At 33.0% G+C, this 72,089-nt stretch overlaps 5 protein-coding genes, 1 non-coding gene and 1 pseudogene across 9 annotated transcripts in view; 5 read left to right on the forward strand and 2 right to left on the reverse strand.

The window, feature by feature from the left end:
* The window catches only part of LOC100799156 (40S ribosomal protein S3-3), a 1,916-nt gene extending 1,353 nt beyond the window's left edge, over positions 1 to 563 (forward strand). For both annotated transcript variants that reach the window (XM_003535938.4, XM_041005691.1), the window contains 2 exons: positions 2 to 133; positions 241 to 563. In XM_003535938.4, coding sequence (XP_003535986.1) covers positions 2 to 133; positions 241 to 414 — 306 coding nt within the window. In that variant the 3' untranslated portion in view covers positions 415 to 563. The remainder of the gene's footprint in view (position 1; positions 134 to 240) is intronic.
* A 16,608-nt stretch (positions 564 to 17,171) lies between these two features.
* Positions 17,172 to 20,888, forward strand: LOC100802002 (uncharacterized). The gene is made up of 5 exons (XR_005886878.1): positions 17,172 to 17,285; positions 17,460 to 18,107; positions 18,187 to 18,304; positions 20,654 to 20,713; positions 20,827 to 20,888. It is a non-coding gene; the product is annotated as an uncharacterized protein (transcript).
* A 351-nt stretch (positions 20,889 to 21,239) lies between these two features.
* LOC102660654 (zinc finger MYM-type protein 1) lies at positions 21,240 to 24,008 on the reverse strand. 2 transcript variants are annotated; one of them, XM_041005692.1, is made up of 3 exons: positions 23,622 to 23,754; positions 22,992 to 23,545; positions 21,240 to 22,907 (listed from the first exon to the last, which is right to left on the reverse strand). In XM_041005692.1, the coding sequence occupies exons 1-3, from the start codon at positions 23,622 to 23,624 to the stop codon at positions 21,443 to 21,445; spliced, it is 2,022 nt and encodes a 673-aa protein (XP_040861626.1). In that variant the 5' UTR covers positions 23,625 to 23,754; the 3' UTR covers positions 21,240 to 21,442. The 2 variants fall into 2 exon arrangements, with proteins under 2 accessions (XP_040861626.1, XP_006589069.2); XM_006589006.4 differs by having other exon boundaries at positions 21,247 to 22,907; positions 22,992 to 24,008.
* A 2,289-nt stretch (positions 24,009 to 26,297) lies between these two features.
* LOC100803049 (zinc finger MYM-type protein 1) lies at positions 26,298 to 29,580 on the forward strand. Of its 2 annotated transcripts, XM_041005693.1 has the most exons (3): positions 27,171 to 27,303; positions 27,380 to 27,933; positions 28,018 to 29,580. In XM_041005693.1, the coding sequence occupies exons 1-3, from the start codon at positions 27,301 to 27,303 to the stop codon at positions 29,480 to 29,482; spliced, it is 2,022 nt and encodes a 673-aa protein (XP_040861627.1). In that variant the 5' UTR covers positions 27,171 to 27,300; the 3' UTR covers positions 29,483 to 29,580. The 2 variants fall into 2 exon arrangements, with proteins under 2 accessions (XP_014618622.2, XP_040861627.1); XM_014763136.3 differs by having other exon boundaries at positions 26,298 to 27,933.
* A 1,678-nt stretch (positions 29,581 to 31,258) lies between these two features.
* On the reverse strand, positions 31,259 to 31,783 carry LOC100799680 (histone H4). The gene has a single exon (XM_003535939.5). The coding sequence runs from the start codon at positions 31,718 to 31,720 to the stop codon at positions 31,409 to 31,411; it is 312 nt and encodes a 103-aa protein (XP_003535987.1). The 5' UTR covers positions 31,721 to 31,783; the 3' UTR covers positions 31,259 to 31,408.
* A 9,635-nt stretch (positions 31,784 to 41,418) lies between these two features.
* LOC100804114 ((DL)-glycerol-3-phosphatase 2-like) lies at positions 41,419 to 52,654 on the forward strand (annotated as a pseudogene).
* Positions 52,655 to 71,548: 18,894 nt separating this feature from the next.
* LOC100800213 (pre-mRNA-processing factor 19) overlaps positions 71,549 to 72,089 on the forward strand; it is a 20,955-nt gene continuing 20,414 nt past the window's right edge. Inside the window, exons 1-2 of the mRNA XM_003535940.5 lie at positions 71,549 to 71,863; positions 72,001 to 72,086. Of these exons, the coding sequence (XP_003535988.1) occupies positions 71,851 to 71,863; positions 72,001 to 72,086 (99 nt within the window). The 5' untranslated portion in view covers positions 71,549 to 71,850. The remainder of the gene's footprint in view (positions 71,864 to 72,000; positions 72,087 to 72,089) is intronic.

The following is a 72,089-nucleotide window of genomic DNA, read 5'->3' on the forward strand; positions in this document are numbered from 1 at the left end:
GGTCATTGTGAGTGGAAAATTGAGAGCCCAGAGAGCCAAATCTATGAAGTTTAAGGATGGGTACATGATTTCTTCTGGGCAACCTGTCAAAGATTACATTGACTCTGCAGTGAGACATGTGCTCCTGAGACAGGTTTTTGCTTCTATTCTTTGTAGATTCTTGATACTATTTATCTCTTTTGGGTTGTTGATTTTACTATGAAGTGATGATGCTAATTGTTATTTTTTGCTGCCTCATAGGGTGTTCTTGGCATTAAGGTGAAGATCATGCTTGATTGGGATCCTAAGGGGAAACAGGGTCCTAAAACTCCCCTCCCTGATCTTGTCACAATCCATTCTCCAAAGGAGGAAGAAGAATACATCCAGCCTGCTCCAGTTTTGGCTGCTAATGATATTGAGGTCCCTGTTGCTTGAAAAGTTATACGCTGGAGGAGTAATTCATATTAGCTTAGTGCCTAGTTTTTCTTGTATGCAATGTTTGTTGTTGAAGACATGTTCAAAATTTTGAAGAAATTGTTATACTCAGTTACAAGTATTTTAAGTCATTTGTTTTATCTTTCTCATACCCTTCGTCTTATGTAGTTTGAAGTCTTTTGTTTGTGATTCACGTCATTGATACAGTTCTTGTTATTTTTGTTGTTCTAATGCTATGTTTCTTGCCTTTATGAATAGATAATTTTTTGTTATTAATTCTGGAGTTGCATTCCCTTTAAGTTTTTTTTGCTTTATAGTAACACTTGTCGAAGGAATAGTACGAGTGATGCCTTCCATAACCAAGAACAAAAGCAATTTTTTTTTACGCCCTTTTGCATTGTACTATTCATATCTACCATTTGGTTTATGAATTGGCCTGACTTTGAATCTTTGCTTCCTAATGTTGAGCATAATACTAGGAATAACATAGATTTGGCTTGTCTTGATTTACCACTGTGACTATGGAGCGATCAACAAGATACTAGATCCTGTGTATATGAGTAAAGTCCTTGTTTGTGTGGTTACCTTCAGAGCATTCTTCAAAAGATGGAATGAAGCATCCGTATTCAGTTATATCCATGGTTATCGAACTCTAGTTTTAAATCGTACGAGTTTATGTGTCTGCACACCCCAGTGAACTGAATCGCAGATAGAATCATTTTCTGGCAAACTTGGAGTAAACTCACTAGAATTGGAGTGGACCAAACTCGGAGTAAACTTGAAAGAGCTTGAAGATGGTGGTGGTGGTGGTGATATTGGAGATGATTTAATTATAGGATTGATGGACGTTTGAACTATTTCTATGTTTTTTTAAATTCTTTTATTTTAAGAACTTATGTTTTGTATTGTATGAATTTATATTTGATTGGGTGTGCACTATGTTAGTTTGTTGAACTATAGTTAAAGTTTGTTATTTTGATTTATTTTAGCGTTGAAATATTTAGTTATGATTTTATATGTAGGAATATTAATATATTTTTTATATTGAGTAAACTCTTGTGAGTTTATGGGACCTCCGTGAGTTTATGTAGAATTGTGAATTTGATAACCTTGGTTGTATCTTTGTATTCATCAACTTAAGGCACCAAGTAATTAGGCTAGCTCAAGTTTTTGTATGTCTATTGCTTATGATGCATATGAATCTTAATATGTTCTAAAGTGTCACTAGAAAACAACGCACACCCAACAAATCTTAATATGAATCTTAATATGCTTATGATGCATATGAATCTTAATATGCCCTACATTTTATCCAATGTTCTGGCTGCAAGATGGTCTTGAAAAGGTTTGTTGAACTGGTTCTGGATTTTCAACTATTAATAACGTTTCACTTGGTGGATCAACCTCTCAACTGATGAGCAGAATAAGTATGGGTTAGTTGTGATTTAGCAGGATGAGTTTAACTTGTATGTAGACCCTTCTTACTCTGTCTCTTCATGAAACAGTGCTTTTATTTGGCTGGTTGAGTGTTGTTTATTATGTATACCTTGTTGACCTGGAAAATTTAAATTAGATGGAACTAGAACTGTCTTCATGGACATACTGTTAAAAAGCTAGGTAGTAATAATTCCAAAATCCCAATTGGCATTGGAATTTTATATTTCTCTTAATTGAATGATTTGATTTGTTATTGTATATGGTCTTGTGTTTGTTTCTTGTTTATGATTTTGGATTAGTGAAATATGTCAGAACTCGGAAGGGAAGGAGAATAAGGGAGCAGCTTGTCTTGGTACAGATGAGGCTTTCCTGACAATTGTGTTAGAAGTTCAATAATAGGGTTCTTTGTGCTATTGCCTAGTCCTAGTTTATCTGTTTTGTGTTTTGTGGAGCCATGTTGTACGGATGTGTATGCCTTAAATTAGTCATTTGGAATTTTAGACTTGGAAAATGAACCTTAGTCATTTAGAATTTTTGACGTGGACAATGAACCTTGTTGGTGGTGGCACCTATCAGCTTCAGGTCTCTCTCTACCTTCACCATTTATTTTGGTAACATGTCACTTTATTAGTCTCAAAATAGATTATGTTAAAAGCTGCCTTGTGTAGTTGTTAGTTCGATATTGAGGAGACTTTTTGCCTGCCTTTGCATGCATGCTTTCGTTTGTTTACACCCTAGTTTTGTTTGAAGACTTGCTTTAACAAATGTCTCTCACTGAACTTAGCAGTGAATAGAGACATGATTATGGTCTTGGGAGAAACATTTAGTAATTTTTGTGTGTTTTGTCATGGTGGTTAAATTTGATAGCCAAATGACGAAGTTGATTAATATGATTTAACAAATTTTGTATTGTTAATTTTGCACAATATTCTTCTTGAGTGTACTTGTAGTCTCGATATGCTAATATGGTATGTCATTGCTTAGATGCTATTCCACTCATGGTTTAGATCGGTTCCTTTTATACCATTCCAGTAGTGAGACTGAGCTCTACCATTGCGTCTTTCGGCAAACAAAACTGGGCCTTTTGAAAATCCACATTTTGGCTGAGTAAGGTTTCTCGTTTGTGTCTGCATTTTTTTGTTTTCCGTTGAAGAATGTTTGAAAAGCTTGAAAACCAAAACGAGAAATAGAAGTATCTTGTTCCCAAAACTTAAATTTTACTATAAGTATCTTATGCAATACGTAGTTTAATCTTACTGGAAACTGCAGAGAAAGAAAACATACCCCTTTACTCCTCGCTAGAGCGCATACAGTCAATGTTCCATCTGCAAGATTAATTTTAAATCTTCCTATATCACCTTTTTACTAATTCATCTACTTGTTAAATATAGAATAAATTTTACGGTTTCAAAACATTAAGTGTCTTTTTCATTTAATATTTTATTTATAAAGTACAAAAAGATAAGGTAATATTTTTTTTTAAAATTAAAGATAAGGAAAGTAGTTAAAGAATGAAAAGTAAAAAGTTTTTATTAAGAAACATGCACCCCATACATTATTCTTCCCCTAATTAATATAGTTTACATATTGGGTTGTTCATCAAATTTTATTGATCACCTTTTTGATGTATATGGAATCTTTCTTTTTCAGTTGCAAGAGGAAGCTAGGAAAATGAGCTAGAAGTTCTTGAAAATCTCAAAGATATATATAATATAATATAATATGTAAAAGCTTGAATTATCGTTATTAACACGATTTTTTAATCAATTGAGTTAATAGATCAATTATGTTATAAAATAATTAATGTCATTATATATAACACTAAATTTTTTAATGTATATTTAATGTACATATAAGTTTACATAATATATATTGTGACAATTAATTTTGATCTAATAATTTTTTTACATATATAAATTTTTATTAAACTTGTAATTTTTATTTAAAAAATATATTGTTAAATCGAAATTAATTATAATAAGGTCAAAAACAGAAATTTATTTACTATAATAATTATAAAAAACTATAATTAAATTTATTAATTTTTTTAATCTTTTATAAAAATTTTGAGTGATACAGATTGACAATCCGTATACGGATTATAAATCTATATGTTTATTAGCATGGTTAATTTTGAAAAATTTACAAATGTTGGGTGTAAAGATTTTCTTTCGATGTAGGAAGAAAATCCCATCAGTTGGGCTAAAATTGGCTATGAACTTTAAAAATGCACAGACGAATTGTCCACTCTGTTTCAACTTCGTATGGACATGTTAAAGAACGAAGTACACAAGTGCATGGCCGAGGACATTCGAGACTAGGCTATGTTTGGTCAATAGAGTAGATGAAAATAGAAGACAAATAATAGAGAAAAGAGAAAGGAAGTAGAATAAAGTTAAAAGTTGACTTGTTTTGTTTAAAAGCAATAGATGAGAAATAAGATAGAAAAAAGTTAAATAACTGAATAAAATATAACTTTGTCTTTGCTATTATTATTCTTAGGACTGACAAAATGGGTGCAAACCCCAAATAAGCTAGGTTGGACTTCGAAAAGGCAGTTCAAGATGAGATGAGTCTATTTGGCCCGATCCATATAACCTAACGGGCTAAATGAATTTGGACCCAGCGAGCCATAGGCGGACCTGATGAATAATATATCAATATTAAATAAAAGAGTGTTACTTGGGGCACCCAGCACCCATGGTGAAATGACAAAAATGTCCTTCACCCTTTCATATAAAAAGCGCACAGTGACTCCCGTACGAGTCATTGTTCATTCCGCGGCTTTTCTTCTTCTTTCGAAATTTGTTCTTTCGCACAGTGACTCGTCCCTCTTTCCTGCGCGTGGTGGTTGGTTGTCCGTGGTTGCTGGTTGCGGCTTTTCTTCTTGTTGGTGCTAGTGCGTCTGGCTATGGTGGTTTCATCTTGTTGATCACCTTCGAGGTTAGTGAATCTTCTTCCTCCTGTGGTGGTGCTTCTTCTTCCTTGCTATGGTGGTTTCGACTTGTTTTTTGTCGTTAGCTATTGTGTATTATTTTGTATTTTGGTTTGCATTGGTCCCATGACTGCTTCTTCATTTTCTTTCTCCCCCGCCCCTGCCATGCTTCTGCTGCTCGATGGTTTTTTTTTTTAAAAAAACTCATACGGATTGCCAATTCGTATGGTTTTTTTTTAAAAAAAAATCAATTTTTCAGTCTGTGAAAAACCCATACGGATTGCCAATCCGTATGGATTTTTTTTAGAAAATTGATTTTTCAGTCTGTGAAAAATATTTATATGTTAATTATTTTTAAAAAATGATTTTTATTAGAAAAAGAAATAGGAAAAATTTTAAATGAAAAATATTTATATGTTAATTATTTTATAAATTGTTTAGTATTGATTTTATTAGTTTGTGATCAATTTGTTGATTATTGATTTATGTATCATTAATTTGTTTATTATTGAATTTATGAATGATTTATGTATTATTCAATTTATCTAAGAAATGTTTATGTTAGTTAGTAGTAGGATTAGATTACATTTTAGATTAGATTAGATTTTTAAAACAAACATTAGATTTGAGAAGCAAAAATTAGATTAGAAAGATGAAAATGTTAGTAAAAAAAATACTAAAATATAATTTTAACATATTTAAAAATGTTAGTTAGTATTTAAGAAAGATAATAACATATTTGAAATAATTTGGAAATTGTTAGGGGATGATTGAAAAAAAAACACTTAAAAATGTTAGTTAGTGAAAATAAATATTGAAAACCTATTTTAAAATTTTTAAATATTGTTAGTTAGTGGAAATAAAGATTGAATACTTAAAAATGTTAATTAGTGAAAATGTTAGATATTTAAAAATGTTAGTAAGTGAAAATAAAGATTAAAAACCTATTTTAAAAAAATTTAGATATGGTTAGTTTTTTTAGAGAATGATTGAAAATAAAAAATAAAATATTTACAAATGTTACTTAGTCAAAATAATAATTGAATACGTATTTTTAAAAAATTTAGATTAGAAATATATATTTGTTAAAATTTATGAAACGAAAATTTGAATTGTAAAAGATTGTTAGTTTAAGAAAATAAGTGAAAAACAAAAATAATATCTTAGTTATAAGTAACATTAGATTTTAGATTAGATATTAAAAAATAGTTTGAAAATTGATTGTTACTATTAAATGAGTGAAAATAAATATTGAATACCTATTTTTTTTAAAAATGTAGATTTTGTTAGTCTTTTTTAGAGAATGATTTTTGTCAAATATATTTCAAAATGTCACGCTCTGCTCCGTCATCATCACGGTTATTCATCCTCAACGAGGAACTGGAGATGCTTTTTGCGACTGTGCCCAGTAAGAATGTCTACCTTTCATATTGATACGTTTATTTACACATGTGACATGTCTATAATTAGTTAGCTTTTGCAATTGCTAATTCTGTCAATATAGGTCGAGTTAATAGATTAATAATTATGTCAGTTGCTTGAATGTCAATTTTGTTATATCATGTTTGAATGTTAATTATGTCAGAATTAACAAATGAAGAGCACGAAGAATGGTGTGAAATGGCGAAGATGATACTGAAGGTCGCGGTTCCACCAAATACTGTTTTAAACACCATCTTCATTTTGATTTAATTAACATATAATTATTAAGTTATTTTGTGTAACTAACCAACCTTATTTTTTATATCAAATGTAGATTTATGGTGAAGTTAGTATGTCATTTGCTGTCAGGTGGAAGAACGTACTTGATGGCGTATGGCATTTCGTTGACAAGGATGGAAATTATCATAACGTTGTCTACAACAAAGATTTGGACAAACCGGCCATTGTAGCAGGGTGGACAACACTAAGAGTGTGTTTGGATAGGTTAATTTAACTATGTAATGTATTTTTTATAGGGAATTAAATATTTTTTTATTAAAAGTGTCTGTTTGGATATTTTAGTAAAAGGAATTCAAAATTTTAGAATTTTAAAAGGGATTTTAGTTAGTTGAAAGAATAGAATAATTTTGTTTTAAACCATCAATTATCAATGTTTCTTTCAACGATGCCTTATTTCTGAATTCAACCCTGTCTAATACTAGTTCCCTAAGTTCAATACTCGGATTAATCTGTTTTAATTTTAAATACTTGACGACCTGGTGCGCTTTTCGGCAAACCAGATTTCCCTTGAACATATTCGTATAAAGAAAAATCGGACCAAAAAGTAACTGCAGGGGAAATCTAACAATTGGCACAGATTAAAGGATGAAGACGTGGTTCGTGATATCTTTTGGTGTCACCCTAATGCAATGAAGTTAGTCAATGCATGTAATTTGGTGTTTTTTATAGTACCGACAAAACAAACAGGTACAGACTCCCACTACTCGATTTTGTTGGGGTGACACCAATTGGGATGACATTCTCTACCGGTTTTGCATATCTGGAGGGTGAACGTCTTAATAATGTGGTTTGGGCTTTAGAACTCTTTCGAGGTATATTTTTAAGACGTGATGCCCTCCCTGGAGTTATTGTGACTGATAGAGACCAAGTATTGATGAATGCAGTGAAAACTATATTCCCTGAGTGTACAAATTTGTTGTGCAGTTTTTACATAAACAAGAATGTGAAGGTCAAATGTAAATCGTTAATTGGTCAAAGAAATGCTTAGGAGTATGTCATGGATGCCTGGGGAACTCTTGTTGATTGTCCTTCGGAGCAGCAGTTTGATGAGTGGCTGAAGAAGTTTGAAATGGTTTGTTCACTTTGGCCAATGTTTGTTGACTATGTCAAGGATACATGGATAATCTCACAGAAGGAAAAATTTGTTACCGTGTGGACGAATAAGGTGATGCACTTAGGTAACACAACAATAAACAAGTATGAAATTATTCAATTATTTCTATTAATGTTGATGGATTGATGGAACTTTATTGTTGTATATGTTTATTGTTATTTGTGTATCTGAAATGTAGGGTCGAATCTGCTCACTGGGCTTTAAAAAGAGTGTTACAAAATAGCCTTGGAGACTTATGCGGTGTCTGGAATGCCATGAACAATATGATGACGCTACAACACACAAAAATTAGAGCATCATTTGAAACAAGTACATTTAATCACAAAAGATTTGGTAAGTTCCATGTTAATTTAATCACAAAAGATTTGGTAAGTTCCATGTTAAAGTATGCATCTTGGGGATTGAGGTGATGTTGGGTATGTGTCAATTGTTTTGGTTCCGTTGTTGTGTCTTTCATTGTTCCTAATTCTACTTGTATGATCATTGAGGGTTGTCAACTTTGGTTTTAACTTTGGGTCACTCACTTGTTCAGGAGCAAAAAAAAAAAAACAGAAATAAGAAACTTTTATTATTTAAATTTTTTCCTTTGGCGCTTGTAAGTGGAGTTTTTGGTAGTTTAGGGGAATAAGAGAAACATAAGAAGTAAGAATATATATATATATATAGAGAGAGAGAGAGAGAGGAGGGATCAAATTATACTGGTGTAACTTTAGTAACTATTATATTATTTTATAACTTTCAACTGAATAATGTTTTCTTAAAACTCAACATTGGATTGAAAAATTATTTCACATAGATCACGTATGCAAAATTTCATATTAATTCAAAAATCATTTGCTATCTCGTTCATATAGACTAAAATCGACTTAATATAAATATTTCAAAATATAGAAAAATATGGATCATTTGATTATTATTGTTTTACTCCATTTTTACAACATCTATTTATGAAAAGACTCAATGCCTTGATTTACAACTATATTTTGGAAGGATGTGTCTATCTTTTGATTTTTGGAAGACTTTGTAACGGTAACATTTTCTTCTTCTTAGATGTTTCCAGAGCAAAAAATGTCTGATGAGTCTTCCATGGAAAGATCAGTGTGGATGGAAATGTTGTCCATGACAACCACTGGCCTCATAAATGTCTTTGTCCTTCTTCTCCTTTTGGAAAAATTGTACCAATTTATTGTTGTGTTCAACCCAAAAGGGTATAAAAAACTTCCCATTGTATGTTGGTAGGAAGAGTTTTGTATCATGAGTTTTTCTTATCGGGTCAAAATTTCTTTTGTCTGAATCTGAGAAGAACCATTGATATCCTTGTGTTTGTGCTCTCATAAGGCTGTATTGGTACTGTATGTTACCTTGCACATCCCAAGTCTCATATTCGTCATTGAACAGGGAAAGTCCCTATGATCTTTTGGTAAGAGGTTCATAACATGAGAGGGATAATTTTGTGCAGAAAAATTGCTCAGGCAAGTTATACTTTTGATGGAAATATAGTCCATCATTTTTACCTGTATCAAGTTTATATCTTCATTTATATAGGGATTAAATCCCTCAAACCTGTCCGAGGGAGGGATCAGAATTGATTATAGACATCCATAGTCCAGAAGACTTTTTGTGGTGGTTGCCAAGTCTTCATATCCGAATGACTTGAGCTGGTCTAGGTCCAGTCTGGTTTTTCTAAAAAGAAATTTTATCTTGCATGGACAATTAATTTTATCTTCACAAAATGGCATTTTATTGGTACACAAATTTCTAGTTGAAATAGGCATGAACACCTATGTAGAGGCCAGGAATCTGGGTTTGGCTATTGTGTACCTTAAACAATAATTTTTGTATCTTTTTTAAATTGTCTAGGTTCAAGTTGTTTGTTGGTCCAAGGACATTTGGGCTGATGGAGTCTTTGTAAGTTTTGGGGGAGGTTTTCACTTGGGTCAGGATTTATGATTATAGTTGTAGGCTTTAGCTCGAGGGTCTTCTTTATCTTATTGATATCAGTGTTATTTAATTCAAGGGTTTTTTCTGCTTCTTCCCTTGAATAAAATCCTTTGTAGATTGGGCTTTGAATACCCTCCTTTACCAAGCAAAGGTCTTTAGAATTGGTGTAAACACCTTTATGGGATCATGGTAATAGGACAAAAGTTGTATAACCTTTCCCAGAAGGAGAGACTTTGAGGAGAGGAACTCCTTGATTATCTGTTATACAGAAATTGTATAAGGCACAAATTATGCCTTTTTCACATAACAAACGAATTGCTCATTATTCTTTGTGTGTTTTGGAATATTCCAAATATTATCAATAAGGCAATTGAATTTATCATTGATAGCTTCTCTACCAGGGTAGTGAAACTTATTTGTAAGTACTAACAATTCTTGATTGTCGAACTTCATTTTGTGTTTTATATTTTGGTAGGAGACCTTAGAGGGCTTCATCTTGTTGAATTCCTACATAACGAGAAAGAATATCAGCAGCAACATTCTTAGCTCTTTTTATATGTTCAAAATTTATCTTTATTCCGTTATGATAAACATATTCTGGGAATAAAAGCCATCTTTTGTGAGATTTTTTATCAGTATTTATTTGTTGGCTATCATAAGCTACTATTGCTTCGCAATCAATTCTTATGGTGATTTCGATTTTATTAATCATAAAGAGTTTAAATCCTTTTAGAGTGTTTATCACAACATTGACTTCAAAATCTGTAGAAGTTGAGTATACTTGTGGTTTCGTGTGGTATTTTCCTAAGGCATACCTACAGATTTCTTCGTCACGAATTTTTTCATATTTATTTTTCGTGTTCTTTAGGATGGATCCCCATCCTAGCTCGCAACCATCGCATTCTATAACTAGATGATCAAAATCTAGTGGAAGAGATAAATATGACAAATTATTGACTATTTCTTTTATTTTCTGGACCAGTTTTATATCCTCTGTATTGAATTTTCTTTGTCCAGTTAAGGAGGTCTTGTTGTAAAAAGGAATTTTATATTTCCCTAAATCTTTAATAAAATTTCTTGCATAATTAAGCAAGCCTAGAAATGCTCTTAGGATTTTTATATCTTCCATTTTGTCTAGAAAATTAAGGATTTTTTAGGAAATGTGAGACTGAAGCCTTATTTTTCCATTCCTTATTTTTGTTCCTAGGAACAAAATATGAGTCTTCCAAATTTCCATTTTTGATTTTGAAATAATTAAGCCAAATTTTTCAAATAAGTGAGGAACTTGTTTAAGATGCAGATAGTGTTCTTCCTTAGCTTTTGAAAAAACAATTACATCATTGATATATGTACATGTGAATTCTTTATAATTTTCGAAAATGTTATCCATCTTTCTTTGGAAAATTTGTGATGCATTTTTTAATCCAAAAGGCATTACTTTCCATTCAAATAATCCTTCTGAACAAGAAAACACAATCCATTTTACTGAGTCGGGATGCATTTTTACTTGGTGAAATCCTAATTTTAAATCAAATTTTGAAAACCATTTGGCCTTCTGTATCCTATTTATTAACATATCTTTAGAAGGAATAGTATATCCATCTATGTGAGTGTTATCATTAAGCCTTTTATAATTATAGACCATCCTAGTTTTTCCTCTTTTTTGTTCTGAGTGTTTATTAACAATAAAAGCGGGACTCCTCTGAGGACTAGTGTTGGGTTATATAACTTTTAGATCTAAAAGGGATTTTATATGATTTTTACATTCTTCTTGTTCAAAATTACCATATTGAATGTCTTTGGTTTTGATTATCAGACCTGGGTTTAAAATGTCTAATTTACATTTAACAGGATCTTTTTCTCAATATTTAATGGGGTCTTCTCCTATTCTACTTGTTTTATTTAACCCGTCTATAATTTGTTGTATATTATCAAAGGTTATGGTTTTATTGGTCTTAACAGAATTGTAATTAGATTCTGCTATAAATAAATCATATTGTAGCCCAGTTTATGTTTTTATGCTATTTAAGATATTTTCTTGGTAAGAATCTTGGGGTGTTTCTAAAGTGCTTATCCTACCATACTTTTGTGATTTTTTTTATTTTACAACTGTCAGGTATGTCACAAGGACATTGGTTACTGGTATTGGTGGCGGCATCAACATGCTTTATTCGTAACTCTGATGTGAGTTCGTCTATTATTGGTGACATTTGTAAGTTTGTAGAAATTAATAAATAATCTTTTGCAATAGTAACTGATCTATTATCATGTATAATAAAATTAAATCCTAAAATCATTTTTTCTTTAGCCGGTTGCAAATCTACTATGTCTGCTTTATTTATAAAAATCTTTTTGCCAAAAATGTCACAATTTGTAGATAATTGAATGGTGAAATTTTTGGTTTCTATATCATTGGTTATTATGTCTCCGGACATAGTTCTAGTTTTGGTTATTATATTACTTCTAAAACAATTATGTTGAGGTACAACACTTTTACCTATTGAAGTAAAGGAACAATCAGTATCTACTAAGGCTTGTAAGACTACTTCAGTTTGGTCAAAATTATTTATTTTAGGAAAATTTATTTTAACCAAAATATGTAGGCTTTTATTATTCTTTTTTATTGCAAATTATGGGAATGCAATCCTTGTTTTTTAGTGCCATAAGCCCATTTTTTTGTTCTTCAGTAAAATTTGGGGATCTGCTTTTCTCAAAATTTCCGTAGAGAAAGTCTACCATTTTTTCAATTTGGTTTAATCTGGTTTCCAAAGTGGAAATCCTGTTATTTGTAATTTTATTTCTAGAATAATTTTCCTTTTTAAAATCAGGAAAATCGATTTTCAAAATTGTTTGTACGCAAGTTTTGCAAAAATTCTTGTAGCATAAACTACAATGAGCTCTTAACGTTTTGTGAGCATATCTTATGCAAAAATAACATTCTTGTATTTCATGTTCACAATCATTTAATTCAGTTTTGAACATAAGGATGTATCCCAAATCATCAAGGATTTCTCCGTAATGATTATATTTATCATCTACTGGGTTGAGATTGGTGTACTCATTTCTAGTGAATTCGTTTAGGATTTTATAATCTTTGTTAACTTCTTTTTCCTCAGAAGTATAGTCAGACCAACTGACTATTGAATATATTTCTGAGTCAGTAGAGATTGTTTCATCTATGGGAATGAGATTCATCCTACAACTTTTTATTAGTTATGCTTCTCTTGTAAACAAATTGGTTTTGTTCGAACAGTCTCTGGAATAGTGTCCTGGTTGGTAGCAAGCATAACATTCTAGCTGCTTTGTGTATCTTTTATTATCTTTGAGTTTTCTAACATGTCTTTCTTTGTTGAGAGTAGGTTTTCTAGAATTTGAGGCTCTAATTGAATACCTACGAGTTGGATTCTTCTTTCTAGGGGGTGTGTACTAGGCGATCTATATTGAGGCCTTTTCCTTCTAATTTCTTTGTGGTATTGTTGTGTTGTGTAAATCTATTTGCAGATTTTTGAATCGGCCATTTTTATCTGTTTGTTAATGGCTATGTTGGTACATGTATCTTCCATTACTTTCATTATGTGTTGGATTCTAACAGTCAGATTGTTCATGACAGGGTCAATTTGGTCGTCATTCTAGCTGTCTCTAATTTTTTGTCCTAATTTACCCAGGAGTTTTAGGAATAATTTTTCTCCCAAAGATTTATCAATAAACCCTTATGCTATAGAGGCATACATTAGATAATCTTAAGTAAATTCCTTTATTTTACCAAAGTAACTTATAAAAAGTCTTTCTAGGCTACCTAGGTAAATCTTTTGTTTGATGGTATTTCCATCATTTACAGATTGGACTGTAAAGATTCTCTATATCAAGCTACAGAAATTGTAGATGTTTGGACCAGGGTCCACTAGATTTGTTTTGATTTGTTATGGGAAAGTTTGTTTAAATGATTCCCAACATGCTCTAGCTATATCTCCCAAATATGTTACAGCTCTTGCTATCATGTCTTGGCTGGTGGGTACATGATTTTCATGGTTTACCTTATAATCTCTTATATCAACAAAAGTTCATTGTTCTATGTAATTTGGAAGTAGTTGAGGGTTAACACTTCCTATGTTTAATAGGAGAGACGACATATTGAATGTTGGTTCAATGGGCAACCTTTTCCCTTTGGATTTTATATTATCTCCTAGGGCTAAGTCTTCAGGAGCGATAATTTTTTCACGGGGAGCGAACCTCATCTGGTAATCTTCCATACTATAATCAAATTGTGGGGTAAAATTTGAACTAGTACCAAAAGCATCAGCCATGAGACCTTTGTAAGATTTAGGAAAAGAAACCAATGATTTTGTTTCATCAATCTTGGAATTAATTTCTAATGCATTATTGAAGTTGATTTCTTTTTCGTAAAATTCTTGTAAATCAATCTTCTCAAGTAAATCTTCAGTACTATCTGTATCTGAATTTTCCTTATCTATTGTTGAGAATAACTTTTGTCTAAAAATATATTCATCGCCTTTATCGGTGTCATCAGAATCTGTTTCATTATTTACGAAACTTTGTCCTTGGCACTTCTTGTCTTCTTCCCACTTTTCAACTGCTTTAAGAAGTTTTTGGGAGAGAAAAGTTTTTTCTGAAAAAAAAAATCAGTTTGTTTGGGTTCCTCGTAAGGGATATATGATTCAAAATATGAGCAATGCCATAAATTCATCATAGACATTCTAGAGGGTTCCATCTCCTCTTTTGGAGGATTTTGTATGTCCTCATAGTCAGTAAACCTTATTGAGAGACTATTCTTCTATTTGTTATTATAGCTGATCCATGGGTGGTTATAACACTCCTAGAGGATCCAACATCAATATGTGTTTGCCATTGGTTATTCTGATTCCTGGAGGAATCAAAGATTTTAGGTGGCAAAAATTGAATTCCATCATATGACAATGTTGTCACTAATGGATTGGTGTTTGTCCTGTATCTAGGGGATTTTTTATCACTTATTCTGCCTATGAAGGTGATGTCTAAATGTAAGTTGTGCCCTACAAAGTTTCTTCCAAAACCTATTGTCTGGACTTCTAGGTTTATGTTTTGTATGAAATCACTAAGATTCATTGTATAATTAGGAGCAATGTACATCAGGGAGACTATTTGATTTAGATTTATTTCTATCATCCCTACTATGACCTGAGAATTATTATCTTTGAACCTTTGATCGAAGAGCACTACAAAAGCTTTAGCTCTCACAAAAGATCTTGTTAGAGACCTGACGCCTAAGACAATTAACCCTAGGTGTACATTTCTTATATTTGTACTGAGGAGTTGTCGTCCTGTTTGTTCTGAGACTAATCTGACGTGTCTCCCATCAGGAAGATGAAAGTCATCCTTCTTCTATATCTGTATAAACTAGTTCTATTAGAACTTAGCCAGTTTAGGTTGTATAATTGCCTAGGATTGAGTGAGTCTATCCTAGAATTTGACCCAATATCAATATTGGATTCTATGTCTACTATTTGTTACAGTTGTTTGGTTCGGGAGTTTGTTCTCCTAAATAATCTATCTAAGATTCCAGGATGTTCGTTTATAGATTCGGTTACAGGGTTGTGTCCTGAAACTGTTTGTGAAGTTCCTGTAAAGGGTATAGTTCTCATTTTCTTGGTTTTGCCAACACAAATCTATTTGGGGATTGATTAGTACTCTTACCTAAAGATAATTTAGATAGTTGTGTTGTTATTTTGTCGAGATCGTTAGTAGAGAAATGAATTTGTTGGTCTTTGGATCTAAGAAGTTCCAAAATATCGGTGACCTTGTTTTCTAAAATTTGCACTTTATTTAAAAGCAAATTTTGTGTTTTTATTAGGCTCTCTAAATGTTTAGAAATGTCTTCGAGAGTTTTTGTTGAATATTTTCCAAGAGAACTGTTAATATTAGCAAGATCTCTATGTCTATCCAAAGCTAAATAGAGGCTCTGATACCAAAGAGATATCGAGTCGATCAAGATAAAATAAAATAAAAGATAGTAAAAGATAAAAGACAATAAAGGTAAATATAAAAGACATAAAGCTAAATATAATATAATATAAATCTGGAAAAAGCTAAATATAATATAATATAAATCAGGAAAGGTGGCAGAGCCTCCAAGTTAGATTATATTATGTTTTACTGTTAGAAATAAAATATAATTAAAGAAAATACAATTATCAAAGCAGGCGAAAAGAAAGATCGATTTAGATGGATAGAGAGCACTCCTCAAGTGGACACGATAAGTTATTTCATTTAAGAAAAATATAGAATATCATGAATCCCAGACTTTTTTTATAATTAAAAATAAGAAGAACTTTATAGGTTTTTTGTATATTAAGCCGAGTACTGAAGATCACTAACAACCCACACTCTTTGGGTCTTAAGAAGATCTTATTTTCCTTGAAGCACCTGCCTAGCCATAAAAGACTTCTATATTTTCTTTAAAAACTCAAGGGCACACCTTTGCCCCACTAGATTTTGATTATCTAGTTATAGAATATGATGGTTGCGAGCTAGGATGAAGAGTCATCCTAAAGAAAAAGAAAAATAAATATGAAAAAATTCATGACGAAGAAATCTATAAGTATGCCTCAAGAAAATACCACACGAAACCACATGTATACTCAACTTCTACAGATTATGAAGTCAATGCTATGATAAACGCTCTAGAAGGATTTAAACTCTTTCTGATTAATAAAAGTGAAATCACCATAAGAACTAATTGCGAAACAATAGTAGCTTATGGTAGCCAACAAATAAATACTGATGAAAAAACCTCACAAAAGATGGCTTTTATTCCAAGAATATGTTTATCATAATGGAATAAAGATAAATTCTGAACATATAAAAGGAGCTAAGAATGTTGTTGTTGATATTCTTTCTCTTTGCAGGAATTCAACAAGATGAGCCCTCTATGGTCTCCTACCAAAATATAAAACACAAAATGAAGTTCGACAATCAAGAATTGTCAGTACTTACAAATGAGTTTCACTACCTTAGTAGAGAAGCTATCAATGATAAATTCAATTGGTTTATTGATAATATTTGAAATATTCCAAAACACACAAACAATGATGAGCAAATCATTTGTTCTATGAAAAAGGGCATAATTTTTATCTTACACAATTTCTATATAACAGATAATCAAAATTTTATATTAATCCAAAAATCATTTGTTACCTCGTTCATATAGACTAAAATCAACGTAATATAAACATTTAAAAATATAGAAAAATATGGATCATTTGATTACATTCTTATTATTGTTCAATTTTGACCAAATTTGACATAAATAATTTTGATAATATATAGATATAATTTAACGGTTGAATAAATAAAAATCTCATTTTAGATCAAGTTATAAAAATAATGTAATAATTGTCAAAGTTATACCGATATATATATATATATATATATATATATATATATATATATATATATATATATATATATATATATATATATATATATATATATATATATGTATCCCTTGTATTGGTGAGTTGGTCATGTCCTCAATGCACTATAGTGTATAAGTACTATATTAGACTATGTCATATCTGTCTTGCATAAGTTTCATGTTTCTTTTTATCCAGAATGGAATCTGCGTACAGAGCATGGTTGAGAGAGAAGAGAGATAGGTCAACTCCTGAGGAATTAAATGAACTATGCAGAGAGCTGCAAACTCCTTTAGGTACCACAAAATGGCAGGTATTAAAAGTTAATATCAAATTCCTCTTCTTTTGTATCCTCCATTGAAAACACACACACACACACACACACACACATATATATATATATATATATATATATATATATATGCAACAAAAAACTTAGGATTTCAAAGAGTATGCTCCTTATTGTGTTTTGAACATGCTGAAACAGTTGGAAGAATTTGATAAAGCCGTCAAACTAAGCTACCAACATCACGGTGATGACAATACATCCACTAGGCATAGGCAGTTTATTTCTGCCATTGAAAGCCAAATTACCCAGGATGAAGCAACACTGAGGGAATCTTACATTTAGGAAGGTAAGCTACCACTTTGGTGGGTAAACCTTGATGAAGAAGAGCGAGATGATCTGGCTGCCTTTCTATCTGGAGCTTGTCAGACCACACAAAGCACTAACGATGAATGCATGGAGGTAACACAAGCCAAGAAAGAAGATAAGATTGTTGATATAAACACTTTCTGCAACCGGGATATATCTGTTAGTGAAAAGTCTTCTAAGGATGTCATTTCTGTTAGCAAGGATACGGATTATGTGATAGAAATAAAAGCAGATGCCGCTTCTAGAAGTAATGATGATGTAGTTTCTCAAACAGATAGAATAACTAGTACAAGAAAGACATGGACTACGCCTAATTATGGTGTTTTAAAAATTGCAATTGCTGATGAAGGTGAGCAGAGAGATAAACCTACATGGACTGTTGACGCCACCCCTAAAGAAAAAGGATTCAGAAATCTATTTTGGAAACAAAAGTTTGAAGAGTATCCTCAGGCTATGCGAGCAGTTTGTATGTTCAATCAGGTTAGATGAATAAATTCATAAGATAGGAACTTTTTCTTCTATTTTTCTTTGCTTACAATCAGTTTTTTGTACTCTGCAGCGTTTTGAGCACATTGGTATATGCCAGAGCCAAAGACAGTTTCAAAGTCCCTTGCACTTGCGATATGGTTGTTCTGTTCAAGTTACACTTGCTCTAATGTTGACCATTTTTCTCATTGGTAAGCTTTCAATTATTATTATTTTTTGTTAAAGATCATTGGTTGAGATTAAGATTATTATTTTCTATATGTATGATTAATTTATTGGGGAAGAAAGAAACAGAATGAGAACTGAGGTAATCACTATTCAGATAGAAAGCATGCCAATATCTAAGGCAAGATCAATCTAGTTATTAGTTTTGAGATCATGATGATGGTTCTCATAACTAGGAACTAGTTAAGTATCCGTGCGTATAGTTAGGTAAGCCGAAAAATTATATTTACAATATAGTTTTATATATATAGTTATAATATTGGATTGTATTATGATGTATTCAATTGGAAACTAACAAAATGAGAACAAAAATGAATACAAGCTAAAAAAAATTATGATCAACACTTAACTGATTTGAAGGTAAAGAAAAATAAAGCAGATATTTTATAATAAACTATCAGCTAACAAAGTATTCATATTTAGAAATATTGTTTGTAGGAAATTTCCGACGACAATAGAACTTGTCTATTTACAAAAATTGACATAACCAAATATAACATTGTACTGAATTTATAAACATAACCAAAATAAACCATAATTTACTGTTGGATCAGGAAATTCAAAGATAACCTCCATGCTTGTGATTGTGAAAAAACTCTCCATCCAGAGTCAATTTTTGTTGTCTTTCTCAAGTCATTGTAAACGATGCAGTATTCCGAACCATCTTCCAAAACCAAGTCACTGAACCTTTTCTCTTTCATAAAGTAATACATGCTACTTGGAACATTCTGAAATTTACAATAACTTAATATGAGAAAGGGAAGAATTTAAAAAATAGACAAATAAAATTACTTTTGAACTGATTAAGTATATTGCTAAGTAACTTACCAAGCTACTGCAAGTTACTTTATATTCATTCAGCAACACCTTGAAAGTGATTGAATTCAGTACTTTATGGTATAATGAATGTCATTTTGGAAAATATTTTGGATCACCACTGGTTTTGAATACCGTCAGAAAGATTGTTGCAACAAATTATTTGTGCTGCAATGTTATCAATACCATTACCCTTTATGTATTGGTTGGTTGTTCTATTTCAATTGATAATATGCATAATGTTGGACACATTGAACATGGAAAATAAGTGTGTTATGTACATCGTTATGTGAGGCTAAGAATGAAGTGGCTTTCATCGTGTCACAAGATTACTGTCAAATTTGTTACAACATTGTATAATAATATTGGGTACATATTAATCTGCTTAAATGGTTATTTATGTATCAAGTTATTAGTTTTGAGAACTGAGGAAGAACGAGATTATCTTTGAATTTCTTTATCCAACAGTCAATTATATTTTGTTTTGATCATGTTTATAAATTTAATACAATATTATCTTTGGTTATGTCAATTTTTGTAAATAGACAAGTTCTATTGTGGTCAAAATTTATTTTTTAAAATATGAATACTTTGTTAGCTGATAAATTATTATAAAATAGCTGTTTTATTTTGTTTTACCTTCAAATCAGTTACATCGTGTTGATCATAAAAAAATTTAACTTATATTCATTTTTGTCCTCGTTTTGTTAATTTCCAATTAAATACATCATAATATTGTCTAATGTTATAACTATATGTCTAAAATTATACTGTAAATATAATTTTCAGGCTTATCCGTGCGTATGCACGGATACTTAACTAGTTTCAAATTGAAATTTCGAAATCGAAAAATGGTGGAATGAAGAAGCTGAGGAAGCACAACGTGGTGGGCTTGAGCAGGAAGATTATTAAATGTGAAATAAATGGATGCGCTGACATGTGGAACAGGTGGTCTTTGTTTTACTACTAACAATTAGACTGTCAATCATTTGTTGCTGATTAGCTATCCTTCTCCCTTAGAAATCCGGTGAGGCACCATCTTCTGCAACTATCTTTTATGCACAATATCCAAATTACCAAGTGTTTTCATTATCTTGTTGACCATGCCAAAAAAATTTACAATAAATTATACCCTTACTTTTTGTTTTTAGGTTCAATGAGATATGAAGTATTCATCAACTGGTAGTTAATGATTGTTGGGGTTTCACTTTGGCTTTGCTTTTTATTTTACTAATTGTATTTGGTGTAGTACAGTGAAACAAATTGTTATTCTGTAAACTGTAACTTGTTCAAATCTTTAGATGTCTGGACAATTTTTCTTTCAACACGAGCTGGACTTCTGTACTTTTAGTTTTATCTTCTTCTGTTCTGCCTATCATGTTTTGGCACAAGACTAGTCATTTTAGTGTTTTAGACCTTTCTGCCAGACATTTAGCTTTCTTAGTTACTGATTAAGCATTGCTAATTAAGGATATTTTCTTGCCTTTCTCTGTCTGTAGTTCCCTTTGTACTTTATTCAACTAGAGTTAAACGGCTGCTTCGCTCAATCTGTTTGAGAGGTATTTCTATAACCTTATAACTTACGTTTCTGTAATGTTTAAAATAATAAAACCTGAAAATGTTGCAATTGCAAGTATGTTTGGGGTCTAAGTTTGTTTGGTTTTCTTGCAAGATAGATTTGTCCACACGCAACTCATTGCAGATGCAAATAGCTTTCATCCATCCCAAACATAGAATTCTTTTAATTCAAGTCAAAATTTGACATGAAAATATTTTTTAGCTGCTAATGGTCTTGTGTCTGAAAAATAATGAGATCTAATTATTTCTACTGAGATAAAATTTTCAAGGCCTTGGCTTTAAATATATCTCTATCTCAGTTTTAATTCGCGGGTGGCAATATGGAAAGCCAATGAGTCCACCAAGATAAAATTAGTGAACAGTTAGCCAATAAAAAACTCATTTTAAATTATGGAGAAATTCATCTCATTTATTTCTTCTCATTTTCTTTTCCTAAAAGTGCTTCAAGACAAGCTTACCCAAACATACCCTATATCAATCAATGTTTGGCTTTTGTAGGGCTTTACTTGTCTTGGTGGATCGACAAGGTCACTCACTGGCAGTGGCGGAGCCAGAAAAATTATAAAGCCTGGGCAAAAATTTAAAGATAGCAAATTCACATTGTATATAATATGTAAATAGTAATCAATCAAAATAAAAGAGACTCGTCATTTTGTCAACAAAAATATAGTTTAAAATAAAAGAGATAAACATAATCTTACAATAGCGGGTTAAATAAAATTACGAGGCAAGTGTCCTTTCCGAGACTTCTTTGCGGTCAATGTTCGAATAATATCAATATCATCAAGCGACTTGAATATCTCCCGCTCGGTGTAACATACCATCAAGTCATTGAACCACACATCGTTGATCTTATTGCGCAATTTAGACTTGATAATCTTCATTGATGAAAAAGCTCTTTCAACGGATGCTGTCGACACCGGCAATATCAAAGCTAGCTCAATAAGTTTATAAACCAATGGAAATACCAAATGTTTCTCAGTCTGAACCATCTTCATAGCCAAACTTTGAACATCTTCACAAGTGGAAAAAGAAGCATTTCTTCTCACTTGAAGCACATAAGTTTCAAGTTGATCCCTAATTGTTCCTAGGTCATCATCAGAAAAGTGTGCATGATAAATATCAGCAAGACGAGCAAGCTTATCAACATCAAACTTGGAGAAAGAGTTCTTGGGGTCAAGACATGAGAAGCAATCAAGTATAATGTTACTTCCTTCACTAAAGCGGTGATCTATCTCCACACATATTTTATCAATAGCAACATAAAAAATCTTTGCACGGTAATGATGAAGATTAGTGATAGTCCTCCCTTCTGCTCTTGAACGACCCCGAACCGGTATTTCGTCATCCATATTTGGTACCGGAATACTTTTAGCTACACAAAATCCTTGGACATCGGCAAAAAAATTATTCCAGCCACTCTCTCTCATTGTGCCCAACCGAGCTTTGACAACATCAACTAATTCCATGGCATTCACAATATTAAGATCTTTTCTTTGCAATACATTTGAAAGCTCGTTTGTGATACCAAACAACTTTAACATTAACCTCAAAATAAAAGCAAATTTAAAGCTCTCCATTTTTTCTATCAAACCTGCTGCTTGAGATGGTCCACGTCCATCTTCATCAACCATACTAAGCACCTTTAACACGGAGGACCACATTTGATCCAAACGAAGCAATGTAGTATGATGTGAACCCCATCTAGTATCCCCGGGTCTAGTGAGACTAGATGATTGGTGTAAGCCCCTTCCTCTAGATATCTCACCACTCTCAAGTTTATTTAAAATATCTTTGTGTTGTGCCTCTGTCAAAGCATCCCTCCTCTTACAAGATGCACTTGTTGTATTCACAATCAAGGTGATGTACTCAAAGAAATCATGAATAGATGAGCAACTACTAGTAACAGACACAACAACCAATTGCAAACGGTGAGCATAACAATGGACATAGAAAGCATAAGGATTTTCATCTAGAATTTTTCTTTGCAAACCATTAAATTCACCTCTCATATTTGAAGCTCCATCATATCCTTGCCCTCGTATCCTTGAAATAGATAATGTGTACTTATCAAGAATACCATAAAGAGCATCCTTTAATGACTTAGATGAAGTATCTGTGACATGATGTAGAGCAATAAATCGTTCCACAACATTCCCTTTGTCATTCAAAAACCTAAAACAAATTCAACCAGTTTACTTGGCGGCATAGAGAGTAATAGGTAATGAAAATTGGAAATTGGAAAATACAACTACTAACCTCAACATCACCGCCATTTGCTCTTTGACGGATATATCACGTGACTCGTCAATAAGCACGGAGAATTGTCTATCACCAAGCTCTTCCATAATCACCTTGGTAACTTCATGTGCACAACACGTTGCAAGCTCCTTTTGAATGTCACCGCAAGTCATTTTGCAATTTTTTCCACCACGGTCAAAAGCATCCCTCACTTGTTCATTCTGAGATTTTACCCAATCTACCATCTCTCTAAAATTGCCCTTATTTAGCGAAGTAGAGGATTCATCATGGCCACGGAAAGCCATGCCTTGTGCTATGAGATATCTTGAACAATCTAAAGAACAAGTCAAACGAATCTTATACAATTCTTCTGATTCCTTGGTTGCTTTAGCAAACTTACTTGTCACACTTTGTCTTTGATTATTATAATCATTGTAGTGCTTGACACATGAGTTGTGCAAACTATTATGACTACCAACATGACCTTTCAAGCCTTGAGATGCATGCTTCCAATCTCTATATCCGCTTTTAGTGAAGACTTCAAAACCAAAGTGCTCGGCCCTCCCGGGTTGCTTAAATAGAAAACAATAAAAACAATAAGCTGCATCCTTTATCTCACTGTATTCTAACCATGTATAATTCTTATACCATGATTTACTAAATGCTCTTTTAACACTTCCAAATTGAGTACGAGGAAAGTTTGACAAATCTGGTTGCATTGGACCCTTCAATATATATGCCCTCCTCACTTGGTCTTGAATATCCGGAGCATACTCATTAATTTGTTTCCTACGACCTGGATCACGCACAATCTCATTTGGATTAAACTCATTAACCACATTATTAAGTGGTGGTTCTAATTCAGCTTCCGGTTGCACAACATTCACATTCTCAATATTTTCTCTATCAACCAAAAATCTCCTCATATCTGAAATAAAGATAAAATAGTTACAAAATTGTAGCAAAGAAAATTTTAGTGTTTGCAATTGATATATTAGAAAACTCTTTTGCAAATTGCAACCATGTATGTAGTGCAACACAAAAGACCAAAAAGAAATTATTAACTTAAGCAATCAAAAGTCTTTTCCTCTAAGCTTTTTTCCATATTAGAAAAGCAAAAAAAAAAAGGGAATAAAATATGACTTTTTCTTCTTCAATAAACGTGCTCTTAGTGGGGAAGAAAAAGAAAAAGTGTCCACTATGACTCTATGAGTTCACTGTTCACACTTGAAAAATGGAAGAAAAATTAAAGAACACGGAAGTATCACAACAAACAAAAACACTTTCCATCTTAATCACTTTTATTTTTCCTAACTTACCTTACCTGCGGCTGCTATGGGATTATGGAAGAGAAGACGGCGACGACGGCGCGGAGAGGAGGAAATAGAAGGAGTCGGCGATGGAGGGAAGAGAAGACACAGAGGAGAGGAGGAGGGAGTTGGAGGAACTGCCCACTGCTGGATTCGGAGAGACGGAAACTTTTCGTTTCCTTTTTCCTTTTTCCTCTTTCTTTTTTTTTAAATTTTATTTGTTTTTTAAGACTAATAAAAAAATATTGGGCTTGTAACAAAAAAAAATGCCTAGCTGAGCCCGGGCATATGCCCCTGCTGGCCGCATGGTAGAACCGCCACTGGGGTGTGTTTGATTTACATTTTTATTTTCTGTTTTTATTTCTTGTTTTCATTTTCTGAAAATTGTTTTTTTTAAAAGATTAGAATTCTGAAAATATGTTTGATTCAAGTTCTTCTTTTCTGTTTTCATGAAATAAAAATACTGAAAATTTATGATATATTGACTTTTTGTCTTTTTGTATTTTTAAATTTGCTTAAAATTATATTTATTGTAACCGTAATTTCATTTTACCCGAAATGAGATTTCTGTTTTCAAACGAGAATTTATTGTTTTCATTTTCTGATTATTTCTTATTTTCATTTTCACTGAAAATATTTTCAGACATTCAACCAAACACATTTTTATCATCGTTTTCTGTTTTCAATGAAAATGAAAACAAAAAACAACCAAACCAAACACTCACTTAGTGTGTATTTGGATTTAAGTTGGAAATATGGTACACACGGTTCTATGCAAATTCAACCGGTAATTTTCAACTAAAAATAAGTTGAAAGTAAAAATAAGGGTGATGATGTTTACAAATGTAGATTTGCAACCTTCTACCCAAACACACAATTAATAGGCAGGCAAACTACGTTTCCTGATCACTTATACAAGCATTCAGAATTTGCAAATAATTGGGTGGTTTGAAATTAAGATTTTGAGTTGACGTTGGTACCAATGAATAAGAGCAACGATAAATCAGCAATACTTGTGTTGTGTTTGTATTTATAAAAGGGCTTCGAGTGCGTATTCGTGGGCCTATTCCTTCCGTGGCAAATGACAAAAGCATCATTGAAACCTTGAAAAGCTTCTCCAATATTAGCCTCTGGAGGGGGAAATGTGGTAAGGTAACATCAAGACCCTCCAACGCTGAGGTTAAATCAGTACCAGAAGGATCCTTTGTTTTCTTCAACCCTTCAACAAGCTCTTGTGCCTTGTTAATTGCATCACTCGCTGCTTCTGCTGCAGATCTCAGTAACTTATTATTTTTGGTCGTTGTTTCATCAGTTTTCCTTTTAAGGACTTCCATGTTTATTGCTTTTTTTAGGCAGATCAGTTAGATTTCCAGTTGGGAAAATAACCCTTGTACTGTAAGTGCTTGTGTTCTATGCTGGAAGAATGATGTTTTATTTGTCTATGAACGAATACATTTCATGCTCATAATCTTCATTGATCTAATTCCACTGTCCAAAACTCTTTATTGTTAAAACAATAATAATTAATTCATTAGTCCAAATCAATACTCTTCTGTTTCCTTTTTGACAACAATAAATTAATATCATCATAAACAAACACAACTCTATAAACGTCGACACTTGTTTTGTCTTTACCCCTTGGTTCCTTCAGAAGTTAAAAAAAAAGTACAACTATTTTCCTATTACTAAATGTGTTTGTTCATGATAGAGAAGACATTCCACCGTTTCATATTTAACTTTCAATTGAAGGTAACATTAAGATAGAGATAGTGTTGCAACCAAATAAATCGGAACTTGCATTAAATATTGGATGAATGTATATATATACATTTTTCAGCCCTGAGGCAGGTGTCCCGGTAGGACGAAGAGGTTGGTTATCCTATCACTATCAGTATCCACACTCACATAGGTAAATTCATCTTAATCTCAACAACGAAGGTGGCACTCATTGTCCCTTTAGCTAACTTGTCCCCCTAATACTTGAAGGCAGTGGCTCAGATCTAATATGACCAGTGAGCAGTGGCGGTTCTACCATGCGGCCAGCAGGGGCATATGCCCGGGCTCAGCTAGGCATTTTTTTTGGTTACAAGCCCAATATTTTTTTATTAGTCTTAAAAAACAAATAAAATTTAAAAAAAAAGAAAGAGGAAAAAGGAAAAAGGAAACGAAAAGTTTCCGTCTCTCCGAATCCAGCAGTGGGCAGTTCCTCCAACTCCCTCCGTCGCCGCCGCCTCCCTCCTCCTCTCCTCTGTGTCTTCTCTTCCCTCCATCGCCGACTCCTTCTATTTCCTCCTCTCCGCGCCGTCGTCGCCGTCTTCTCTTCCATAATCCCATAGCAGCCGCAGGTAAGGTAAGTTAGGAAAAATAAAAGTGATTAAGATGGAAAGTGTTTTTGTTTGTTGTGATACTTCCGTGTTCTTTAATTTTTCTTCCATTTTTCAAGTGTGAACAGTGAACTCATAGAGTCATAGTGGACACTTTTTCTTTTTCTTCCCCACTAAGAGCACGTTTATTGAAGAAGAAAAAGTCATATTTTATTCCCTTTTTTTTTTGCTTTTCTAATATGGAAAAAAGCTTAGAGGAAAAGACTTTTGATTGCTTAAGTTAATAATTTCTTTTTGGTCTTTTGTGTTGCACTACATACATGGTTGCAATTTGCAAAAGAGTTTTCTAATATATCAATTGCAAACACTAAAATTTTCTTTGCTACAATTTTGTAACTATTTTATCTTTATTTCAGATATGAGGAGATTTTTGGTTGATAGAGAAAATATTGAGAATGTGAATGTTGTGCAACCGGAAGCTGAATTAGAACCACCACTTAATAATGTGGTTAATGAGTTTAATCCAAATGAGATTGTGCGTGATCCAGGTCGTAGGAAACAAATTAATGAGTATGCTCCGGATATTCAAGACCAAGTGAGGAGGGCATATATATTGAAGGGTCCAATGCAACCAGATTTGTCAAACTTTCCTCGTACTCAATTTGGAAGTGTTAAAAGAGCATTTAGTAAATCATGGTATAAGAATTATACATGGTTAGAATACAGTGAGATAAAGGATGCAGCTTATTGTTTTTATTGTTTTCTATTTAAGCAACCCGGGAGGGCCGAGCACTTTGGTTTTGAAGTCTTCACTAAAAGCGGATATAGAGATTGGAAGCATGCATCTCAAGGCTTGAAAGGTCATGTTGGTAGTCATAATAGTTTGCACAACTCATGTGTCAAGCACTACAATGATTATAATAATCAAAGACAAAGTGTGACAAGTAAGTTTGCTAAAGCAACCAAGGAATCAGAAGAATTGTATAAGATTCGTTTGACTTGTTCTTTAGATTGTTCAAGATATCTCATAGCACAAGGCATGGCTTTCCGTGGCCATGATGAATCCTCTACTTCGCTAAATAAGGGCAATTTTAGAGAGATGGTAGATTGGGTAAAATCTCAGAATGAACAAGTGAGGGATGCTTTTGACCGTGGTGGAAAAAATTGCAAAATGACTTGCGGTGACATTCAAAAGGAGCTTGCAACGTGTTGTGCACATGAAGTTACCAAGGTGATTATGGAAGAGCTTGGTGATAGACAATTCTCCGTGCTTATTGACGAGTCACGTGATATATCCGTCAAAGAGCAAATGGCGGTGATGTTGAGGTTAGTAGTTGTATTTTCCAATTTCCAATTTTCATTACCTATTACTCTCTATGCCGCCAAGTAAACTGGTTGAATTTGTTTTAGGTTTTTGAATGACAAAGGGAATGTTGTGGAACGATTTATTGCTCTACATCATGTCACAGATACTTCATCTAAGTCATTAAAGGATGCTCTTTATGGTATTCTTGATAAGTACACATTATCTATTTCAAGGATACGAGGGCAAGGATATGATGGAGCTTCAAATATGAGAGGTGAATTTAATGGTTTGCAAAGAAAAATTCTAGATGAAAATCCTTATGCTTTCTATGTCCATTGTTATGCTCACCGTTTGCAATTGGTTGTTGTGTCTGTTACTAGTAGTTGCTCATCTATTCATGATTTCTTTGAGTACATCACCTTGATTGTGAATACAACAAGTGCATCTTGTAAGAGGAGGGATGCTTTGACAGAGGCACAACACAAAGATATTTTAAATAAACTTGAGAGTGGTGAGATATCTAGAGGAAGGGGCTTACACCAATCATCTAGTCTCACTAGACCCGGGGATACTAGATGGGGTTCACATCATACTACATTGCTTCGTTTGGATCAAATGTGGTCCTCCGTGTTAAAGGTGCTTAGTATGGTTGATGAAGATGGACGTGGACCATCTCAAGCAGCAGGTTTGATAGAAAAAATGGAGAGCTTTAAATTTGCTTTTATTTTGAGGTTAATGTTAAAGTTGTTTGGTATCACAAACGAGCTTTCAAATGTATTGCAAAGAAAAGATCTTAATATTGTGAATGCCATGGAATTAGTTGATGTTGTCAAAGCTCGGTTGGGCACAATGAGAGAGAGTGGCTGGAATAATTTTTTTGCCGATGTCCAAGGATTTTGTGTAGCTAAAAGTATTCCGGTACCAAATATGGATGACGAAATACCGGTTCGGGGTCGTTCAAGAGCAGAAGGGATGACTATCACTAATCTTCATCATTACCGTGCAAAGATTTTTTATGTTGCTATTGATAAAATATGTGTGGAGATAGATCACCGCTTTAGTGAAGGAAGTAACATTATACTTGATTGCTTCTCATGTCTTGACCCCAAGAACTCTTTCTCCAAGTTTGATGTTGATAAGCTTGCTCGTCTTGCTGATATTTATCATGCACACTTTTCTGATGATGACCGAGGAACAATTAGGGATCAACTTGAAACTTATGTGCTTCAAGTGAGAAGAAATGCTTCTTTTTCCACTTGTGAAGATGTTCAAAGTTTGGCTATGAAGATGGTTCAAACTGAGAAACATTTGGTATTTCCATTGGTTTATAAACTTATTGAGCTAGCTTTGATATTGCCGGTGTCGACAGCATCCGTTGAAAGAGCTTTTTCAGCAATGAAGATTATCAAGTCTAAATTGCGCAATAAGATCAACGATGTGTGGTTCAATGACTTGATGGTATGTTACACCGAGCGGGAGATATTCAAGTCGCTTGATGATATTGATATTATTCGAACATTTACCGCAAAGAAGTCTCGGAAAGGACACTTGCCTCGTAATTTTATTTAACCCGCTATTGTAAGATTATGTTTATCTCTTTTATTTTAAACTATATTTTTGTTGACAAAATGACGAGTCTCTTTTATTTTGATTGATTACTATTTACATATTATATACAATGTGAATTTGCTATCTTTAAATTTTTGTCCAGGCTTTATAATTTTTCTGGCTCCGCCACTGACACACCCTAAAATTGCACATCTTAAACATAATATTAACATCAAAGCGGTGCATTTTTTTCTTTCTGTTTTTAGGATTGATTGTTGTTTCGTTCAATGATCAATTTTGACGAATGTAACACCGAGAGACCCGCCGTCATGGACATCTCCCAATTAGAAAACTGGATAATACCAAATTACTTGTTTTCCTTTTTTTTTATCCTTTATATACTAACTCATGTATTTGTAAAACAAGAAAAAAAAATATTTTCCAGATAAGCTGGTTTCGTACTGGCATAAAATAGTAATTATATTATTTATATAATAGAAAATCAGTTGTACAACCCTACTTTTTTGTCTCATTTAATCAAAAGTATTTTACCAAATATTTTTCACTCTATTATACAAAACATTACATACTCTAATTTTATAAATAAAAAATATTTTAGGCAACTCAAAAGCTATTCAGCACCCGCTTAGAGATAAAAAGGGTGAGAGAAATATAAATATTATATGCCATATAATTTAATAGAAAGATAGACACAAAAATCAAAGGAATTAATGGAGTGTTTAAAAATTACAATATCCTAAAATTATCACTCTTCATAAATATAATTTCTTAAAAACTAAGGTAATTGTGCAATTTTCTTCACACCTCCACTTGTACAATAGAAGGAAGATTTCACTGCATATTGAAGTATGATTCTGATATACAATGTGGGAAAGGATAGTTTTAGAAATTTAGTGATGTGGGTGGGGCTAGTAGCAATGCTGTTTGGGAACAATAGCAACCCCCTTACATCTTGGAACCTACCATGGGCCCATAATGCTGGTCATGCCACAGCCCACAAGCACAATGTTAAACTTTTAACATTCCTAACTTGTATAAGGCTCTAGGGGGATCATCTAGCAAATAAATTTTTAATTTTATTATAAATCCTTGATTATCCACAAGTTCAAAATCTTATCACATCCCTCTCGTTAAAGTGCCTGCCAGGCTCGATCTTTGTTCCAGCACATTCAAACCACCTATTCCATACTTCAAACATACTAAAACATGTCTTTTAATTGTTACACTTGTGTATCATACTTTCTACCATTAATCCTATGTAGGTAAAAGTTGATTATAATTCATACAAGTTTGAATTTCATACTAAACCTAAATCAACCTAACCATGAACACAGGTGTGTCGAAACTGTCGAAGCTGCAGCTACATTTAAACATCACATTCAGGGTGCATAACACTACCCCAAGGAAATAACGAAGCATAAATCTGTGAAAATGATAACATTATCTTTTTTCCGAGCCCAGTAGAAAACATTCAACAAATACATAATACCGGTCAACCGGAAACTTCCTTCAATGAAAAACGCGTGATTTTACCAGAGATAAGAATTGACGATTTACACCAAAGAAGACTGACACCAAAAGACACCAACCTATTATGCCTTTGTCATCATGTTTAACATGAATTGAAATCCGATTAAATACACGATTCATTCGTTTTAATTTCGCGGGCAATGACTCAAAATTAAATTGAACAATCAAATTCAACTTAGCCGAAAGAACAAACATTGCAATTAAATTCAGTTTGGCACAAGCAAAATAACGAGAAAACAATGAATCTACCCAGGCCACGATATAAATATATATATCCAAGTTAATCAGATAAACATATTAAAATTTCTCATAGCTACAACTCAAAGGCAAACAAGAAGAGCTAAAGAACTATCAACAACGAAATTGATGAGAAACCCTAATCCACTCCCCAAATCTCTAACCACCGAAACCATAGAGGGTCCTGCCCTGCCTCTTGAGAGCGTAAACAACGTCCATAGCAGTGACGGTCTTGCGGCGAGCGTGCTCAGTATAGGTGACAGCGTCGCGAATGACGTTCTCGAGGAAGATCTTGAGAACACCGCGAGTTTCTTCATAGATGAGACCACTGATACGCTTCACGCCACCACGTCGCGCCAGACGCCGAATCGCGGGCTTCGTGATTCCCTGAATGTTATCCCTCAGAACCTTACGGTGCCGTTTCGCTCCTCCCTTTCCTAGACCCTTCCCTCCCTTTCCTCTTCCAGACATGCTTCACGATGTTTTCTTCGTTTTTCTCTCTGAATATACACTCAAATTAAACTAACTTGGTAGCTTTGGGGGGAGAATCCAGAGGCTTATATAGATGCGGCAATCTTGGATTTGTTAGCGATCCGTGTGAATGGGTATGGACACCGTTGGATTTAAAATGCTTGATTCTGATTCGCGGAAATGGTTTCACGCAGATCGTGAGGTTTCAAAATTTGAATGGGTTAGTACTTAATCAAATCTTTATTATTACTTAATTTTTTTTTATGAATTATATTACTTAATTTTCATAATTTTACTTATTTTACCTTTCAAATTTTATTATTAAACTTTTAATATTTTATAAATTTTATCATTTAGATTTTTTATTTTTATACATTTTATCATGACATTAGCAACAAAGCAATATTATTTATTTTTTTTTAACTTTTTTTATACACCTCAATAGTGATAAAATGCTTAAAACTTAAAAGTGATGAAGTCAGCAAAAACAAAAAGGAAACTTAGATGAGAAAATTTATAAAATAATAAAGTTGAAAAAGTAAAATTTGTAATTAATTTTTTTTTTGTTGGGAAATAGGAATTGTGTTTGTGAGAAAAGCACATTTTATTAGCACGTGAGGGGGAAATAATTGTGTGGAGCCATGTGAATCCGATGGCGCGAGCTCAGTTGTATTCGGGAATTTTGAATGAAAATTTAAAATACAGTGCGCTCTACAAGAAACTGTACCCATATTTTGGTTAATTTGAGATTTTTTGGCTCTACAACGGGGAAAATGTAATTTGAGATTTGAGACACCAGGCTAGAGAAACAAGTCACAAAATTGAAAGGCTTAAATTCACTTTGTTGTACACTTGTAATGGATAGGTAAATTTAAGTAGGATTCTGGTGTAGCTTGTATTTGAGAAATCCCTAATTTATGGTTTTATTATAATTAGAGTTCCTAATCTAATTCAATCAATTAAATTGTCATATTGTTTTCGTACTTGTTTGGAACTTATCGCTATTTTGGTATGCTTAAATTGATTAATTGAACAATGATATCATACTATGATTATTCAGTAGACTTATATGATAATTGAGTTGACTACTTTTGTTAAATAAGATTCATACTATGATAGATACATGATGAAACTTTGTTTTTAAGCTTCCAATTAGGTTAATTATTTTTGTTAACCGTCTTCTTTATATCTAAAGCTCTTTTGCAGAATGAATCTCTTACATGGTCACTTGAGAAGTTAATTTAGATAAAAATATTTTCAATCCACGATCAATAATTGTTAATAGAATCTAAGAATGAAGAATTGGTAGTTGATAATTAAATTAGGATTATTAAATAATTGGAAGTAGGGGAATCAAGTATAGGCAAATCATAATTCTAGGCATTAATAGCCAAAAAGGGAAGTTGAAATCCTTGGAGATTTGGGATCCACCTATCCCAAGTAACATTCACACAATCTCCAAGTGCCTCCATTATCAAATGTGTCGCATGTATACTTAACCAAGGATAGCATGCTTTATAGTCTTTAGATGCATTCAAAGGATTTCCACATGGATAATATTAAGCCTTATATATTCTAACCAGCAAAGATTTTTATTCAAAATGAGACTCCACCGTTCGGCTAAAATAACTTATCAAAAGCGTTAACATATCAAAACCTTAGTCTAACATAACCAATGAATCACCCTTCCTTAAAATGTTTCCATCCCAATGAATTTTTGTTGTACGACTCTCAATCTTCCTATACATTATTTGTGATGACTCAAAACACCCCTTGGTATAAGTGGGAATTGATTGTACCACGAATTTAATAAACATTTTTCTTCTTGCAGATAGAACTGGATTGAATTGAATGATTTATTATTTACAAACACATCTTTGTTGACATTTTAATTTTGTATTACTCTATAAATATTAAACTTTATTTTTAGAGCAAGTATAAAAAGGAAGTATGCCATTCGGTCCAACTAATAAGGGATTGGTTATTTTTTTGGAAAAGAAAAATGTTATACTTCAAATGCAACCAATAGATCCAACTAATAAGGGACTTCTCGTGCCCAATATCTTTCCCTTAAAATGAAAGCTAAGCCAGCTAACTTGTGTGTCACTTTATTATCTTTTTTTTTTGTTGACATTTTAATTTACATTATTCTCTAAATGTTAAACTTTACTTTAAATCAAGCATAAAAAGAAAGCATGACAATCAATTAACTGATTATCTTGTAAGTTTTTTTTCTTAAGTTGATAAAAGCTTATGTATTTTAAGTAAAAGTCAAAGATAACAAAGTAGTATATATAATTATGCTACATTGGATGGATATTAAAGAAAAAACATAACACAAATATTAATAAGTAAAATAAAACGTAAAAGTTACATGCGAAAGCATAAACAATAGGGCGTTTGTCAGTCTGAATATAAAACAACTAAAGTCTATATTTTATGTTCATAAAAATATTTATTATTTGAAGTAAAAGAAATTGACTGTTGCTAAACACTCTCAATTCTTGCTTATGCAATTCCTTTTATTTATTTGCAAAATTGTAAATTTGATCTATTTATTTGTCTAAGAGTTTGATTTTGATCCCCCCATTATTTACTAATTTAATTCTCCTGTTTTTTTGTAATCTTGTTAGTTCAGTCCTCAACCCCAAAATTAGACATTAACTATTTAATTGCTTACTTTGATCGCCATCTGTCGTGATTTTCTTGGAGGTTGACATTCTTTAGGTGTAAAAAATTAACATCCAATAAACGCGTAACATGTGGCAGTCAACGTCCAATAAAAATGTGACACGTAACGGTCAACGTTGGCAAGTAGTAGTCAATGTCCAATTTCGGGATTAGGAACTAAAATAACTGGATTGAAAAAACTAAACTGGTGGACTAAATTCGTGAATTAAATTATAGAAGGACCAAAATTATAAATTTGGGACAAATAGGGAACCAAATTTGCAATTTTTCCTTCATCTATTCCATAATTATTTTTTCCAAATATATCTTTTTTTTCCTTTATCGAAATTGTGCACCTCCTTATTTGTCCCATGTCACCTATACTCTCCCTCATCCAATTTGAAATCTGCAAGTGAAGAGGATGATAGTCGAAAGAGAGATGAACAGTAGCAACATAATGACATCGCCACCGGGGAGAATAATTGGGTATTGAGACACACAAACTGATGCAATCCTATCCCGCAAGGGCATTGGATAGAAAAACTCCAAGTAGATTGGGCCAGAGATGCAAGAGAAGGCCCTAGGGTTCTTATGAACCTTAGGGTAGATTTCGGGCCCATGGGCTAAGTACGAGCCCACTTATCTTTGTAAATATTAGATTAAGGTTTCATTATTTTTGGGCCTTGTGTTTAGGGCTCCATAATGTAGGTAGGGTACCCTAGAAATATAGGATTTTTCAGCCCTTGTATTTTGGGGCGCCTAGACTAGTTTTTGTATTAGGGGTAGTTTTGTAATTTCACATGCACTAAGTGGATATTTGATGTGTGTGGTTGGAAATAAATTTAATTGAATTGGTAGAAGCCCAATCCAATTAAATTTTAGAGGGGGAGGTGAGCATTTGCTTACTACACCCCATTGCCACATCATATAGTCACACTTTGTGCATGTCCTTCATGCTTTTCATGCCTCATGACACCTAAGCACACTTAGTGGAGAATCTTGTAATTGATCTTGGATTAGTGGGCTGAACCATAACTAAAATTCACTAATCATAATTAGTGAAATTTTGGCTCCAAAGTTTGGCTCCACAAATTCAATTTCAAATTCAAGTGAAATTTGAATTTCCCTCCAATTTTGTGTGACACTTAGGCTATAAATAGAGGTCATGTGTGTGCATTTTTTTCAACTTTGATCATTTGAATATTAACTTCAGATTTCAGAGCTCTTTTAGAGCACAAAATTTCGTGCTCTTCTCTCCCTCTCCCTTCATTCATCTCTTTCTTCCTCCAAGCTCTTATCCATGGCCTCCTATGGTGGTGAGCTTCTTCTAGACTCATCTTCTCCTTGAAGTGGCGTCTCCTCTCTCTCTCCCTTTCTCCATTCCGCTACCATTCATCTTCCAAGGAGCAAAGGAATCCATTGATGAAGAAGATTTTAGGCCTACAAGCTCCAATGGAGCTTGCATCACAAACGGCGTCATTGCATTAGCAGCAAATCTGTCCCTCGTCGGTGGTGACGTGGTTCCTGTAGAGGCCCCATTCCATCCCCTTCGTCCTTGTCGTCTTCCTCTTCCTCGTGTGGGTCTCACTCCGCATCCAACGCATGTCCTATGCGCCCCCTCACTCCTCCCACACGGACATTAGGCCCAACCTCGTAAGATTCGACGCTTCTGAGGTCACAAAGGACAACCACGGTTGGATCTTCGATTACTCATCACACGAATACCACAGTCGTCATCGCCCGTTCTCCATCGCCATCAATTTCTTGTCGCTTCAGTCCATGTGCTTTCCTTGCCACAAATCTTATCTATTTTCGGATGTTACCTTCACAAACCATTGCAACTCTGCAAGAAAACAACCAAACAAGATAGCAATGGTTACTCACTTTGACGATGTTGTGAAGCCTTCCAAAACCATTTTTGGGTCCACCATCCAAGACAACATTATTGATTTGTTTTGGGTTCTATGGTTTGGGTTTCTTTTTGTAGGTTGGGTTGAGCAAAGAGATGGGGATCTGGATCTAATCCCTCTCTGGTCTTCATGTTTTCCATTGTGGTGGTAGTTGCGGTGGAGGCAGTGAGAAGGGGATGGCATCAGAGATCTGTTAAGTGGTTGGCAGTTTGTTGAAATTGTTCCAAGTTGAGTGGAACATTCTCCTAAGAAAGGGGACAAAGACTAGGGAAAATCTTTACTGAATATTTGCTTAAATTCATTTCAGAATACCAATTACAATAAATAATAGTTTCCAATAACTACCTCCCTAATAATTAGGAAGTGGAGACAGTTTCCACTTTTCCACTACACAACACTTAACTGAAAGTAAAATAACTACTAATATTAATATATTACATCATTTAATTATAATTATTACTAAACATAATATTTGTGATGTGCAGGAGGCTTCACAATTCGTTTGGGCCTGTTTGCAGCAATGGAAGGCCCACTATTGGAGATAGGTTCATGCTCAATTTCTGGCCTATTCGTATCATTACCCATATCTCCAAAATAGATCTTGCCCTTAAGATCAAAGTCAGGAAAGGAACGCACGATGGCAGCCCTAGATTCCCAAGTAGCTTCAGCTGGCATTTGTCCCTCCCAGTGTACCAGGACTTCTTCCCTTGAATCGTGCTCCTGAGGTATCGTACGGCGACCAATAATTGCTTGGGGTTTGGTTCCAGAAGGTGCGACGACGACTGTCACAGGAAGAGGAAGGATTTGCGTGTCTGGTGTTTTGATGCAGGGTTTCAGAAGTGAAACATGAAATACAGGGTGGATGCGCACTGTAGAGGGTAATTCCAGCTCGTATGCCACTGGTCCTATACGGTGAAGGATGCGAAAGGGTCCGTAAAACCGCTTTGCAAGCTTTTGAGAAGAACGGCGGTGCACTGACACTTGACGATAAGGTTGAAGCTTCAGGTAAACCCAATCCCCTTCTGCAAATTCTTTGTCTTTTCTCTTTGAATTCACTTGCTGAATCATGCGATGTTGTGCTCTGTGTAGATTATTTTTGAGTAGCTGCAATATGTCACTTCTCTTGGCAAAATTCTCATCAATGGCTGCAATTTTGGAGGAGCCCGCAACATAGGATGTGAGGGACGGCGGAGCACGGCCATAGAGAGCCTCAAATGGAGTCATGCCAATGGCTGAATGATGAGATGTGTTGTACCAGAACTCCGCAAGCGAAAGGAAACGGGTCCATTGTTGAGGTTCTTCACTGAAAAAGCACCGAAGATATGTTTCAAGGCAGCGATTCAGGACCTCAATCTGACCATCGGTTTGAGGATGATATGAACTGCTAAATGCCAAGGTAGTACCCAAAGATTTGAATAATTCCTTCCAAAATTTGCTAATGAAAATTCTGTCTCGATCACTTACAATTGTCTTTAGGGTACCATGAAGGCGGTGGATTTCAGAAAGGAACATAGATGCGAGATAAGATGTTGTAAAGTGAGTAGGCAAGGCGATAAAGTGTGCATACTTGGTTAGGCGGTCAACCACGACCCAAATTACTGTCTTGTTAGACGAAGCAGGTAAGTTGGTGATGAAGTCCATAGAGATATCTTCCCAAACCTGTTGTGGAACTGGAAGTGGTTGCAAGAGGCCATAAAGAGGTTGGGTGCTATATTTGTTGTAATGACAAATGGAACAACTATTGATGAAGTTCTTCACATCTGCATACATGCCAGGCCAGTAAAATACAGCTGATAAGCGAGATATGGTAGCCTTAATACCTGAGTGACCCCCCAAAGGTGATGAGTGGTATTCCTCCAGCAAGGATGGAATGATGGCAGCTTCGCGTGGTATGAAAATTCTTTCTTGAAAGTAAAGAATACCGGCTCTATAACTAAAGTTTCGTTGCATGGTTGAGCTTTCACAAAGTTTTGTTATCAATTGTTTTCCAGCAGGATGTGTTGCATAGAATTGCTGGAGTTGATTGAACAATGGAAAAATTAGAGAACTTACAGTAGCACAAAGTCCAGTGGATGCTTCCAAAACGCGGGACAGCGCATCAGCGACGAGATTCTCTTTGCCAGGTTTGTAATGGATCTCAAAATTGTAACCAATGAGCTTAGTTAACCATTTCTGTTGCTTCGGAGTTTGAATAGTTTGTGTCAATAAAGTCTTGAGACTTTTGTGATCCGTATAAATGCGGAACTATTTCCCAACAAATATTGACGCCATTTTTTTATTGCTTCTGTGACAGCAAACAATTCGCGGACATAAGCAGAAGAAGAACATAGCCGAGGGCACATTTTACGGCTAAAGTAGGCAATTGGGTGGCCTTGTTGGGAGAGGACAACACCTACTGCCACACTAGAAGCATCTGTAGTCACCTCAAAAGGAAGATTAAAATCAAGTAATGCCAAAACTGGGAGATTAGTCATAGCATGCTTGAGTTTTGTGAATGCTTCCTCTGCTTTAGAAGTCCACATTAATGTTGGAGCTTTAAGTAAATCTGTTAAGGGGCCTGCAATAGTTGCATAATGCTGCACAAAGCGTCGATAAAAACCAGTGAGACCGAGGAAGGCTCGGAGAGCCGTGAGGGACTTTGGAGTTGGCCATGCCAAGATGTCCTGCACCTTTGTAGGGTCAGCATGTACTCCATTCCCTGAAATAATGTGACCTAGATAATCCACTGAACAAACACCAAAATTACACTTAGAAAGTTTAGCATAAAAATGGTTATCAAGTAGTAGCCGCAAAACTTGCTGTAAGTGAATTTGATGGGCAGACCAAGTAGGACTATAAATTAGGATATCATCAAAGAAAACCAATGCGAATTTGCGAAGGAAAGGCCTAAGTAAATCATTCATGGCTGCCTGAAAGGTTGATGGCGCATTAGTAAGCCCAAAGGGCATAACTAAAAACTCATAATGGCCATCAAAGGTTCGAAAACCAGTTTTTGGGATGTCCTCTTGAGCCAACCGAATTTGATGATAACCGGACCGCAAATTAATTTTAGAGAAAAATTGGGCACCCTTTAATTCATCCAGCAATTCATCAATTGTTGGGATAGGAAAACGATCCCGAATAGTGATTGCATTTAGTGCTCTATAGTCAACACAAAAGCATCATGACCCATCTTTCTTTTTAACCAACAAAACGGGGGAGGAATAGGGGCTGGTACTTGGGCGAATGATCCCCTGTTGTAGCATATCAGCTATCATGGAAGTCATGGATTCCTTCTGAAAATGGGGGTAACGGTATGGTTTAATGTTGATGGGGTTGGAGTGGGGCTTTAGGTGGATATGGTGGTCATGGGGTCGGTTTGGGGGTAGACCATGGGGTATAGAAAAAATGGGTGAGTAACGATGTAGCACTTGGGTAATGTCAGGGTGGAATGATGCAAGGGTGGGTTGTTCGTCTCTAGATAAGGAGTGTGTTTGTGGTGTGGAGGGTGGGGGAGAGGAGTCAACAGGTAGCATGGTAATGGTGTGAAGGGTAGCAACAGACGCAGTGTGGATCATGCGATTTAGTTGGGGTAAGGTGGCCAGGGATAGAGAGGGGGAAGTTGTACCAGGGAGTGTTACTAGGACTCCATTATGGTAAAATTGCATTGATGGTATAGTATAATCAGAAACAAATGGTCCCAAAGTTTGTAACCACTGGACACCCAGAACAATGTCAGCCCCTTGAATAGGTAAAACATAGAGGGACACCACAAAGCAATGTTCAGCTACTGTCAAAGGAACATCTGTACACAAACCATCACATTTTAAATGAGCACCATTACCCACCATAACAGTAAAAGAGGGCAGATTTTGAGTGGGTAAACGCAAGAAGGTTGCAACTCTTGGCTGAATAATGTTGTGTGAACTTCCGATGTCCACCAAGACCGAGACATAATGACCATTTATACGCGCATAAAAGCGTAGTGTTCTAGGTGAGGGCTGGCCAGAAACGGCTTGCAGTGACAGGTGAAATTGTTCGGGGTTGGTGTAAGTAGGTGGGGTTTCAGAATGAAGAAGGAATGCAGAGGGGGTGGGAGGGGTTGTTTCTGAATTGGTTAGAGGAGGTACATCAGCTGATATGGGATCAGAATGAGGATCAGGAGGGTCATCTGGGGAAAGTAGTTGTAACATCCCTTTGTTTTTGCAACGGTGGCCCCTATGGTATCGTTCATCACAATTAAAACATAATCCTTTGGCTTGACGGTCATCCATTTCAGTTTTGGATAACAAACGAATTTGTGGGGTAGTGGGTTTGGGGGAGGGTGGTGCTGGTAAGGCTAGGAGAGACTGTGAAGGGTGTTGGATTAGGCGAGGTTGTGGTGGTGGATTGGGCAATAGAGGCGGTATGGATTTAGGTTGAGTGGGGCGAGGGCTGTAGGTGAAACTAGTTTTGGATGCTAACAATTTGGATTCAACCAATTTGGCCAAGCCAATTGCTTGTGAAATTGTGACAGGTTGTAGTATGGCAAGTTCATGTTGGATTTCGGGACGTAAACCAGAAATGAAACAATCGAGGATGGAGTGATGCGGCAAGCTAGTCACACGGTTGCAAAGACGCTCAAAATCACGTTGGTACTCAGGAACGGTTGCTGTTTGCTGCAGTTTGAAAAGGGCTTGTTGATGGTTTTCATATGCAGAGGGGCCGAAACGAAGTTCCATAGCACGGGTAAACTCCTCCCATGTTGAAATCAAATGGTTATTGTGCATCCACTGATACCAACCGAGGGCGTCGCCAGTCATGTAACATGAAATTCGAGAGAGGCGTTGAGTAGGAGTGATTGAATAATGATTGAAAAATTGCTCTGCTTGGAATAGCCATTCCATTGGATTTGAGCCATCAAAGGGTTGTAGTATAAGTTTTGGTAGTTTGATTGTTTGGTCAGTTGGTTGGGTGGATGAGGAGGAAGAAGAGTCAGATTTGGTTTGTAAGTGTTCAAAGTTACTAAGGTAGGATTCATGTCTTTGGTCTTGGTGTACTTTGAATTCTTGAAAGGCTGTTGTAAGGGCTGCAATGGATTCCTGTAGTTGCTGTAAATCCTGGGAACGTGTATTCATGTTCAAATGAATGAAAGCACCAATGTTAAGTGGTTGGCAGTTTGTTGAAATTGTTCCAAGTTGAGTGGAACATTCTCCTAAGAAAGGGGACAAAGACTAGGGAAAATCTTTACTGAATATTTGCTTAAATTCATTTCAGAATACCAATTACAATAAATAATAGTTTCCAATAACTACCTCCCTAATAATTAGGAAGTGGAGACAGTTTCCACTTTTCCACTACACAACACTTAACTGAAAGTAAAATAATTGTGGAATAACTACTAATATTAATATATTACATCATTTAATTATAATTATTACTAAACATAATATTTGTGATGTGCAGGAGGCTTCACAATTCGTTTGGGCCTGTTTGCAGCAATGGAAGGCCCATTATTGGAGATAGGTTCATGCTCAATTCCTGGCCTATTCGTATCAAGATCCTAAGGAGAACCTCCTCGGTGGCTTTCGATAGTGCGAAGGGGGAGTCGCTGGTAGTGGCATCATCGCAAGCAAAGAGTGGGTTGCGAAGAGATAGGCGTTTGAATTCTTTCTTATGTGGTAGAGGATAATGGAGGTATAGTATTTCATAAGAAAGGATATACTTGGAAAAATAAAAACAAAATAAGTGGAAGGGGGTGTAAAAGTAAAACTTGGAGGCATGTTTAGCAAAAGCCAAAATATTTTGTATTAAAAATATTTTTTCAATTTTGCAAAGAACGAATTGTTTGAAACCACTCTAAAAAAATTGTTTGGTACCAATCAGCTATTAAAAAATATCCAAAAAAATCAAAGAAATTTAATCTTCATCGACTTTTGTTTTCAATGAAATAAACTTATTCATTTTTTAAAAATAATTTAGAGACTTGCTTGAAACTCTGAGTAATATAATCATTTTTAATTTTTTTTATTTGTATTTATATTTCTATAGAATACACCGCTTAAATAATTAAATATTGTTTTGAATGTGATTCCTACAATTGCACTAACAAAAAATCTGATATCTGTAATTGTAGATCAAAGACTGGTCAAGAAGGTCGTATCGCGAAATCGCCAATTCTTTTGTTGTCGTCGTCTCCATTAGAAGGCCAAACACCCATGTCATTTTTGACATGGACGATCTCTTGCTCAGTATATACAATTATTCCACCCATCTTTGACCACATTCTCATTATTTTTTATCAAAAAAACCATTTTCAAAACCATGGTTTTGTTGCAGACACTGAGAGGTTCTATACTCAAGTTTAAGAAATCATACTCGCTAGGTACAACAAAACCTTTGATTGGTCTCTCAAGGCAAAGATGATGGGAAAGAATGCAATATAATCTGCTAGGATATTTGTTGAAGAGTTTGGAATTAGTGATTCTCTTAGGGCTGAGCAATTCTTGGTGGAAAGAGAGGATATGCTGCATAACTTGTTTCCTACTAGTGAGCCTATGCCAGGTATGTAGATTAATGGAGCTTATTTAGGGCATGCTTGGATGCATTTTCTAAAAGCACTTTTAAGAGAAAATAAGAAGAAAAAAAGAAAATGAGTTTCTCTGTAAGCTAAAATGAGTTTCCTATTAGCTGATTTATAAAAGCTTTCTCATATAGCTTTTCTAAAAAAAATGAAAGGACATTTACAAATTAGCTTATGGAGAAGTTCATTTCTTTTTTCTTCTTCTTATTTTCTTTTTCCAAAAGTACTTCTAGAGAAATTCATCCAAATAGACCCTTAGGCTTATAAAAATAGCTTGTGACTCCTGTAAATGGTTTTTAGCTTATTAGTAAAGTTTATCAAGATAAACGCTTTTTTCATCTCATTTAAGTATGTTTCATAACTAAATTTATGACATAAGCTCTCATGAAAGCTTATTGAATAACTATTTAATTAATCTATTTGCCCAAATACACCTTGAATGGATGGCATTTGAATGTCTTAATGCCTGCATCGTTATGTATATATGTAGCATTGGTAGAACCTTTAATCCCATTGCCTTTATTGATGATAGCAACTCATTCAAATCTGTAGATTTCACTAATTGCTTCTCATTTTCATTGTAAAGAGAAATGTAAGAGGGGGTAGTGTTTTTCAAAAAAATGGAAAATTGTTTATAGGCAAAAAACTTGTTTACACCTAGGGATTGGATAAACGCTTCGTCCTATGAACTATTTGATAGTGGACACACACTTAAAGGATAAGCAATCTTTTAGAAAACACAATTTTAACCTTAAAACTAAGTTCCTTTCTTATATAGGTTAGCAACGGTAAAATATATGTAGATGAAGAGAAGAAAAAAGAGACACTTAGAGTTTTGCCACTGATTCGTTGAACTAAATGATATATTTCGTCTTTGGTTCACTGATAACTGTGAAATATAAGCTAATTTGATAGTCAATTTTGACTAATAAATGAGTATGATTTCTTTACTTTATTATTGTTTTTAATGAAATAATGAAGAAATTAACATCTTTGTTATTTTTTATCAGCAAAAGTCAAGAGAAGAAACATTCAAGTGCTTTGAAGGAAAATTGAGGCAAAAAGTGAAAGAAAAAGCCTTGAAGAAAAATTGAAGAAGTGGACAGGTCGCTTAGCGCGTCACCCAGGCTTAGCGCGTGCCCACGCTGTGCGCGGAAAAGCCCACAACTAAGCTCAAAGGCACGCTTAACACGAAAGCCAGCGCGAAGTCAACGTGAAAAGTAAGCTACCTGGTGCCTATATAAGGAGGAGGAAGCAGAAGGAAAAGACACACCGAGTCTCAGAGTTATCCAAAGCCCGGGCCTATCCCTTAGGGGAACCCTCTCTCTTTTAATCATTCCCCATTTTCTTGTTATTAGTCATCAGCTATTTCTTCCATTAGCCCCTGAAGTGTAAAGCCTCTCATGGCTATGAGAGGTTAAACCCCCTCAGTTGGAGCCTAGCGGTTAGTGCCCTTGTAATGTAATTGCTCTTCTTATCTATTAATGCAATTTCAATTTCTATTGTTCCTTTTCTGTTTTTCATTGTTATTATGTGGTTTGGCCATCCATGCATCTATTTTTAGGGGTTATTCATTGGGAAATGGTAATGTCTAAAGAACTGGGAAAGAGCATCTCAACATTGCATTGCTAGGGATAGAGTGACTTTGTTGTACCTCTGCATACATCTTTATACTTAATGTTGTTTATGATTCCATCTTTGTAAAGGGATTTGGAAGAGAGAATACATAAATTAGGTTCTTCATCCCGAGGGATCAAAGGAGAACATATTAGTAGATGTGGGTGAAAATTGGAAAAACAATTAATAAAAAAACATTAATATTGCATCAATGGTAGTTAGGCATGCTAGACTCCAACATAATTCTGAACTCATCTTTTGCATTTAAGCTATTGCTTAATTTTCTTGTTATCTTTTTCTTTTGCCCTTTTACCCTTAAATTTCACACTTACAATTTTTGTCCTCTTCTACTTCTTCTATTGCTTACAAATTGGGTATTTATCAACGCAAGTACAAACAAAGTTTTTATGGACTCGACACTCGATCTTTCGTTTAATCTTTACTACTTGTGATAAAATTGGTGCACTTGTCAATCAGTTAATATTCACTACTACCAAAATTTTACTATCAACCATTGGTTATAAACATTGTTTTCTTACACCAAAGTATTCTTTATACTTATCTCTCTAGACACTTTTTCCCAAGTATTTGCTTCCACAAGCCTCTTTAGATTTCACACACTCATGAAAATGCAAGAAAGGATAACTCATTTACTTTATAGTAAGTAGGATTATTTTAGACTTGTTAAAATAGTCGTTGGAGGGAGTTTTTAGTTCCATAGAAGAGACCTTTTAATTTGAATGTTGTAGTCCATGAAATGCAGGCATTAACTGTTATCTTCTTGCAACTGGATAATCAAACACATAAATAGGTTGCCTTAGAGTACCTTTTGTACTTTGATTGTGTATTAGGTGAAGTTTCCATTACGGTGAAAAGATATGCTAGCTTTTTATGAAAGGTTGTCTCATCCGCAGTGACTTTTGTCTCATCTAATTTTTTTGGCCGTGTAACTTCTTTTATCAAAGTAAATATGTAAAAATTATTTGTTGGGTCTTTATTATTCATTTCACCCTCCCCATTTCATTATTTCACTTATGTTGCATTCCTTTTCCAGTCTTTGTTGAATTAAGCTATTGTGATGCATAAAGGTTCATAATTGGTTGTCACCTTGTAGAGTCAAACTTTTGAACTTGTAATCATTCCTTGTTTAATAAAATTGGGCATCTTCCATCCTTTTTGTAGATACACATGGTGAAAACTTGAAAAGATTCATCACAACATGGATCTTCTAGGGATGAGAAGAAATTATATTGACACATTCAACATAGTGATATATGTTGAATATCAGAACTAGTAGCTTGTTTAGTGTAGTTACGAATTTTGAATTCATAAAATTCTTATTGAATGCATTTCTACCATGATTTTGTAGCTGGATGCTTATGTATTATACACTGATATTGTTGGCATCTTTGAACCCACATGTTTCAGCCTTCAAGTACATTTGCTTTGAAATGCTTGTATTGGTTTAATTAACTACTATGGAAAAACTGTTTTTTACAGACGGTAGAATTTCTTCATTGTATGGATTCTTAGCAACATTATATTACTATATCTCAAGATATTCAGCATGTAAATATTTTTTCCTAGTAAAATGCTCTTAATTTTCAATGGGAAATGTACATATTTATTCATATAAAAGCTTCTAACTATTCAAGATTCAATCTTCTTGCCACGCATGAGTTCTCTAAGAGGTTTCCCCACCCTACCCATATTGTAATCATAGATCCCATGCTCAAGCATAAAAATTACCTTACTGCGTTCAAAGACTGTTGTTAACTAAACTAGTTATTTTATTGTGAAAGCCTTAATTTGTACTTTTGTTATTGGTACTTAATATTTATTGGGAGTTAGACTAATACTGAATAGTTCGTAGTGTATACAGTTAGCCTGTGTCAAACTCAATAGACTTAGTAGGTATAGAAATACTATATACAAATTCTGTGTTATATGCACTATTATATTGTTTTATATATTGATGTCCTTCTGTGCCATTTTCATCTATTGTAGGTGTTAGTCGTTTAGTCAATCATCTACATGCAAAAAGAGTTCAATTTGAGTGGCAACTGGGTACACTTCAACCATATTTTGTTTATTTGTTTTTTTTTGTAATTTACATTTCTTTTGCTTGTTTGGGTGGGTGGGGTAGAAACTAGAAAGGATAGATTTATTTCCTACTTCAAATCTATTTTGAAGGATTTGTAATGCAAAGTTGTTTTGACAATTTTCCCCACAATTCTCACAAGCGACATTTTGATTTGAAAACTCAAAGACATCATGGAATCTTCTCTTTGATGCATCATGTTGTTCTTGGTGATGACCCGGAAGTTAAACAAGGCAAACCTTCTCCGGATGGATTTCTTGCAGCAGCCAAGAGATTTGAGGTATACCAATATATGAATGTGGTGCACTTGTTGACAAGATTGCCCATAGATTAAAAGATTACTTACGCCTTTTCTTTTCCTACTTTGAATTTGGCATTGGGTTCATTTTATTACTGTATTTCTGATTTTGTCTAGTCCGTAATCCATAGTGATGTTGTAGTTAATAATGAAATGATGGTTAATAGGATGGACCGGTAGATCCTTTTAACATTCTTGTTTTTGAAAATGCACATGTCAAACCCTAATTCTGTTTGGGTCTAAAAAGAAAAAAAAAACAGAAAAAAAAGAATGAAAAAAGGAAAGAAAAAGTGAAAAAAAAAAGAAAAAAGAAAGAAAAAAAACAAGAAGAAGAAAAAGGAGAAAGTAAAAATATAAAAAAAATGAAAAAAGAAAAAAAGGAAAGAATAATAAAAAAGGGAAAAAAGTAAAATAAAATAAAAAAACAATAAAAAAAAAAGAAGAAAGAAAAAAAACGTAAGAAAAAAAACAAAGTGGAAAAGAAAAAAAAAAGAAAAGGGACATGAAAAAGATAAAAAGAAGAAGAAGAAGAACGGTAAAAAAAAGAATGTTAGAAGAAGAAAATAATAATAAAAAAGAGAAGAAATAGAAATTAAAAAATATATATCATGTGACCTATGAGGCTCTCTTTGAGAGCTCATTAGGTCAAGAAAGAGCACAACATAAAAGCAAAAAGAGGAACAATACATGGGGGAGGAGAAGAAGAAGAAGAAGAGCAGCACATACGTAGAAAAAAGGAAGAGCAGCACAAACGCCAAAAAAAGAGCAGTACAAAAAAAGGAAACAACAAGGTTGAATCTTCTCCATAGTATTTGCTTAATGAGGTAAGGTGTGATGCACCTTACTTTTTGGACTGATGTGGAAAGTTGAATGCATTCTTTTGTTGTTGCTTTTGCTTTATGTCATTAGCATTGCATAATTTTCATGATTCAAAACCTTTTGCATTGCATTGTTGCGTACAAAACCTACATTTACTACATTTCAGGTCGAAGATTGCGTGCCTATGCATTCCAAAACTCATATGCTTCATATCAGGTTGTAAGGGCATAGATTTCTCTTTATATGCCAGTTTCCAAAATCCAATGTCTTATCTTTTGAGTTTGGGATGAGTGGCCCTCTTAAAGAGTCAACCTCTTGCTTTCTTATAAGGTTGAGCCCTTGGGTATTAATACCTATTGGCTTGTTCCATATGATTCAACGTCCTCACCTTTATGTTTTCACAAGACTCAATATCCTCTACCTTTATGTCTCACAGGACTCAACATCCTTTGTCTTTATGTTTCCATAGGACTCAACGTCCTCTGTCTTTATCTTTCATAGGACTCAACATCCTTTGTCTTTATTTTTCATAGGACTTAATGTACTCTGTCTTTATGTTTTCCTAGGACTCAACGTCCTCGCCTTTATGTTTTCATGGGACTCAACGTCCTCTGCCTTTATGTTTCACAGGACTCATCGTCCTCACCTTTATGTTTTACAGGACTCAACGTCCTCTATCTTTATCTTTCATAGGACTCAACGTCCTGTGTTTTATGTTTCATAGGACTCAACACCCTTTGTCTTTATGTTTTCATAGGACTCAACGTCCTCTGTCTTTATGTTTTCATAGGACTCAACATCGTCTGTCATTGTGTTTCCTGGGACTCAACGTCTTCTGTCTTTATGTTTCATAGGACTCAACGTCTTCTATCTTTATGTTTTCATAGGACTCAACGTCCTTTGTCTTTTATGTTTTCATAGGACTCAATGTCCTCTGTTTTATGTTTCATAGAACTCAAAGTCATATGTTTTTTGTTTAACGAGACTCATTTTTGTTGTTTATTGTTGAACTCAAAGTTTTTTATTTTTTGGTACACCAATTTCTTTTCTCCAAAGATTCTTCATTCTCACGAAGAATCATCCCAACAAAATTAGTGTCTTCGCCTTTATTTATCTTTTACTTTTAACAAAAGATAAGTAAAGAGGGTCAGCTATCAAACCCTTATTTCTTTTCGGGTCTAAAAAGAAAAAAAATAAAGAAAAGAAAAAAAAACAGAAAAAATAATAAAAAAAGAAAATGTGAAAAAAAAGAGAAAAGAAAAAAAAAGGAAAAGTAAACGTATAAAACAATGAAAAAAAGAAGAAGAAAGAAGGAACCATAAAAGGAAAGAATAATAAAAAAGGAAAAAAAGAAACAAAGAAAAAAAAGTAAAAAAAAAAAAAGAAAAGAAAAAACGTAAGAAAAAAACAGTGAAAAAAAAGGAGAAACAAAAAAAAGGAAAGGGGCATGAAAAAGATGAAAAAAAAAGAAAGAAGAAGAACACTAAAAAAAACAGAAAGAAAGAATGTTAAAAGAAGAACAAAAAAAAAAAAAGAAGAAATAGAAACAACAAAAGTATAATGTGTGACCTATGGAGTTCTCTTTGAGAGTATATTAGGTCAAGAAAGAGTACAACATAAAAGCAAAAGGAAGAACAACACATAAGGGAGGAGAAGAAGAATAGGGACAACACATACGTAGAAAAAAGGAAGGACAACACAGACACAAAAAAAAGAGCAGTACGAAAAAAAAAACAAGAAGGTTGAATCTTCTTCATAGTATTTGCTTAATGAGGTAAGCTCTGGTGCACCTTGCTTTATGGACTAATGTGGAAAGTTGAATGCATTCTTTTGTTGTTGCTTTTGCTCTTGGAACTTTTTTTAGCTTTTAAAATGTGTGTCCGTGAGCTGTGCTTTATGCATAGATTGCTTCCTATAATCCTTTTGCTTTTGCTTATTTTGGGTTTAGTTGTAGCTTTCTTTCTCTCTCATGAAAAAATAAATTCATGAGCAACACACCTTCCAAATTGTGGACATTTCCAACCCAACCCTAAAAAAAACAAAAACGTCAAAAAAAAGAAACAATCATTACTCTTTGCACTATCTTTTTAATACATGCACCTTTTTCCCGTTCTGGGCCTAGCCCATTTTTCCAAAGTCTGTAATATGATAGAAAGACTATTAACATCACGTTTTTCATAGGAGTGCTGCTAGGTGCACCCAGCATTTTTGCTGGTGCACCCAGCACTTGAGATGAAAAGTACTTTATGCCCCTGGGTTATTTAAAAAAAAAAAAACGCTTGACTCTCTCTCTCCTCTTCGTTGTAGTTTCTTTTCTTCTTCCTCGCACAGCTTTTGATTCTTCTTCTCCCTCAAAGCATTTGATTCTTCCCTAGAGTCATTCTTCTTCTTCCTCGCGCTACCTTCTTCTTCTTCTCCATTTGATTCTTCTTATTCTTCCTCGGCCACGAACGACGAAGCACGAGCAACCACGAACCACCGTGAAGAGGATTCGTGTTGCCGTGAAGAGGAGCCACGAACCACGAACCACCGTCCACCGTCGAGGGAGCATCGTCAGCGTCGACTGTCGAGGTAAGCACCACTGTCCTTTCCGCCATTGATGTCGGAGTAGGGAAGCTTGGAGGAGCTTACGGATCAGGTGATCCGTAAGCATTTTCTAGATCAAGTTGATCCGGAACATGCTTACGGATCACCTGATCCAGAACATGCTTACGGATCACCTGATCCGTAAACTACACAGACATAGAGGTATGCCTGGGGAGTGCAACCAATGTGCATGTTGTCTACTTGGAGGCCCTTCGTGACCTCAGTATAACAGAGAGGTACGCCCGGGGAGTGGCTGCTCTGGTTCATATGTACGACCAGCTGAACGATGCATCTATGAGCCACAGTCGACAGCTTGGCGGTTACATCACACTGCTGCAGGTAACAAATATGTTTTTCATTCATTCAGGCTCAACAATGTTCAACTTTAAATTTTGTTACACTTTCATTATTAATGTTTATAATTTTAATGTTACATCTGTAGTGCTGGATTTATGAGCATTTTCCCTCGGTCGCGGAGTCCACCGCTGATCAAGACTACGACGAGGCTTCCCCGCGTGCGTGCAGGTGGATTGCGACGAAGAAGACCATGAAGAGCATTCGCACGCCGGCGTACAGGGAGCGCCTGGACCGACTCCGGATTCCGGATGTCTGTTGGATCCCTTATGGGGAGCATTGGGAGGTCTGGGACTTCCACGTTAGATCATGCTATTCCGGTCTCTTGCGCTGGGGGCCTGTTGCTGTTTATTACCGACCGGAGAGGGTTGTGCGGCAGTTTGGCTACACGCAGACTATTCCTGCTCCTCCTGTCGATTCATAGGTCTCGTATGATGATATACACGACAGGTGGATGCACTACGAGGATCATATCGTACCAGCAGGTGAGGTGTGCGTTGTGCCAAGGGCATGTTCCAGTGATTACATGGACTGGTTCTTCCGCATCTCCCATCCTTTCATGACACCAAGCCGCGCATTAGATCCTCTGCCTCATGGTGCACCTAGCAGCACTTTTTTCATAGATGCACTTTTTTGTTTTGGGCCTAGCCCATTTTTGCAAAGTCTGGAATAAAATGAACTTTACTATTTACACCTCTTTTTATAACACATGCATCTTTTTCATTTTGGGTCCAGCCCGTTTTTTTGTGAAGTCCGAAATAAAATAAAATTGATGGCTATACTCCTTTTCTTTATATGTGCACCCATGCCACTTAGGATGGTGACTAGACCTGCCATATTAGCACTTTGTCAGTGTTGACTAAGTCCAAATCAACCATTTGACTTTGAAAAAAAACAAAAACAAAAATAATTATACATATTAGTAAGTAACTCTTTATTTTATTGTATTTCTTTTTTGTCTTTATCGTTTATCCTTAAATATGATTTTATTTTTGTCTTGTTAGTCAGTTTAATTAATATATTGTAAATATCTCGTTATTCCGTTTATTAGTAAGTGTACTCCTCATTTTTATTCTATCACTTTTCATTTTCATTCTATTTATTAGATTTCATAACACTATATCAAATATTTATTTATTTTTGCAAAGCCGCATTCACATTCTTGAGTACTCATTTACTTTCCGTGCACTTCATGCTAGGTCTCCGACTTGCTCAGTGGTGTTTCAATAACGTGAGTAAATTGTGAATGACATTTTGGGTCTCCGACTTACTTGAGTTCACAAATTTTACCATAAAACTAAAATCTTTTCAAAAATGGTAACATTCTCAAATAAATAATCCCTAAATGTCACATGCACTCCATGTTGGATCTTAGACTTGCTTGGTAGTGTTTCAATAGAGTGTGATTAAATTTAGTGAATGTCATGTTAGGTCTCCGACTTGCTTGACTTCATAAAATTTACCACAAAACCAAAAATCTTTCAAAAAAATGATAATAAAATAAAATCAACCCAACACCCAAACTCTTTTTTCTACAAAGTACTACGTAAGTTTGATTTTCTCATTGCACCAAGGGATATGTAGGAGCGAGGGCAAATCCCTTGTGGACCCAAAAAAATTGAAAAATAAAATCCTTTTAAAAAATAAAAAATAAAAATTTTATTTCCTTTTCTAAATAAAAAATATAACAAAATATAATGCATGTTTTCAAGGGAAGATAAGTAATTAAAAGTCACTTTATTTTTAGCGCACTCGATTAAAGGTTATCGTTTTCATGACGGGCGTGTGGGGTGCTAACACCTTTCCTGTACATAAACGACTCCCGAGTCCTTTTTCTCAAACCATAGATCATTCCTTATCTTTTTTTATTTTCTCGACATTTTTCTTAAATAAACATGGCAACTCCCCAAGTAAGTTTTCCATTTTTTTGGAAAACCATTTATTTATTTTGTCTAAATTTTATTTTGCCATCCTATTGTGGCCCACGTTGTGACAGCACCCCACAGGAGTTCTTGCAGCTAAGAATGTTGGAATGTAAGTGGATTTGAGCATTGGAAGATATTTTTTACTTTCATATCTTTAAATTTAAATGCAACAGGCTATGTTTTCTATTTGTCAGCATTTGATAGAATGGGTAGATAATTTAGTGCTAGATCTAGCAATTTTTCACTTCTTATGCCATTTGGTCTTTTTCAATATATTTCTTTTGCCTATAAAAAAAGATCTAGTAGTTTTAGATCTTACAATATTACTTGCACAGTATGTAGTATACAAAATATCTGCATCAACAATATATATCACTGATCTAGAATTGATGAAATCTATGCTTTTTGTACTCAACAAATTCTTCAACTTAACAATTATGACGGATTGCATTTTTCTAATGTTTATATTTTCAGTAGGCTCTTTCTATTTTTCCCTTCTCTCATACATCGAGTAAATGACTGTTGATATAATGTTATTGCATGCATGATTGATTATAAATTATATCTAAACTAATTCATGGTGGTTATATATATTATACACATAAAAATTTTAAACATTTTCAAATATTTTGGGATTAGAAGTGAGTTGAACCAAATTTTATTCAATTCAAGTAAATAAGAATTAGTTCAACTTTTTTTTAAAAGAAAAAAAACATGCTAAAGCATCACTTTAGGAACGGTGATTACAATTAGGTTGACACCCCATTCCTAAGGATCTTATGTCACACAGCTTCAAATATATTCATGAGAAAAAAAGGATGAACTTTGCTTGGAGGGACTAGGCAAAACTACAAGAATTTGTCAAAAGGGAACCCTTGTCTATATGAATCCTAAGGAGCTCATATGGGATGAAAGAAGGGGGAGAAATCCACCAAGTATACCCAAAAAATTGTGAGACAACGATTGGTTCAATTCAATTTGTTAGTTCTTGGTGCATAAACCAATGGTTTCCATTAATCTTAAATCTCAGATTTTCCATTGTTCTGTCTATTTTTTAAAGTTTTCACTTTGTCATTATTGACCGGTTGATAGTGGTCTGTTACTACATTTATCTGTTAGTGGTCCATATCAATTTAATTCGAGGAAAGTTGAGCCCACCTTTAAATTTGAAGCTAATTTAGAGGCTCCATATTTAAATTGGTGGTTCTATTACTTGTCATCCAAAACAACCCGTTCCCAAAAGTTACAATTGTAAAATATGAGCATCTCTAGTTGCTAGCATGCACGTACTACGTGAAAGGGAAACATGAGGAAAATATGTTAATACCTGAAAATTTAATTGCATATATAAAGTAGTTACATTGAGATGCTAAAAAGTATCACTAAATAACTCAATATGTAAGGAATTTAACTCAAAAGGTTGACGCAACGATGTAAGGTCCAGTTATGTTCACATGAGTGAAAATGATCTATTTAGTGGGAGAACTTGTGTTTGATTGCTATTGTGTGAAACATTCCCTTGGACTAGTAACAATTACACATCGTGAGTGGGATTAATCATTGACTCATTAGGTTAGGAGACATTTATGATCTCTGACCCAATGTGTGTGTGTGTGTAAGGAATTTGTAGATTTTACATCAATGCAACTAACAAGGTTGATATTTATACTAGTCCCATTGCACATGAACATGGCAAGTAAGCAATGGACATCCGATATTAAAATTCATTTCAACCAAGTGATAGTTAGGAGATTGTTTGGATAAACTCTATAAATAATTATAGGAGAAAAAATAATAATCAAATAAAATAATGTATAAATATATTAAAAGTTGTTTATGCATAAGCTAACAATTAACTTTCAAAGAAGCTAATTAGGGATTTTTTACAAATTAACTTATGCATCAACTAATTTTAGTTTAATTAGAAACTTATTTCGTATATATTTTTTATATTTTTTCTCCTATAAAGAATATGAAGAAGTTTATAAAAAAAATCATAAATCTTTAAAGAAAAAAGATTGAAAATGGAGGATTTTGTGATTAATTTGCATATGCTAGAAGGAATTTCTAAAGAAAACCAGAGAGGAAACTGGTTAATGAAGAAAGGCTTCTGAAAAAAAGATGTCTATGCAAGACGGATGATTGCATGATGCAGTTATTTCTTTATAGAACAAAAACTATAAATGTGAAATAAGGTGAGTAAGATCATGAAATATTCAAAAAAGGAGAAAGCAATATATGACTTCAAGAAATAAAATACAAAGTATAATTCTCATTAGCAAAAATTAATGGTTTATTTCATTGTTTTTTAATTAAGATACAAGCACTTTAACAACTAAATAATCTTTTGAAGTTCAAATAATGAAACTATATTATAAATATTGAAATTTCATGAATATCAAAGCCTAAATCATCCCTTGTGAGCACTTAAAGGGGAGCACATATAAGAAAGTATCATACAACATTGTTACTTTAATGACATGCATATTGGACCATTGTAAGTATAAGCTAACAACACCACTTATTAGAGGGGGAAATAGGCTTAATCAATGTCACCCAACATGTCTTTGGGTATCCACAACAAGAAGCATTTATATCACATTAAGGACACATCGAGAAGTTTGAGTGTCACTTTGATTAGTTTCAATTCAATGGAGATGAGTTTGTTTTTGTTTTTGGTTAGTTCTTTCTTATCATATATTGTGTATTCTTTTAAGCAAAATGAAGAAGAAATTACTCTAAACTAATTTGCTCGTACGATTTTAGACTTCAATTAATTCTTCCACAATTTCTCATATGTAGATGTCAATATAGCCTTCTTGTTGAGGTTTGTCCTCCTTCACCAACTAGCTTCAATCCATTAAATTTAATTATACCAAATTTTGTAACTTAATTAAACCAAGCAAGGTGTCCTAATTCATTTTAGGGCATGTTGTAAAGCAATTTGTAGACATTAATCTGTCATTTTTTAGCACCGAATGCTTGGAAAGATCTCAAGCTTAGCCGTCATTTTTCCTTTGGAATTGAATGCTACTTTTATCGACTTTATGGGTACAATTGTACGTAACAACAAATTACACATTTGGCTTTGATAGATATACCTTAATAACCTACACAAGGATGGAATACCACCTTAGAATTAGTAGTGTCGTTGCATAGTTGCATAGTTGCTTGGAGAAGTTATTCAAATAAATCATAGTTATGCAATAACTTTCTAATCTTTATGGTATCTACGTTATTACTGGATGTAAGAGGTGAATAACTTAGGTTAACCAAATACTGGTAATGTCAAATGGGTTTAGTGGTGCTTTCGAAGTACCTAATTAAAGTCACAATTTGAACTTGTCAATCATATTTTCTCGTTTGTAAAATTATTTGGAAGAATGTTTGATTTATGCTTTAAAATGAAAAATATAGTTAAATGTAATTCTAGACAGTGTCTAGGGTGCGAAAGTGAAACTACTTTCAAACCCAACGCAACTTGGAAGAAAAAAAAAGGAATAAGACGTACACCGTTAGATTTAACTATAAAAAAAGGAATGGACATGATTTATTGATGTCTACCAGCTTGGGGGGTATTCCTAAAATATGGAATTTTGGACCTGGTACACATAAACCCAAGTCAAAGTCATTTCTTAATATTTGTTAACTGTGACAATTATTTTGTAAGTTTTGTACTTTACATACATTTAGAAGTAGAAAATTGAATTTCTAAACATAAGCTTATTTTAAAAAAATTAGGTTATATAATTTTTTACTACATTAGGTTATATAATTTCGTTTGACAATTTTATAACCAAATAATCTATTCATTCTAAAGTTGAAGATTAAATTTATTGTAACATTGATAGATTTAAAAATAAATTAATAAAAAATGACAAAGTTAAGTTACCATGAAAGTTGACAAATAAAATATAAATTAATTGAAAATAGAAGTAATAAGTGGTCGAACTCACAGTACATTACTGCTTGTGGGCATTAACATTGTTAAATTATCACCATTCAATAACGAATTAAGCAACTATAATTGCACTTAAAAATATTTATAAATTATTTGATAAGTTTTACATGCATTACAATTAAGTTTATAATTTTTTACTATCTATAAAAGATGTTATTTTGATTTTGATATTCAAACTTTAAAACTTTTAATTTTAGTATCCCATATATTTTTTTTATTATATTATCAATCGCTAATTGATAATTTAACTAACAGAGTCTTTTGAAATGAAAGTTTATATCATTTAAAAATTATTAACTTAGGATATCTTTATCAAAAGTAAAAATTCGTCAAAAATCAAACAAAAATAAAGTTTAAGAGGAGTGTATTTAATTAGGATTTAAAAATATTTTAAATTTTTTTTATTTGATAAAAACTCGTGTAATTCAATCAAGAATTTTTTTTTCAACATAAGAAAAGACTCATTATCATTTATTTGTTATCTTTTTCGTCAACTCTAATTATTTTAAATATTTTCTAAGAATTCATAGAATCTTTTAAAATCTTATAAATACATAAAGTCCTTTCGAACCATATGAATTCATATTTTATAAATCCATTAAATTATATCTAAAGTACAAATTTTTTAAGTATGATATTTAATTATTTAACTATTGTTAAGTCAAAAAGTATTTATGTCTTAAAAGACAAATCATGATTCTTAATTATTTTGATTAGATGCAAATAAATACAAATGATAAAAGTTGTGTTTGATATGTTATCAGATCATAGTTTGTATTTCTGCATCTGAGTTTTTTGAAAATACATCAATATAAGACAACTTGACATAACATTAAGTAGCCCTTTAAAACCTTCATTTAATACTTTATATATGAGATTCTTTGTTGAAGAAAGCATTCTTCTAGAATCTATTGAATCCTATGAAGAATAAATAAAGTCTACAATCTAGCAGGGTTGATCTTTATCAGAAGACGCGCTTTGTTGGTGAAGACTTGATCTGATGGAAGATGTGACTTTTCTGCTGAAGTATAAGACATGTCAACCTATCATCATAGACTTTGCATGAAGAATGAACGTGTATTTAATGCAAGTATTAAATGCTTTAATAGCCTCAAGTGAAAAACATAGTGGAGAATTCATTCGTTGAGAGACAACAAATACTTAAAGACGAAGGTTATAAATAGAATAAGCTTTGAAGATACAAAACACAAACAACTTGCGCGATTTATTCTTTTGTTCTTTCTTGTGAAATTTCTTTTGTAAATCTTTGTATAGATACTAAGCTCTCAAAATACCTCGTAAATCTTCAGAGAAAAAGACTAAAGTATTGAGTGATATATATTTATATGTAAGACGATCATGTATTAGTCATGGTGTAAACTTTCAATGAATCTTGTTATTTTTTTTAGAGCCAACAAGGACTTGGTAGGATAAAGAATACTAGGTTAAAGTCAAGCTTAGGGTAGGAGTGACACTGAATAGTACTTGTTACTTTTAATAACTTTGTAGGTTATCAAGAAATAGAAATAGTTTCGGTGTAGAGTATAACTTCTTGTGTATTTATATATAATTTAATGAATTTATAAAATATGAATTCATATAATTTGAAAGGACTTTATGTATTTATAAGATTTTAAAAGATTCTATGGATTCTTAGAAAATATTTAAAATAATTAGAGTTGATGAAAAAGATAACAAATATATGTGATCAATAATATTTTAAAAGTTTATAATTTGATATAAACTTTCATTTCAAAAGACTTTGTTAGTTAAATCATCAATTAGCGATCGATAATATAATAAAAAAATATATGGGATACTAAAATTGAAAATTTTAAAGTTTGAATATCAAAATCAAAATAACATCTTTTATAGGTAGTAAAAATTATAAGCTTAATTGTAATGCAAGTAAAACTTATCAAATAATTTATAAATATTTTTAAGTGCAATTATAGTTGCTTAATTGGTTATTGAATGGTGATAATTTAAAAGTATTCAGTTTTTTTAAAATTATGGTTTGGGGTTTTTAAAAGTATTCAGTTTTTTAAAAAAATTATGATAAAATTTAAAAAATATAAGAATAATTATTTTTATTTTTTTATATTTTTTTAAAGAAATTAGTAAATTTTAGAAAATGTAAAGCAGAAAAGAACTGTTGAAAGGCCACAAATTTATAAACCTTTTTTAAAAATGGTTTTTTTATAATATTAAAATAAACAGTAAAAAATTAATTTATCACCATTTATTTTTTAAAAGTAATAATTATGATTCTAAAAAATCTCCTATTTCCATAAAAGAAAATAAAAAATGTTAATATTAAAAAATGTAATAGCAAAACAGAGATGAAGACACACATATGCTACATTGTTTCGGCTAGTTTTACATTACAGAAGATCAAATTAAAGTTTTTAAAACTAAAGAAATCCAATTTAATTTATCTTAAAAAAATAAAAAAACCTAATTAAACCTATTAAAAATAAAGAGATCAAATTAAACAAAATAAATAAATTAAGAAACATGACAATTTATTTTATTCAACATTTAATTTTTATAATCAAAATTTAAAAAAAAAATATATTTTTTTTATTTTTAAAACAACAAATAATTTTACAAATAGAATGTTACAATGTATTTTTGCATCAAGAAACTTACATAATAATAGTATAATACGGATAATCATATTATTCACAACAATAATATTTATTCATATGTTGTGTCAAGAAACAAAAGCTATTAATTTTTTTATACCAAAACATGTATAACATGAAAATAATTTAATAGCTTCTGTTTTGCTCAAGGTCTAAACTTGAAGTTGGTAAACAAAATGCTATATGCACTCTATTAGCCCGCAAATGTTATTGAAGCATCCAAATTCTAAATTTACAAGTGGGAGATCAAAATATGAAAATTCACCCAAATTATTCAGGTTAGCAACTAATACCGGTGCATACATGACGTTCTCCAATGTCTATGCTTCCTTTCAACTCCATTATTGTGAAGGCAGAACCCCATTGCCTGTCTTACACCAGCATGATGACCAGGAGGCTTAACCTGATTTATAAAGGACCAATAATAAAATTAATAGCTAATAGATAACAACCTTAAATTGTAACTAATGATGATAGTTTCCAGAGTTAACTCAATGATTCATACCAAAACAAATCCATTTTTGGCTCGCCTAGAAACAATTGCTGATGCTAGATCAACACATAATCTAGCGGCCAACCTAGCAGCAAGTGCTGAATGCTCATTGGCATATGTATCAGACGTGAAATAACTGCAATCAGAGACATTAGTCATAATGAATACATCCTGTCAACATAAAGCAAAAAACATTAAAGCATCCTAACACTAAAGCATTGAATGGAATTGAATAAAGTATATATTATTCAAATAGAGGATCTGGATCCAGGTAATGGTTCGGGAGATTTCTGCTTAGGAATAAAAGTCAACAAAGAAGACCAAACAGGGTACAAGTATTAAAAAAAGAGAAATGCTTACAACACACTATTATCAACTGAAATTTATTAGAAATCACAATTTTGTATATCTCACTTCTTATTTCTTATTTAACGAGTTTCACTCATGATTTTGTAGTTTCAAATTAATTTTTTTAACAAAGATTAATGAGTGTTTGCATTCCAAAAAATACGCAAAAATGAAGAAACAAAATATGCATTTGAGAGAGACAGAGTGATATTAACACACCTAGAAAGTGATATTAACACACCTAGTTTGCAGCATCTCTCAAATATAATATGTATCATTGGTGCTTTCATTGAGATTCAAACTCAATGAAAGCAGAATTGAATGATACATATCATGGGAATATTCATTCAAGATACATAGAAATCAGTTACTGTAATAAGTTCTTCTGGTGTGATTTCTCTAGCAGGAATTGAATAGCATCTTCTAGGAAATATGCCTGCATGATCAATAACAATATCAAATATAAATTTAAATTGAAATGAAATCAGTAGTAGCGCTAAGCTGTAAATTTTGATGGTAATAGATAAATACCAGCTCTAGCAAGACTAGCGGCAATGACGTGAAGACCATCTGGCCTCTCAGGATGCAGAGTTCATTTCTTTTCAACCTATTCTAACCCAAAAACAAGATCTATATGAGCTGGTAGGTTACTAATAAAACAGATCAATGGCACAAACAAGATCTATATGAGCTAGTAGGTTACTAATAAAACACTAGTAGGTTACTAGTGTTTCTTCATTCTGAGACAATAGATAATTGGGTCTCGTGTAGTGATATGACTCATTTCCACAAAAGGTGATGTTGATAGCTCACAATGACGAATAACATACATGCACAGAATAAGAATGAGTGCTAAAGTTGTGGGTTTTGCAGGTACAAGGAGGAGAATGCAGTTATATTGAATTAAATTTCACATACCTATTTTAAACCAGCGCAATGTTGTAAATGTGCGTTGCCTACTCTAATGGCAAGAATGGCTACAAGCTGGACCAAAATATCTCAATTCACCAGTTAATTTTCTAAATCGGAGAAAGGTTTAAGTAATAGATCCGATCATCAAAATCCAACAAACTTAACCAACTTCATTTGGCCCATTTCGAACATTCGCTTCTAATAAGCTAGATAATGTGCTCAAATACTCAGTGAAAGAATGTGACCAGAAAAAATAATCAGATTATTGAATTCAGATCAATGACACAAACAACCACATGAAGAAAAAAAAAACTAACATAAAAACAGAAACATAAGCCTAAGGAGAGATTCAACCTTTTTAAAGTAAACTTCAATTGATTACGACATACCCTTCTCAAGGTTATTGACGTCGTAGGAGGAAAAAGTGAACGGTAGTGACAGATCTGCCCCCGTAGCTTCACTAACCTGGACTTTCTTTCATCCTCTGCTTCAATCGCTAAATCGTGACATCTGTTGGGGTAAGGTAAAGCGAAAAGGGAGGGCGACAAAGACAATGGGGCCGAAGCTTACACCAGAGGGCTCTGCTAGGGTAACCTTCAATTGCGAAAGGGAAAAGCTCACACAAAAATCGATGACTCCTAAGCTTCAATCGCGAAACGGAACCGGTAGCCCTAAACACATCTCCACCATTTGATTTTCTCATTTTACAAATGGGCGGCAACGATTGTTTTTTTTTCCAACAACTTGCGTTCGGTGCGAAAGTAGTTTCACTTTCGCACCCTAGACACCGTCGTAATTCTAATATAAACAATTCTTAGGTAATTAACTTTTACATTAGATTGAACATTTTAATTATAATAACAAAAATTAAATGCAAATTATTTCTTTGTAAAATAAATTTTAAATAAAATTATTTTTTTCAAAATTATTTCACATGAACAAAAACAGTAGAAGAGTCATACCATATGTAATTTTTTGGTAAATTAAGATTATAAGTTTTGAACTATCTATTAACTCAACTCATTACTTGACTAGATGCAACCGCCCACCAATTTGTGCAAAATTGAAAAAAAAATTGTCGTAATGAGAATTTTTGTCTATGGTAAAAAATTTAGATGAGTTGAATCCTAGGAATCCACCAGCAAGTTGTCACATTAGAAACGAGAATCAAACACATGTTCTTTTGGGATATGAGTTTGTTCCTTATCAACTGGATCAACCTTTGTTGGTGTCATAGTAAGAATAAAATAGTCAAAGATACCATAAATTATTAACCAGGGAAATACAACCTTTTATGCATACAGAGGCTTTACAATACTTTTAGGTGGATTAATCCATAACCACATTTTTGCTAAAACTGACTCATATTTTTTACCATCTTAAACACATTAATTTCTACCTACCTTCCAAATTATTTGATTAGTTTCTACTTCTTTTACATGAACAAAATTGTCCCATACCATAATATGCAAATGATGATCATCACTTATGTTCATCTTGTTGTACCTTTTCTTGAATTCCCCTTGATTGAAAGTATCTGACACGCACAAAATTCTTGATTAATAATATGAGAAATTAGTCACTGTTTATATATAATATGAGAAATAATTTAAAAGAAATGTTCATTTTTCTATATATTTCTAAATAAAAAATAAATAAACAAAAGCTCTTAACTAGAGAAGAGACATAATAACATGATAAAAACTTAGATGTATTTGTATTATTTTTTTAAATAAGAATTAGATTTTCATTTTGATAATTTTATGTAAAATGGGTTTGGGCTAAAGGATTATATAAATTATTCAAGTGAAACTTCAATTCTAATAATAATAAAAAAGTACAAACAATACTTCTAAAACTAAGGAAGGGTATAGAAAAAATTGTCTTATTAATAGTAACTAATAAACATTAATTATAAAGAAGTTCTTACTTCCGACTAAGATCACCAGCCTAGAAAAAGATCATTCTCCATGTCTTCATAGACAATAAGGTGACCAAGAATGACATTGGAGAGGTCAAGATTATCATCACTAGTATTGTCTCCAACATCATCATCATCCACAAACATTTGGCGTAGGGCCTTCATAAGGCTTTGGTAGTTACCATGGTTATGGAGGCTTATGCACTAGCAGATGGAATGACCCACTAGCACTACTGTCATTGTAGGAACCACAATGGAGACAAGATCATCATTTTCAAGTCCAAGGAACCCTTTGAATTTGTTGCTACAATTGTATTCGTTGCTACCAACATAGAAAGCCAACGAAGAAGTTGAAGGTGCACCTGTGATTTGTCTTCTATGATATTTCCATCTTTGTTTGAACAAGTTTTGTCTTTGAAGGGGTCAAGACTGTTTATTATCTCAAAAACTAGTCAGTTTTTTTTTCTCTTGAGGACAAAGCTAATAAACTTTATGAAAGAAAAAAGATGGTGTTGTGTAAAAATGGTTGATTTTTAATACAACATGGAAGCTAGGGAGAAATGACAAAATTTCTTCAAGATCTTTTTCAAGCTTCAAGGCTAAGTCTTCATGTTTCTCCCCCTATCTCTAACAAAATAAAGGCCTTAAGGGTGTGAGATGGGATCAAAAGTGAAAAGGGCTAATTAACTTGAATGGAGTTTGGTTAAAGTTTAGATCATAAAAAGGGTAGTGACTAAAAGCTAAGAACTTGTGGGGTTCTGAGATACTATCTTTAATGGTGCATGTATTTAAAGAAGTGTTGTTGAAAAATGATACACACACACACACATATAGAGAGAGAGCTCAAATGTCACGAGAGGTTAGATAGGTGTCTAGAATCCACCTTAGTCTCGTGGCTTAGTTTTCCTTTTTCAATACCATTTAATGGAGTCCCCTAACTCTTAATTTCTCCTTGTCAAAATATCTCAATCATTTTTCATCTCTTTGTTTCTTAAATTCATTCTATCCCCCACCACCTCATTTTTTGCATTTCATTTTCCCACTTAATTAAATTGTTTTCTTTCTACACTTTTTCTCCTTTATGTTTTTCTTTTAATTTTCTTTAGATAGAATTAAGTTAGGCATATGCAAGGTAGCTAGGAAAAGTATGAGATCAAAGAGGGTGGGGATGTATGCTTGTGATTATAAAAGATGGTGTTATCATAGATAGATAAATTAATACATAAGAGTATTAAAATATTAGATTGTTGCACTTATGCTTATGGTAGGTCTTGTTGTCAAGATGAATTACAATATTGCAATTTTCATGAGGATGACCATAAATATTAATTTAATGCGTCATCAAAAAGCAAACTTAGCTATGTACATGATATTACACTTAAAAGGTTAAAACAATCTTGAAAATTGCAATGCACATGAGCAATGGAGACGATCGTGTTTCAATCATCAAATGGTTTGCTATATTAAGGAACTCAAGTTTTGAGTTTAGTTTGCTCTATCAGTGAAACCTTTTGGAACATAATTAGTATAATATTATTGAAAACTTAATTTTATAATGGGTATTTATGAACTCAATTATATATAATTCATTCTTAGTTACAAAAATTTTCAACCTGATTCTTAATTAATTAAATAACAATAACTTTATGCAACTCCTTACCAACTAATACTATTAATTTTGTATATATGTGCGATCTATGTGAGATTAGTGGCCCTTCAAAGATTGCCTAGAAAAACTTAATTTTGTTTGTATGTGCAATCTATATGTATGTAATTAATTGTAATTATTTAATTGTGATTTAATTTGTAACAATTGCATTGATATCATTATTCTTCTCATGGGTTCACAATGTGTGTATGACAAGGCCAAGTTTCAAGGATGAGTTGGATTTTGTTGACTTTAATCACTATAAATGTTGGAAACTTTTGATGTTCGATTTCATTAATTTTTTTTAGCTTTTAGCTAAACAAGCTCAATAATATTTTTTTTGAAGGACCATAGATAAATTTACTATAAGAGTATTAAAATATTAGATTGTTGCACTTACATTTATGGTAGGTCTTGTTGTCAAGATGAATTACAATAATGCAATTTTCATGGGGATGACCATAAATATTAATTTAACGCGTCAAAAAAATTAGTATTTTATGGTAACAAAGTTTGATATCGTTTTATGGTAATAATTCATTAAATAAAAATACTTTAACATAAAATCTCAACTTTGTTTCCTTTCATTTTTCTATAAGTTTCATAACTAACTCACTAATGTCACATGTGGAATGTCCCAATGAAAAAAAAAGTATTAATCACTATATGAAGGATGTTAGGCTTAAATTTTTATATATTTTTCACACTCAAGTAATTTCATTTGGCATTCAAAATTTATTGTTGAGTTATATGGTTTATGTAGATTACAAGACCATCATTTATTTTGTTGTTAAATAAATAAAAAGACTTCAAATTGAAGTATGCATCACCAAAAAAAAAACATAGCCCAAGTTTTCATTTTCAGGTGATAATTGATCTTATCAATAACGCTAGCAACCTCTTGTATTGCAACTTGGGATCATAAATTTCTCGCTTTAGGATGTAGAGATTGTACAACAAAATGATGTTTCCCCCATATAGGCAGTGAAAATATAATTTCATTGTGTTAATACATTTAGATACTAAATTTTGTATTAATTAATTTATTTAATATTATTTAAGAGCAATATTATTTATATAATTTTTAATAACTTTTCTAATAACATGTATTTTTCTATTTAATACATGTTTTCAAGTATTAAAACTAGTAGTTTAAATTGATAGACAAAATTTAAAAAAAATTAGTGGTTTTATATGCATTGTTGTGGATGGTTATTGAACTCAAGTGTTGTTTTTAACATGTACTAAACTTTTCATAATTTATGGATCTACAACAATAATACAAGAACCTTATAATAATGTTATAAGTTGCAATTTTGTTTGACATTTAATTTTGTCATTTCTTTGTTGTAGTAGAGTTTTATCTTTGTTGTTTGATTAAACTTATTTATTTGTACTCATGTATAAATAACATTAAATTTGGGATCCTTTGTTTGTCACGTTGCATCTATCCTTTGGATTGTCTATAGATTTTTAACATTATCATTGATTTTGTTGGTTAAGGGGGAAATTTTAATTGTGAGTGAATTTTTTTTGTGGGTGACATTTTGTTGTGTATAGTTTCTCATGTATATATATATATATATATATATATATATATATATATATATATATATATATATAAAATCTTTTTTCTTTAAAGAACATTGTACTCATGAAATGACCAAGAAGTCAATACTACTTGTGCTTAGCTTGTATTCTTATCCGTACAATTCAATCTTTGTTTTTTATATAAAAAAACCAAAATTATAATAGTTTAAATTGATATTCATAATTAAAAAAATTAGTAATCTATATGAATAACAAAAATTAAGAAATGTTAAAATTAAATTATGGATGTTTCTTGTCCACAAATTGATGTTACATGTTGCTACTAAATATACCACTAATTAGTGACAAAACTCTTCCACAGGTAGAATCCTTTATTAAAAAAATTAAAATAGAAAATCTTTTAGTCTTAAAATAAAAGAAAATATCAATATATATAATGAACAAGAAGTCATGACATATATATAAGGATGTATGTGAATGAAACGGGTAAATATTGCCCATGTAGGGATTAAAGAGTGATCATTTATGAAAAAAGAGCTAATAAGTTATGAGATAAGTAGGTAAATGTGAAGTATGTAGGTTACTTTAGTACGTTGGGACCTTTTATTCATAACAAGAGTTAAAGGTAGTGATTAATGTTTAACATATCAATCTTGTATTAAATTCATAAATATACAATAGAATAAACAATTATTGTTGGACTCAATCAACATACAATTACTAACTATAGCAAACTATGAGCTATTAGTCTCCTTTAAAAAATTGGGTGCATGCAATATAATGAGGTAAACCAAATGAGCAACATGATCATAGGAAAAATAATGCCATTTTTTACAAAAGCATAAGTGAAAAAGGATTTACTCACTAAAGTTTGCTACTTTAGCCTTGAAATCAACCTTAAAAACATAAAAACAAATCATTTTTACCCATTACCCATTTTATAAAGCCAAATGATGGTTCACATAAACACGTGCTACAAAAGATTAAAAGACAAAACTTGGCATAACAATACATCAAAAGAAAATACCCATAAAAGACTATAGTGAAAGGTTACCAACAAGAATAGTTGCACAATAATTTATAGTAAGAAGAAAGCAAATGAGTCATAGCCTTGGACACTCATATTTTTAATGTTTAATAGAGATTGAATTGGTAAAATTTTGATACTAACATATGCAAAAATTATAAAATCGAGCCCAATTACTTGAATATGTAACAACTTTATTTTGTTTACCTAAAAATCCATGTCCGATTAAATTTTCTGTCAACCATTATATCATCTTACATTGGTCAAATGAGTTAAAGTAGTATTGGTCATGTGATTTAAAACTCTTGAATCAATGCACCAAGGATATCGTCTTACATTGGTCAAAGAGACTATAATATTAGTCATGCGACTTGAAGCTCCTGAATAAATGTACCAATATTTAGTTATGAAATTAGAATTACATTGAGAGTTCAAAAGTAAAAAGTGATAATTACTAAGAGTATAATTTGTTATACCCTTTTAGGAATGAGAGCATTTGTGTTTATAGGACTTGAGATTGGTGGGGCAAGTGTTGAGGTAGAAATGGAGGCACCAATAGAAGCATGACAACTCCTTACTTTGACCTAAAATGGAAAATTGATATGACATGTCCTTGTTGATTGCAATAGTTGCAAAACTTCTATGGATCATCTTTTGCAATATGATCAAATCTCTTTCTGTTATAGCATTGCATGATATGCATATCCTTGCTCGCTTCGACCATGCACAACATAAGCCACTGCACCGAGAATACTATTGTTAGCTTTATGCTCTATTGTTGCTTGAGTTACCATCTGTTGCTCTTCTTAAAAACAATCTACAAATAATTGTCCAAAGGAGCATACAAGAATACAATTCATTAGAGATTAAAACAAACAACCTCAAACTCAAATTGCAATTTCATGAAGAATTGATATCTTTTGTTGGTCACATGAACCTTTTTGACCTCAAAGAGAGCCTTTGTAGGGACACCAACGACATTGATGTTAGTCTTCTATCCATGAATAGTTGGGTGATCTCAGATTAATAGCCAATTGCGATTATTATATGTTTTTAACATATATGTGCGAAAAAAGTGAGGTAATAATGTTGGTGTGTGATTTTTTTACGCGTGGGATGAGTAATTTGTTTGATTATTTATATATGGATAGTACATGACACAATATATTATTTAGTATTTATTTTTTTAATAAGAAAATAAATATATTCATTATATTAATTTTGTCAATATAAAATGATGAACAATTAGATATTTAGTACCATTTTCATTTGTTTCTCTTCTAGTATACTCAGTGGACAAGGATTGAATAAAATTACCTATGTATAGTCCAAATTACATAAATGGTGTAGAATTTTTTCTAAGCCATGCTTACACCAAAGACAATCTAGAAAGAGAATAAATTTTTAGTCCTTGGGTTAAATGTCACAATGCTTTTTGGGAAACATGAGCAGTGGTGTTTGATCACTTAATATGATATGAATTTGAAAAAAGATGTGTAATGATAACATGGTTAATGAAGAAAATGCAATTGATGACATTGATGAAATATTAAATGAAAGATTTAGAGATGTGGCACGAGAAGAATATAAGTTTAACAAGGGTCTCAATGAAGATGCCAAAAAGTTCTTCAATCTACTTGAAGAAGCAAATCAAGAGTTATATTTGGGTTGTAAAAACTTATTTTCATTGCCTCTACGGTTGAACCAATTCATTATTTATTGGTCTATTAGAGTTGCTAAGAAGTTGTCTTTCTTAAATATTATTAATTCATTTAATGAGACTAGATGCATGATAAAAGACTTGAGACTTGATTGTAAAAAGATTGATGTTTGTCCCAATGATTACATGTTTTATTGGAAAGATAATGAGAACGACACCTTTTGTCATGTTTCTAAGACACCATGATAGATTGCAAATACAGAAGGAGGTTCTTAACATGAGGATAACAAGAAAACTTATAAAGTTCAAGCTAAAATTTTAAGGCACTTTCCCTTAATTCCCAAACTTTAAAGATTGTTTGTGTTTAAAGACAACCATCTCATTAAGGTGGCATGAAGAAAAATGTTCAAAAGATGGGAAATTAAGGCATCCTATAGATGAACAAGTATGGAAAAACTTTGACGAACAACATCTTGATTTTGCTACTGATTCACGTAACGTAAGACTTGTACCAGTTGGTGATGGATTCAATCCATTTAGAACCATAAGTGTATCTCACATCACATGGCTTATGGTTTTGTTATCATATAATTTTCCACCTTGGTGGTTCATGAAGGGTGAGTATTTTGTTATCTTTACTAATCCCAGGGTTACGATCACCAGGGATTGACATTGATGAGTACTTTCAATAGTTAATTGAAGAGTTAAATGTGTTGTGGGATTTAGGAGTAGAAACATATGATGCCTCTTTTGATCAAATTTTTCGAATGCAAGCTCTCTTATGGGTTGTTAGTGACTTTCCTACATATTGTATGTTGAGTGAGTAGAGTATTAAAGGAAAATTAGTATGCCCTTGCTGTAATCATAATATTAACTCAACTTATTTGAGGTTTAGTCGAAAGATTTGTTATATGGATCATCGTGTTTTCTTGTCTATGAAATAATTAATTATTTTAGCTGTCACTATTTTAAATAATTATTTTACTTATATTTAGTACTCCATTAAAATTTAAAACATTGACAGAGCACTAACATTTTTAACAAAAAAAATGAAAGAAATGATTAAAATGAAACTTTTAAAAGCATAAAGAATAAAAAATGAAACTTTTAAAAATTAATATACCAAAATGAAACTTTTTGAAAATATAAAGGATCGAAATTAAACTTTTAAAATTTAATGTACCAAAATAAAAAATACTAAAACACAATAGATTAAAAGTAACATTTAGCTGAAAGGGTGGATTGTAGGTACCACAAGTACTTTGTCCCATACATATATCCAAAAGCAAGGGTAGTTCACTGGTTCCACCAAATGCTCCTATCTCTAGGCTAAGATCCTATGAGTGTGCAATTATGCTTTAGATGCTTTGCCATTGAATAGATCGACCTAATTCCCCTTCTTTCTCAGTGCACTCGCTTTATATCTCCGACACACAAGGAAGGACACAATGGGAAGGAAGTAGCCCTAGCCTTTGTTTGACCAATCATTCCATTGACATCTTGCATTCACACTTCCGTTTGGCTGTTGCTCGGGGATGGAGTTGTAGATACGTTAGTCTTAGCAATTAGTTGGCTTTTAAAAATGAACACTAACGTATGCAATTGCTTTTACTTCACTTTAGAGTGAAACTTCTTTTGTTTGACCAATCTAAAACAACATACTTCTTCGCACCGCTTCTTCTACAACAAAGGTGACAATTCATGCAATAAAAATGAAAATTCATCATCATGTAAAGTCATCAACAACTTGTAGATTTGAGTATTTTAATAACAGCCATGGAGCACATCTTCTTGTTCGGTTTCACTAACCCATAATCGCTAACTTCTTGCCTCTGGTTCTTTAACAACAAAGGTGGTAATGTTATCAAAATCTTTAGACAACATAATAGTTATATTTAGTGGCGATAATCTTTAATAGACTATCCAAATTTATAACATAATTTTGTCTTACATTATCAACATCTTGTATGCTATCTTTAGACAACATAAATTTTTGAAGTATGTAGGTTACTTAAGCAGGGTTAGGGCCTTGTATTTATAATGAGAGTTGAAGGTAATGGTTAATGTTCAACATATTAATCTTGCATTAAAATTCATAAACATATAATATAGACAAGGTAATAAGTGTGACAATGCGTTATGTTTTCCTTTTACACGAGTTTTTTTTTTTTAAAATTCAAGAAAGGTTGAATTGATCAAATGATACTAATAATTACAAAAATTATAAAAGCAAGTCTATCCGCTTGAACCTATTTTAACTCTATGTTGCTCATCCAAAAAATCAAAGACCTAATTAAATATACTTATTTCTCAAAATTTTCTCTAAGTAGTCTTGAGTTCGGGTGGGCCAAGTAAATTTGATCACCCCAACATTTTGTTTTCAACAAAAAATAAACAAAGTGTTAATAAACATTTATCTCAATTTTAAGATTTTATTTTTAAGGAGTCAAGTAAACATCATTTTTTAAAGATAATAATGTTAAGTTATTTTCCTTTTATATATTTGTATGTGCATTAAAAATAGGGGTGTCAATTTAAACCCACAGACAAGGATCCCTATGGAGATTGTCCTGTATGAGATCCCATGGGACGGGATCACTCCGCGTCTAATGAAATTACATAATTACCCTTATATTAATTGTTATTTTATATTTTAAATATTAAAACATTAAATATTGATTTTATAATTTACTTATATTAGAATTTAAAATTAATGTTTTAAATTATTGGTAAAATTTTTAAGTCTTTTTTAAATTTATCTATATTAAACAATATATTTTTTTTAATTTGAAAGACCCACAAGAACAGGTACAATGGAAAAAAAATCCCTCACAACAAAGATTGGGGACAAGGGGTTAGTTGGTGGGTGGGGGAGTACTCCTCGCCCCTCTCATGTGTCCCGTTGACATTCTTTTGTTAAGAACTCGAAATGGAAAATGGATCGGGCATATGGGCCGGGCCGTCCAGGGCGGATATCCAGTATCGTATCCGCTTGTAATAAAAGATACCTCTCTCACCCTTTCTGAATCATTTGCGGTGGTTCCTTTCGTTCACTTCCGTTTCCCTCTCACTCACACACTTCTCCCCAAAACCCAAAACCCTAACTCTCTTTCGCGCTCGTTCTCTCGCTCGCTGCAACCATGAATTGCTCCAGTTACTACCACTTCTCTTCTGATTCTTATTCTGATTTTACGCTGCTGGCTCTCTTTCATTCTGATTTTTTTGTTATAATGAAATTGTTCGGTTTTGCTGATCTGACTCTACATCGTCTTTTTTCTGTGTTTTTGCAGTCTCCGGCGAAGTTCCGGAAGATCCCGTCGTGTCCCGGAACTCCGGTCTCCTCTTCGAGAAGCGTTTGATTGAGCGACACATCTCGGTT

This window comes from Glycine max, chromosome 10 (assembly GCF_000004515.6).
Source record: "Glycine max cultivar Williams 82 chromosome 10, Glycine_max_v4.0, whole genome shotgun sequence".
Taxonomy (NCBI): Eukaryota; Viridiplantae; Streptophyta; class Magnoliopsida; order Fabales; family Fabaceae; genus Glycine; species Glycine max.

Excerpts from the sequence above, each read along its gene's own strand:
- LOC100799680 (XM_003535939.5), bottom strand. The coding sequence starts at position 31,720 with ATGTCTGGAAGAGGAAAGGGAGGGAAGGGTCTAGGAAAGGGAGGAGCG.
- LOC100803049 (XM_014763136.3), top strand. The coding sequence starts at position 27,026 with ATGAGGAGATTTTTGGTTGATAGAGAAAATATTGAGAATGTGAATGTT. Across the intron at positions 27,934-28,017 it reads CAAATGGCGGTGATGTTGAG|GTTTTTGAATGACAAAGGGA; the intron begins GTTAGTAGTTGT and ends AATTTGTTTTAG.
- LOC102660654 (XM_006589006.4), bottom strand. The coding sequence starts at position 23,899 with ATGAGGAGATTTTTGGTTGATAGAGAAAATATTGAGAATGTGAATGTT. Across the intron at positions 22,908-22,991 it reads CAAATGGCGGTGATGTTGAG|GTTTTTGAATGACAAAGGGA; the intron begins GTTAGTAGTTGT and ends AATTTGTTTTAG.